This window comes from Pristis pectinata, chromosome 22 (genome assembly GCF_009764475.1).
Source record: "Pristis pectinata isolate sPriPec2 chromosome 22, sPriPec2.1.pri, whole genome shotgun sequence".
Classification (NCBI taxonomy): domain Eukaryota; kingdom Metazoa; phylum Chordata; class Chondrichthyes; order Rhinopristiformes; family Pristidae; genus Pristis; species Pristis pectinata.
This window is the reverse complement of record NC_067426.1, coordinates 20418436-20479383: the sequence shown is the minus strand read 5'-3', so window position 1 is coordinate 20479383 and position 60948 is coordinate 20418436. Positions and strand designations below refer to the sequence as shown.

The 60948-nt window shown below is 37.8% G+C and overlaps 1 protein-coding gene across 1 annotated transcript; it reads right to left on the bottom strand.

Annotated features, from left to right (window-relative positions):
* Positions 1-310: 310 nt before the first annotated feature.
* Positions 311-24140, bottom strand: psmb2 (proteasome 20S subunit beta 2). Its single transcript, XM_052036369.1, has 6 exons — positions 23959-24140; positions 19441-19563; positions 15010-15080; positions 2677-2839; positions 1141-1190; positions 311-494 (listed from the first exon to the last, which is right to left on the bottom strand). The coding sequence occupies exons 1-6, from the start codon at positions 24047-24049 to the stop codon at positions 393-395; spliced, it is 600 nt and encodes a 199-aa protein (XP_051892329.1). The 5' UTR covers positions 24050-24140; the 3' UTR covers positions 311-392.
* Positions 24141-60948: the final 36808 nt, after the last annotated feature.

Below are 60948 nucleotides of genomic sequence, written 5' to 3'. Positions count from 1 at the left end.
AGCCCTCCAGCTTCCATTTCCCACATTTATCCCACTGTACTTAAAAAGAACACTTCTCCCCCTCAGAGGATGATGATCTGGGGGCAATTCCTGTGAACTGGCATTTTTTTGTGGCCCAGAACTGGTCAGGTTCCAAGAATGTCAGACTAGAGTTCCAACCTTTATTTCAGAATTATTCACTTTGCATATTTTCTGCAAATTATTTTTCTAATTGATGTGGCCAATTAATGTTGTACCAACATAAATGTGAAGTGCATAAATCATGTGCTTGTGCGTAAGCGAGGTCATATTTTCAAACAAACTCCACAACTTAGTGAACCTCAGGCTTTATTGGCTCGTATACATAATACATTTCTACAAGTAAAAAAAGGCCAAGAAAAAATTAAGTAAAATTATATCTGTGACACAGAAATCTGTGCCATATCATGAACACCATCCTTATCAATGATCCGAACAGTGAAGGAGGGAAGGTTCAGAATAAATCGTTTCTGGATCTGAAAGATAAAATAATTACAAGTGAATCTGACAATTTCAACTAGTGATTAATGTCAACTGATGCATTTTAATCATATACAAGCTCAATATGGAAATAACATCCGGCAGCATTTATGAAAGATGGGGTACAATGGAGTAACAGGGCACACAAACATTTGGTAATCCCCATATCACCAGTGTATGGAAGAGCAATGTTTTTAAAACAGGAACTGTCCCTTCATACTGTGTACCGAGGTTTTTTCCCTCTCCTCAGAAAATCTTGAAAGCAGCATTACAATTACATGGGGAAAAAAGGGTCACATGAGAGTCTATATTCCCACTCAATTGATACCAGGATGCATTTGCACAAATGAACGATGTGTTCACTCCCTAGTGTTTATCCAGAGCAGCTGATAATTTCAAAACTCAGTAAAAGCTAAGAAGCACTGTTTAAGGGAATCCTCTGTCTTGAACTGACCTAATGCTACCTGTTCAGAGCACCATGAGAAGAAAATTACAAGGGCCAGACTGTATTCTCCTCATCGTTTTATGTCAACGTGTGAAAATATAAACATGTGCAGCAAGTTTCAAAAACCCCAGAGGTGAATAATGTCTTTATAAAAGAACAAATTTTCGTATAGAATTCCATTCAGATTTGGATCTCACCTCTTGCAAGCATTTCTTCAAGAGCTCCACTGCCTCTTCGCGCGTGAGATCTGCAAACAGATTGTTTCAATTCTGAAATCTTCTCAAATAAAAACAAGCCCCCACCCCCTCCCCTTACAAAATTAAATAAAGTCCAGACTAGAAAACAGAAGTTATCTGACTCACAGCTGAACACAGTCCATATGTAAAGCAGGGTTTTTAAACAGAATCAGGCCCACTCAAACTGCAAGCTGGAACGAATCAATTAGTTTTTGGAAATCGAAACGCATCAGAATCCGCCTCCTTTTCCTGGTCCAAACCCGGGAAAAGGACAGGCACCTCTTAGATTCAATTTATTACAAACAGTGTAATGAGCTCCATCTGCAGATGCTGGCTGCACTTAGCGCACTTCTTTCACTGGCCTCCTGCTGAGCATTAGATTCATCAATGCAAGTGACACGTGCATTTTACTTCTAAGAGCAAAGACCTGTGCTTATTCTGCCATAAAGATCCGTGATGTAGACAATTCCACTTAACACATTGACAGCAATTTTATTCATTGGATGTTTTAAAAATTCAAGGTTTTTAAACTCTTCCTAGCTCTACTTAAAAGAGGGAGTATTGTATTATGACCACAGCTAGTTCAAAGTCCAGAAATAGTGAAAAATGTGATTCCAGAATTTATTTTAATGGTCAGAATTCTTTTCATTTATTTTACTAGTAAATGTAATTTCAACTACATATGTACAATCCCAAATAAAAGTTTTTCCCCTTCATTTGAAATGCTTCAGACGGATTATCCAAAGGTACTTTGGAATTTACAAGATTAAATTCTAATTATGAAGGGATTATAATGTGTGTTTAAGAGGGTAAAGGAGAAAAAAAAACATGGTGAGGATACTTCTTAAATTTCTTCTTTCCCTTTTCCTCTCTTCCAAATAAAATCTTTCCACATATCTTAATGATAGGTGCCCATACAGCTTCAGTTTTGATTGTACTGTATGCTGATAAAAACTTAAATTGCCGACAACAAAAATTAACCAAACAACTTAATTTCAAAATTATCTGGTACATGAAAGACTGATTTCTACCAGCTTTGCACAGCTGGCTTCACTAAATGTACATTGGCTGCCTCAGAGGAAAGAATTTACTTCCTTCTGGAAACTGACCTTTGGACTGGCATAAAGTTAACAACTATACCCTGCTTAGCTACTAAGTATTAAAACAGATTAAGTTAAAAAAAAACAATAAACATTGAATTAGTGGACCAACCGTTCTGTTGAATTAAGGAGTCAATGTTGACTAAATCTGCATAATTAACTGAACAAGACAGAATTGGAGTGTCATCAATGACTGACAGTGGCAAAATGCAAGCCTGCTAGAAAAAAATAATGCAACCACAGATCATCATCATTATGGTGTAACCAAGGGTTTTGCACAGAAAACATTTCCAATTCTGTGATGCAAAACAGCTTAAAAAATCTATTTGGGGTCGGAACATAATGATTCAGTTACTTAACGTGATTACAATATTCTCTTTACCACAAACACACCCACCTGGTTTGTAGTATCGGTCTAAGATACTGAGTGTCAGGAAAGCTCCATATCCATGGGCAGCAAAAGGTGCTTTAGCCAAAGCTGCCAGGTAGTCCAAATAGTAAAGTGCAGGTCCCTCATGTTCATCACAACCAGCTAGAAGCATGTTCACATGGTAGGGCGTCTTTAAAACAAAATGGGAGGAGCATAATCACTTTTCAAAAACAAATCGACTAGCTTGTGATAAGCAGCACTGAGAGTACATTCCAGCTGCATTGCTCACATCCAGATTAACTATTGGAATGTAAGCAATTGTTTTAATTTTAGAATTAATATGGCTTCTTGACAAACCAAAAGTACTCAGAAGCACACCCAACAATAGAAATGATTATGGGAAGTGGAGTTATTGGCTAAGTACAGTCATTGTTGATCAGAATTAAAATATTCCAAGTATCAGCAACTAAAGATATTGAAATAAAAATAAATCATTGTGATTTCCCTTAGATTCAATATCCAGAAAATATATTGCTGTTTTCTTGCTAATTATTAATGGGAATTGAAGTTTAATATGTGTGTACAGAACACAAAATATTACATTACCAGTGTTTCAATGGCACCATACCTCTCTGCTGGATCTAATTTACGGTGGAGCTTGAGAAAACTATCAATATGAAGGTTATACATATCTCCCATTTAAAACTGTTTACAGCTCTCGATCTTTGCATCCACAACCTGGTTAAGTATGACTTGTGCATTATATCTATTCTTCAACATTTAATGAAAGGGGAGAAACCTTCACTCTTACATCCACCTTTTTACAAGTGAATATTGCTAATGCGGTCCAGAGTGCAGAGTTTGTAAAATGATAAATGTTACAGTTGTTCATGTACATAGAAAACCTAACCAACTATCCCATGCATTTCCAATTCACTCCCTTCATGCACTTACTTTGTATTTGTCCAAAGTGTTGTTTTTCCCCTGGCTTTAGCTGCTAACAAATAATTCATAGTAGACAACAGGACAGTGAGTAATGAGGTAGAGACTGAACTGAAACATATAAAATTACAAGTGACCTAAAAAGAGTAAATAGGAAGGACCCACTTCCCTTAGCAGAGGTGTCCAAACCAGGGATAGAGATTTAAAGTAAATGGCAGGAGGATCAGAGGGGAGACGAGTAAAACTTTTTCTCTGCCCAGGGGTGGTAGGGATCTCAAATTCACTGCCTTAAATGGTGGCAGAGATAGAAACTCATCATATTCAAGCCACACTTGAAAAGGTAAATGGATTTGTGACTAGTATGATTGTGGAGCTAGTGCTGGAAGGGGGCATTAGGTTGGGTAGTTCTTTCAACTAGCACAGACGTGGGCTGAATAACTTTTTTCCTCTGCCATGAAATTTTTGATACTGAGTAAAGCAAAGTTATTGGTAAACAGGCATAAAGGTTATGAGGTAAGTGAGGCAACAGAACAATGTATATTTTGTGGAAAATCATGATTACAACTTAAGAGTGGAATGAGAACACCACGTACTGCAAATTGTGTACTGCAATACACCATGTACTGTGAATTGTACCCAATGTATACACTCAATACAATTCACAGCTCCACAGGCTGTGCAAGCCCCAAAGTCTTAATAGATCAAATGGGCAGAATAGCTAATGCAGATCTACGACAAAATATTTCTCTCATGCATCCAAAAATGTATCACCGAATGATTTTCATAAAATAGCTACTGCATGCATCTTATGGGTGGCTTCACAGACTCTGCAGCAGTTCTAAAGTACTATTTACAAAAAAAAAACATCCAGAGATCCTGTTTGTATTAATTTTCCAATCATTCTAAAATAATTCTCCGTGTTAATTAAAATTAGACAGCAACTTCCTGATGCTGAATACTGAGAATAAAGAATGAAAAATTTCCTGCCAATTAAGAGATTATATTAAATTCAAGCACCTAAAGAAATGGAAGCAGCACAGGAAAATAAACAAGAGGAGTTAAGTGAATGATGGTTAACAAATTAACCGTGGAGGCTGAAGACACCAACAATTATAACTCAAGCAAAGATGGAAATAGCTGCTGCCATATCCAAATCACAATAGATGATCAATGTATCAATTTTAAGAATATACAGTCAACTAAAGCCAGCTTTAATATATAATTGAACAGTCACTAAAGGTATTCAGTACTCAAAACAAAAAGATTTAAGTAAATTATTGAAAGTTAGTGAGGAAACTGAAACAACAAAAGGCATGACAACTAAGCTAACAGTTTAATAAAAAAATTAAGAAACAAACAAGATAAGAGGCACACTATTGATGGGTTTCTCTGCGACATCTGGTGAAACAAGCTAACAGTTTGGGCAGAGAGTAAGGAAGTATCCCACCGAGCGGTGGAGCAGGAGCGTTAATCTCATATTGGACCTCTTCCAACCCCCAGCAGCCATAATTAAACCTTTAGAAGCTTGCACCAACAGCCGGCACAATTTGAGGAATAAAATACTGATGAAGGAAGTTTCACTGACTAATTTTTTTTGACCAATCACAGCAATCCATTCCAAATAAACACCAATTTACCCCAACTTATCTAGAATGGCGACGTAACTTCAAAATAAAACCAAGTCACATTAGATCTTTAGTTTCTGCTTTCGTTAAGAAAATAAATCTAATCATGGGTTGGAAATTCAGGAATAAACACAAAGCTGCCGTTTTACCTTCAGAGATAATTTATACAGTATTAAAATTTTCTGCATGTTAGTTTTGTTTTAAATGGCTCAGGTACTAAAACTACTTGATGATAATCAATTCCCTTTCGAGTTTTGTCAGATTTCCCCCAGTCCTAATGAGGAAACTCACGTGGGGCTTAGTGCCATACCACAACTTGCACGCTGAAGCTACCAGCAGAGTTCAAGCTCCTTTTACTGAATTTAGATTCACATACAATTTTTCTCGAACGGCTGCACCACCAATTGAAATTGTTTTGGTTGAGGGAAAAAATAAATAGCTCAACTCCAGACACCCCTTGGAAACCGTCAACTTCACCCCATGCTACATGTGAAGAAGCCTATTCTTTGGTACACTGGAACAGGACAGACAAGGTTGCCAACATGGAGAGGTACGTGCAGACATAACAGTCAGGATGATTTGCACCCTATGGCCCAGGTTAATAAGCAGCAAGCAACAGATGCGTTTTTACCTTCAATGAGGATTATGACACAAAAGAATGACAAAAGACATGCATGCAACACTTTATTAGCTAAATATAAATAGCTTTTACATCATTCAAGACCATACTAATTCCTCCATCACCTCTAGTTTGAAAGACAGTAACAAAGCAAAGCTTCCTGTACTTGTTTGAGAGAAAATAAATCTTTAAAGTGTCACTTGAACAGGGTCTTGCATTAGAAAACTGCAATTTCATAGCTCACAAATTATATTGACCCAGTTGGTATTTTCCTCTGTTGCAGTGCAGAGGTTTGTAACACTTGTGCAAATGTGCAAGTCCCTGCACAGACCACCGCAGATTTTCCAAATGCCCTCAAACAACTGCTCCTCATGAATCCAGTGGTGAAGTGTGAACTTCCACAGATTTTCTAGCACTCAAGGTGGGTCAGTTTAGATCTGGTACAGGAAAAGCAAGTTCATTCATTTGAATGGAGAAGAGCAGCCACGAGGGAGAAAGGCAAGTATAAAGTTATTTTACTTCTCATTTAATTTAATTAAGTATTTAACTGCCTCTTAGCATTTTAAATATTTAAGTGCTATATTAACAATATTGTTTTTAAATTTAAAGGAATATAATACAATACTTAATTTTTAATAGTTTTTGAATGCTTGTGAATGTCAGAGACATTTACAAACATTGTCTTTAACAATTAATAAACCTGGCAAGGAGTCTTTAACTAGCCATCAAAGCAGTTCTGAGGCAGGGCTTGCTTTTCATGATTGCAAGTGCCTTGCACTGTGCAGAGCCTCACCGATGAACTCAACATCTTGGAAGTTTGTGGATGTTTGTGCCAGGGAATCCACTCCAGGCCAAGAGCTAGTTCAGTGGGTGGGCAACCAGGAGCTGCAGGAATCTTGGTGTAAGTTACAGGCCATTGAATTGTTATAACAAGATATTCCTCCCTCAAAACCATAAAGTTACAATGAAATTTCACATGGCGACATAGATGGAAATGACCTGTAGATATATCATATATGCCTAGAAATTAGTCCTTAACCAGTAGAGCTGAATGTGTTGATAACAGCAGCAAGTTGTTCTCTACCTCCAACCTCCAGTTCCAAAGCTGTCTTTCTTCTGAGTCTGTGCACATTGTGACAAAATGAGGCCATAAGAATCAATATTTGTAAACAGTAAACAAAATTGATGCAATATATTCTTTCTCCAATTCTCTACAATAGTAACCAAATCACAATTTATAACAGAAAAAGTAATGCAACAGCTTTGGAAGAAAAATATTTTTACCTCTCCCCACCATCCCTCAGCCTCATCACCACCACATCAAACTAGAGAAAAGGCAACAAAGATTCTAAATCACATTATTAGGCTCCAGGCATTAACAGAGGGAGGAAAAAAAACATGCCCCTCAGTTCAAATACATTGTTGGGGAATTAGCCATTCGTAGTTTAAAAAAAACAAATTTGAATGAAGTAAAGACATTATTGGTTACTATTCCTGTAAGTGAATTAGCATTTCCCCCTGGAATTGTAGTTAGCTGCATGTTACTCCTAAACAATTAAGTGCAAAGCAGCACTGGCCTAGATTGTTCTAAAAGAACACCATATGGGTCACAGAACTCCGCCTTTATTGCAGTAAACATGAAGCAGCTTTCAAAATAGATTTGTTGAACTTGAATATTCTGGGAGAGGTTTAAAAATTAATAAGAGCAGATTTTTCAATTATGCTCATCATTGCTACCGAGAACACTTCAAGAAATTGCTTAATGATACTTAGAGACAGGTCCGATTTTCTGAAATGCTGTGCTTTGTATGCAGATATTCAAATATTGAGTACTTATGAAGCAGAGGAACAAAATTGACATTCTAGGATTTACACAGGATTTAATCTAGTAACATTCTGGTGTATAAATTGGGGAGAGAACCACACTGACCCGGATCAGGCTCTTCAGCCGATTGTTGTGTAGAGAACTGTCAGCCAAAGGCTTTACATAGGTCAGACTTCCGCACCTGCATGCTGTAATGCTAAAGTATGGAACGTGCTGGAGGTCAGATGCTGCCACATTCTACTTCCTGCTTTGCCACTTGATACAGCACTGAATCCAAGGGCAGAACTCAAACTTGCTGAGCATCAAGGCCAGATGTACTTTGTATCTGAATCCTTGGCTTTATGCCAGCCAAGACTGGCACATCTAGTGCAAGTCCACTCATAAGAATGGGGTCACTGACTTGAATAGAAAAGGCAAGTGGAATTTTTTTTTCCATTTTAATTATGTTTAATGTTTTTAATTAAGTTACATCAGTCATGTGTTTTAATTGAAGGTTATTTTAATTAACTCACTTGAACTGTTTTTAAATACCTCCAGTTATCAGAGACAGTTGAAAACACCCTTAACAGTGAGCCAGTTAAAGATCAGAGTAGTCTGGGGGTAGGGACTGGCGACCTGCCGAGACCTTGACGATTATTGCAGACTGCTCTGCATTTTGGAACCACATTGGGAATGGGGCCTCCAATTCATTGGACCCACAGGGTTTAAGTGGGCTAGGTAACACAAATTCATGCCATGTCATGCACAATTTGGCCTACTTTATTAACATGTTCACTGTCTTTACAATAACTACTAAGCAAATGTCAAATGAATACACATACATCATTAAAGCACACCATTTAGTACAACGTGACAGTTCCTCCCATTACACATTCTTGCACCAGCATTTAATTAAAATGGCTATATTTAATGATTTCCTATGTACTATGGATTACAGGCACCTTATAATCCTGACACATTATTACTCTCTGTATACAGCAAAAGAATTAACTTCAGCAACATTTTCCAAAAATAAAATGACTTAAATTACCATTTTACTGTATTTTATTTCAGAGTAGAGGTAAAAGACTAGATTTGTTGCCATGAATGGATAACCTGAAACATGTTAATTAGGATATAATGGCAAAAGTTGGCCAATCATTAAAGGAATGCAATGTACTGATTTTAAGTTTCAGAATTAAACTTCAACATAAAACTCTTAAGCTTTGATGTTATAATCCACTTGAAGCTTTGCAAAATCAGTTGTTTCAATGCCAGGAAAAATTTTAGTCTCCTATAAAAATTCTATAGCTTAAAATAATTTTATGGTATATCTGAGCATGTCCTTTGAAGAGCTCAAGTAAAATATTTTACAATATTTTGGTGTCTTTCTAAACAATGGAGGTCCTTGCAGAAGTTTCAATGCTTTCTTCCAATTACACCATATAGGTCATTCATACTATTTGAAATGAAAATAATTTTGATTTATCTAATCAGCAATATAAATTTGGCAGTGGGGTGCTACTTTCCCACTTAATTCTTCAATTCCTATTACTATGCCACCCCTCAGCTTCTGCTGCAGCTGTAAGTAGCCAAAGAGCACAAGAATTTAAAGCACCAGAATTCAAAATAAATACATTTAAAAGGCAAGCTCAAATTTAATATTAGTTGCTTCAAGGATAAAAATCCACAAACAGAACATTCCAAAAACTCTCAGAAATAACAGGCATTTCTAAGTGCTGAATGTATTCTAACAATTTCACAATTTGCTGCCACAAGCATTGCTCATTGTTGCCTACAGTCGCGGACAGTAACCGTTAGATTGTATATTTTTCTGAACAATCTACTAGCTTGGCAATTTGTTACAGAATCAAAAACTATGTGGGTACCAAGGCTTCCCATGCATTTAATACTTAATCTCCAACTTCTATCTTGAAAATCCCCCTGAACAATTTCAGAATATCCAGAAGCTTATAGTAATATTGCTCTATAATAGTCATATTTATTCACGAACATTAAAAAAATGAAAATTTCAAATATAGAAGCATGGTACAGATTACTTATAAAAATGTCTGTGAGAATACATTTCAGCATAGTGCCAAATAATCTTGAACTATTCAATCACCATAATGCTCCATATTCCTTGAAAGCAAAATTACTTGAGAAGAAAATTTAAGAAATGAAGACCGAAAGGGTACTACTTTTACAGATGCCAATAAAAATACAATTCTTTCATATACTAAACTCGCCTGTGAAAGAAATTGTCTTAAGATCTCAAAGAAAATCATTTCAAAGTGGATAACAAAATATCACGGAGTGTAAAGTACAGAGTTTAAGCGGTACAGTATATTAAAAGGAGCTAAAGATGAATGAAATATCACAACATCATGAAATGTAGTGTGATATATAAACAAAGACTGGCAAATGTGTTAAGTCAGTGGGTAAGTGATTTATGCCACCTTTTTAAGATTGATTAAAGATGCAAAAACATTGGCAGAGACAACCCTATAATGTGATCAATCCTGTGTAGAAAGTACCAAAATCATTTGGAATGGAATTTGACAGTTAAACTAAACAACATGAAAGGCAGAATTCGAGTCTTGGCCCTGGCTGCACTTTTAATATTGCAGCCAATAGGGAAAGCTGCAAAAAGTATAGTTGGCAATTCAACTCTACCAAATGCAATTGTTTTAAAGCTGCACTTTTGATATCTGATTATTCAGATGCAAAGTCTGTTTAGTGTATGGGGCCATTCAGTGATGAGAATTTGCTCAATATCAGAGTCAGTTTGAAAATCATCCCAGAAAAGAACAAGAGGCACTAATGCGACATAATTGTTCCATCAAGTGAACATGCAATACACTTCACAGATGCAATAGGACTAGAATTTTCTTTTAAAGCCAAACTAGCCCCTGAATGAACCCCTCAAATTTTAAGCATCTTTAGGCTCAAATAGCACCAGAGGATGATGCTGGAAATAAAAATACCCTATTAACTGGAATGAACCTTTTCATTTAAAAGTTTGCACACCCTAAAAAAAGACAAATGGACACGAATACTAAATATAATTGGAGCAAGACTGTTTTAAAAAAAATCACATAATAACTGATGTTAATTCCATTTCTTCCTGCCTTAAACATACTAGCACATAGATTGGAGCTGTGAGGGTGCCAAGCATCCAACTGAAAAAAAAAGCACTGGAGCTAGGAAGGAACAGAGATCCAGTTTGTAACTAAAAATAAATGCCTGGAACTCAGGAAATTTGACGGTTCAAGGCTAGGATTTTGTACATTTGTGGAATGGGGGTTAGCTGAAATATTTAAATATGAGAGACATCTTATAGAGGTCTAAAATATAGGGGTGTGGCATTAAAATCCGATTGTCCCAAAAATGTCTATGATGGCCACTTCTGGGAAACTTGTTTTAATTTCCCCTATAATTCAAAATAAACAGTGAACAGAGAGTAACATCAGCCTTGTGTGACTGCCACAGAAATCATATCTGTCATTTAATAATGCATCATCCCAGGAAATGCACAGTCAAATTTTCAGAGTAAAATGTCCCAGAAACTATCATCTTGCATTTCATTCTGGGTAGTTAGGTATAAAGATCTCATAAAAGTTTCATGCAATTGAATTGTAACCAATACATTTTGTGGCTTTATAAATGGGAGACAACTATTTTAATTAATATTTAGAACAAACCATTTTTTCTTTCTATTTTAATTAAAAACACCTTCCAGTAGCTAAATTACATTTTATTATCAGAAATCAGTCTTCTAGCTTTTAATCAGACTTTAATCACTGTTTTAGTTATATCCGGAAACAAAATGCTTAATATTACATCGAAATTAAACCAATGATAAACCTATGGTGTTGCAAGATTGATCTCCAGACTCACACTGCTTGTACTTTTATTTATATTTAATAATCCAAAGACTGTGCTTTTACACTTCTAAATCTAAACTGTGAAATAATTGCAGCTTTGCGAGGTTAGATTTAGTTCAGAAAGTACAGATTAAACAGAATCACTAAGTGGCATATACAAATGAAATTTTAGGATCTTTTTGCTGGAAGGATTTGTGGCTAAAAATTGGGAAAACAAATTTTCCATCTAATTTGCTTGTATTAAATGCTATTTTCCTCCAGAATGCAAATAATAATGATGATAATCATATAATGCTTTTAATCAACTTGTTTCTTCCCTCTCCACAGATACCGCCTGACAGAGTATATCCTGCATATTCAGTTTTAATTTCAGATTTCCAACTTCTGCAGATCTTTTAGTTTTAATAATTATATGGATCACTGATTTCACAAATGTTACCATCAAATATGCACAGTTTAAAATTATGGTGATTATACTATCATTTGACAGTATATATATTTTAAAAAAGACAAATCTGCTCATCTTTAAATGTAAAAATCATGCCCCAATAAATTAAAGTTACAAACTCATTTGTATGTCTTTACAGCAGGTTTGGAATGTAGTTGGTGACAGGATGTCTGGAAGAGAGCTAGATGACTGGATTACCAGGAGTTAACACTAACTCAAAGGCACCTGAACTATGTTAAATGTCTCCCTTAGTATGAATTTATGGAAAATGCATACATTACCTATGAGTGTACTTGACCAGCACAAAATTTCATGAAACACTATGTTTAAATTCAGTTGTGTGTGGTGATTTATCTTCTGCACTTATTTTTCTAAAGTTGAATATTCAACATATTTCATGCATTGCAATAAGTATTACTTGAATGCTGCCTAAAAGATTTAGAAAACTTTTTCCAAATTTCCTGAAAGGAAATACTGCATGTCCAGGTTAGGTTGTGTAGAGCCTTTGTACATGTTCAGATGTTACCATTAAACAAAATAACAAAACTAACATTGACGTGATCTAAACCATAGGTCTATTAGCTGGAAGATTGACACATGTCTGAACTGAGAAATGTAATTTGAACGAGCTGAGACTTGTTTAGTGTGATGTCACTATGTTACTGTTCAGGATTCAATGTGCACTTAACCATGTAAGAGTGCCATTCTGTCAATAGTGAAATATTTGGATTATGTTAACCTATTTTTAATAAGGAATGGAATATTTAAATCATATCTGCCAACCATTTTTACCCACCCCACAATCATTTCAAATTGTAATCTGAAAATAGGTTTCACACAAAATACCTGTTCACCAATTATCCAAGTTAACATGCTCTGACATTAACTTATTCCAAAACTAGGGCAAAAATATCAAATCTTATATTATAATCTACACAATTGCTGTTCTAAGAATACAAATTTGAGACTCCAGAGGCTAACACCCTGTCAAACATACTAAGCATCATGAATTTTATCACTCATGGGGGCGGAGTCAGTAATAATTGCAGCTGGTTGTGCTGCCCAGAATCCAGGATAGGCAGCAACCACAGCTCTGGGAAATAAATGCTGTTCCATCCTTTAACTCATTCTAAACACATTCTTCCATTGAGATCACAATTCCAATCCACCAGGGAAAATTAAACAGCTGGCTAACTAAAAACGTTAGGTGTCAAGGGAGGGCAAGGTTCAGTGCCAATACAACATCATCAATTATGGATAATTTAATTGGGATGTTTTGCCCACCCTTCTGTGCAAAGTGCAATGGGGGGCTGATGAGACTAGCTGATTAGATGTCTGTCACTGATCATGTGATTAGCAACATATGGCACAGGTAAATGCTGTGAATGGTTTGAGCTCCCTTGCCAGAGCATTGCAATTGTGACTTGTTACAAGTGATTAAAATAAATTCTGTAATAAGGTAATTAACAAGATTTTGGTTAGTGGAGGTCGTGAGGTGCAGCTGAAGTCCCCAGTGTTTGATCCCCACAGCCTGCCTGTGCCTGGACTTGCCCAACAGCCTGCCTACTCCAGATGGACTACACAACAGGGGGACCACTGGCATGGACAGATGTGTTTTCCTTGAAGGGTTGGGGGAAAGAGGAGCATGTCTTTTGCTAAAATACTTGCCCAGGCAGATGCATTAAAGCCAGAGCTGAAGTCTACAGTAACATAATACAATTTGCAGACAGTATATTCCAAAAGGGTTAACAAAAATATTGAATTTACAGAAGTCTAATTTAAGCATGAGGCTGAGGTGGTTTTTTCCTTTTATTTTCATTAGCCCAACCAACAGCTGTTTTAAATAAAACCTGTACAGTAGCTTTTACATCCAACTTAATTAACCCACTTGAATCAACTAGGAATTGAAAACACCCAATGAAAACCTACACAGAAGAACCTGAAAATATTGGTAAGACACTGCAAAATGGTACATTGTCGATTTCTGTGTATTATGAAACTCCATGATTTGTACCACTGACAGTTAATTTTGGCTCTCCAGAGGAGAGACTCCCCTGGGATGAAAAGACAAGATTACATGTGCAAGATACATATTTTTCAAGAATGAAGCCAATCTTTGACATAAAAGGACAATTTAGGGAGTCAAGAATGTTAACAGAATGCAGTAAAAGTTCACAACCACAAATACATCAACAACAGCTCAATAGCTACAAATATAATACGTTTTCAAAGCTTTACTGGCAAACTGGCTATGGAAAGCTAACTGTGCAAACCACAATGTGGAGTGGTATTCTGTAATGGCAGGTACAAATAGTATGTTAAGTGGCATACCCTGTTTTTTTGGAGGGGCAGTGGGGGTAAAATGGAATATCAGTATTCATATCTTCAAGTTTTTAAAAAAAATTCTTAACTGACAAAAGAAAATTCAGTGATCAAATCTGATACCATTCATAGGTTCATTAATATTATTTCTTGGTCAAATCCCAAGACAATATATGCTTGAGAAGGACATCTTACAAATCCACTCTCACTCACTTTCCCTTACAAATAATTTACCATAATAATTATAATACATATAGATGCTCTGGCAAAACAGAAGTGTGAATGATATTTGAACTAAACTAGCATTGGTACTGTAAACTTGAATTATCCTAGTTATGTTATGATATTATGGGTAAATAACATTGCTCTAGTGAATTCCCATAGGTTCACATTTTATGACAAAATGGAAATTACTCAAAGGGACTAATTAACTATAGGACTAGAAACAGATAATATAAACTTCTTTCATATTCAACAGAATTCAAATTAGTTAAGTGCATTACCTACTCAATTTAAAGACTGCAGAACAGAATCTCAGGAAAAGAAGATTACTGGCCAAGTCCCTCAAGTGGAAAATGAGCAGATTTAACGGCTCAATTATGTGCTGTAACATTATAATTTCCAATCTTTAAATTACGTACTTACCTTCTTTCTAAAAATATATAACTTAGATTGTTACTAAAGCCTTTAGTAGTTATATTCACTTCACTTACCCGGCTTCGGAGGTACTCTGCTAAGTTTTTACGAGTAAAGTTAGCAGCTGCTGTAGGAGACAGTTCATAACCTGCAAAGATGAAACAAGGATGAATAGTCTCCAATTTTATCTGTAAATTGATATTTAATTTTGAACTAAACTGCATTGTTTTCTTTCTTTTTCATAATAACACCAAACTCCTTGGCAGAACTTTTAAAATGGCCAGTGAAATAGCTGATGCATTGGTTTTAATTTTCCAAAATTCCCTGGACATGGGGAAGGTCTCATTAAATTAGAAAATAATAATGTAATTCCTTTATTCAAAAAGGCCATAAGAACATCTGTCATAGGGAAGCTGTCAGAAGCCATTATTAGACAATATAGCAGGGTACTTTAGAAAACTTTAAGGTAATCAGACAAGTTGATATCTTTTAGTGATGGGGAAATAATGTTTAACCAACTTACTTAAGTTCTTTGAAGTAACATGTGTTGTGGATATGGAAAACAATGGATGAACTATACTTAGATTTCCAGAAGGCATTTGATAAGATGCTGCATCAAAGATCACTGTAGAAAATGAAAGCTCAACATATAGGATATATATTGGTATGGACGGAAGGCTGGCTGGCTAATAGGAAACAGATTTGGCAGAAATAGTCTTTTTCTGGTTGAGAAGATGCAACAAAAGATGTGCCACAGGAGTCAGTGCTGGGACCTCTACTTTTTTTTTTGCAATTTATATCAATGACTTGGATGAAGGCAGCATGAAGGCTTGGTTGCTAAATTTGCTGATATCACATAGGTTGCAAAGCTAGTTGTAAAGATAACATAATAAAGCTGTAAAGGGATATAAAGAGATTAAGTGAGTGGATAAAGATCTGGTAAATGCAGTGCAAGGTTGAAAAATGTGAACATGTCTATTTTGGCAGAAAAATAAAAAATCTACACATTTTCTAAATAGTGATGGAGCACAGAGCTTGGAGATGCAGAGAGATCTAACTGTCCCAGTGCAACCCATCTGTCATTTTAAGTGGAAATGAGAGATCTCATGGAACTATTCAAGAGTAGTATCCCAGTCAACAATCCTCTTCCTAAAACTCTACCAAAAGCAGATTATATCATGAAGGAGCACTGGGTCAGTTCTGGAACTAAACCTGTGGGATGTGCAAAACTTACTTAGCCCAGTTTCAGTTAGGTAGTAAGTAGAATTCATACAACAGTGTGATAAAGAAATACTTCATCCACATACAATATACTTTCCCAGAACTTGAGATGACAGTTTATACTGTAGATACAAAGTGCTTTGAGAGCACGCCACAAGTGCTCAACTTTCATGAAAAGCAACTGGACAAGCTTGCTGTTCTAAAAATACTGTGAGGGGAGAAAGCACAATTAGTAGAAAAGGCAATGAAACCTTTACAACAGTATTGCTGCAGAAAGTGCACATTGATTTTAGGTCTACAAACATTTGGCAAGGGAAAGTCAATAAAGCTGATCTTAAAATAAAGATTTGCACATATAATACATGAAAATATCAGATTTCTTTCAGAAAACAAAATACATAGGAAATTGTAGTGATCAACCTACCCAATGTAATAAAGTTAATGTACAGGCAGCACTTTGACCAAAGTGGTCAAAGAACTACATAGTTATATAAAAAAAAAATGAGGAAGTAGTAGTAGTCAGGAATATGAATTGAGATGGCAACAGACCTACTGGTCCTGTGGAAAGGTACCCCATTGAAGTGACAAGCCACTTTTCCAACAAATAAATGAGAACTGGGATGTCTTTGTGTAAAGAAATACCGTCAGCAAAATATCAACCGTTATTATAAGTATAAAAACCCTGACCTAAAGCACTGAGAAAGCCTACAATCTCTTACAGATATGAAAGCTATGATTCATGAACGTAAACATACAAATGTGACAGAGTGCCATCGACATCATAGAATTTAATTCAATTCAAGGCTAGGTTACTTTTCTATTAATAATGAATACTTGAATAAAACTGACAGAGCAACTTGTCCTTTCACTGATAAGAGCCAAGATGGTGGTTGTCCAAATAGTCCAGTAAAATTAGAAACATTTTATAGTAGCTGAATCAAAATGAAAAATTACAACTATGGTGGTGTAGTAAATCAGAGATACTAGGATGCAGCATTCTTCTACAAGTTCAAGCAGTTTACAATACCAAGTTCAGGTGTCACTTCTGGCCATTTGGGAATGGAGCTGCTTAAAGCCCAAAGCCACAAACAGAATGCACATTTGTCCTATGTGTTTCTTAAAATTGCAAAGGATGCCAAGTGATAATTTATCCACAGTTAATGAATCAACCTACCATTAAGTCATTTTGCACTGTTATGGTGGAGTATTTTAAACAGTTTCTCTAATCCTGGGAAATACAGCAAAGACCAATGCATTCATAAACTATGGCCGACTTATTCATCATTCTCTAATGAAGTCCCAAGATATGGGTGAATGGCTGCCTAGTCAATGCTTTGAGTTTCTATCAGATGCAGAGAAGCTGAATAACCTCTCCCCTATATAGAGCGCTGGTTACATCTTATTCTGAGTAAACTAAATGTTATTCATTCATATTCTCATCATAATAATAAGACAATTTGTTGCAGAATTAGCTTGAGATGCTAAACCAAGTTGATGATGGTGTATCACAATTATGTCCATTTTTAACTATTTAGCCTTTCAACAACTACTCAATGAAAAAGGCAATTTTTCCAATGAAAATTAACGTTTCCAAATTTATTGAAAATACACCAAGAAAGTTTATCCCCAATTTCCTTTGTTTCCATTTTATGCCTGTTCAGTTAAGATAAAGAACTCACTGTGTAGTGAACAGAAGATAAAAGAACCAGCATTACAATGCCCTGGTGCACTAATGTGAATTGCCACTAGCTAGTCTGAAAATTGATGCTCATGCTAAGTCTACTGGAAACTGTATATATTTAAGAAAAAAAACAGGTAATTTTGAAAGTGTGCACTCATTACACTTTTATGTAGCAATGTAACAAATGAAGCTCTATACCAGGGGAACGAATTTAAAATTGCATTCTTTAGTCAAAGTAGTATTTCAAATTTCTTTACAATAATCAACAATTTAAGCCAACAAAGTATTTGAACATTTGATTGGTTACTGAATATGCCACTTATTGAACCAAACTATTTGACTGACTGTGCCTTAATTTCAATCCCAGTGCATGGAAGCAATTTCCAAGTGAGTACAGAGCAAGTGTGTTAACAGAAACTTAATCTCTTAACTGTTAGTTACCGTGCCGAAATAAATAATTGAATAAGGGATTTATTTCACCAAAGCATTCCTAACTGAGGAAATCGTTAGATTTTAAAGCCAGAATTAAAACAGCAACACAAAAAGTATCTCCAGAATTTTGACACCAAACGATTTTCCAAACATTCATTATCAAGAAAGAATGCAAATTATTTTTCATTTATTACAGTGATGTTAAGACAAAGCATCTATAAAATGTACTCATGCTCCAAGTCAATTATGGGTGACCCCTGCATTACGGAGTTGGGGTTGTGGTCCTAGAAAATGGTCCGCATTGTGATTTTCTGTATTGCAAAGCTACATCATCTACGCATGTGTTAAGAAATGCAAGTTGGGGGGAAAAAAAATTATATTTATTTACTTACCTTTATTTCACCTACATAATCTCTGTGAAAGCAAATTTTATTCTGTTTCTTATATATTTGGGTACTGATTTGTGGATTCTGTATGGGCGAATTTCTGTTATCTAAACAGCTGTAACACAGGGGTCAGCTACATAATATTGGCCTTGGCTGTTAAGATATTAAATTTTAAAGAATGTCCAAGAATAGACAAGCTTCAATACACTACTTGTAGAAGATAACTCAATCTGACAATTCGTCATCAGCAAATGCAATTTCAGTGAACAGGAATAATGTTGCAACAAGAAACAAAATTAAAAAGATGCAGCTCAGGAAGTTATTATTGTCACCTAAGAATATGAACTCCTGAGAATTTTGCACCAGTTGATGTGGCCAAGCTACCATTCCAGGTATAAAAACTTTGAGAACTTAAGCAACAGAAAAAATAAAAATAGCATCTAATAAACAATAGCACAGTAGATTAGATCAAATAATGTTGCAACACAACATTGCTCGGGATATTTCAGCTACTGAACATACTGATTAGTCTGTTCTCTCGTAAAGTTTGTTTAAAAATGAATTTTTTTTTGCCCCAAGACCCATGGTCCCACAATGGCTTTAAAGTTCCAGTTCAAGGGTTGCCCAAGACTAGGTGAAACACAAGTGAATACTAATAAAAGGTGCCTCTTGATAAAAATTTTAGTCACACTTTCTCAAAGTGAATACACTTCTATCAATACTGAAAAGTAAACACTATTTTAAATAATGTTCTGAGCATAAAAGGTGAATGAGATACAATTACCCACCATTTCTCATTTTGTAAAGCTGTACATTTTTCTGAATGTATTCTGCAAATTGGACAGTGTCTCCAGCTTCTCCAACACACAACAATACGATCTTCTCACTTAGTTTAAACATTTTATCATAATCTAAATGAAACAAGTAACAGTTATAAATCACACAGCATTAACATTAAAATCATCTGGATAAGTGGAATAAGATCCACAGAGCTAAAAGTTTAACTCATGAACTAATCACAGAAAATAATATAATATTCACTGAGAGGACAATGTGACTCCCTCAAAACTAAGTAATTCTCAAAACTGCTGAGGCAGGCAAGCTTTATGCCATTTGACACGCACTTCAAAATTCAAATAGCTCTAATTTTTTTCCCCAAAATCTACAGCCATATCAAATTCAGAAGACTAAAGAACATCCAAGGACATTTAGATTTTCAGCTTTGAAAAGACTGCCCGAATTGGATACAAACATTGAAACATCCAACAATGAATGCCTCTGAAATTTTTCCTGATTCTCAGGGATCCAGAAAATAAGAGACTTGAATCTTTACAAAGAAGGGGAAGAAATTGTAAAGTAAAATAATTATTGTTTTTCTCTCTTTCACATCAGGAGGCATGGGATCCAGGGAAACTTGGCTGTGTGGATTCAGAATTGGCTCGTCCATAGAAGACAAGAGGGTGGTGGTAGATGGAGCGTATTCTGCCTGGAGGTCGGTGACCAGCGGTGTTCCGCAGAGATTGGTTCTGGGACCACGGTTCTGGGTGATTTTCATATATGATTTGGATGAGGATGTGGAATGGTGGGTTAGTAAGTTTGCTGATGGCACGAAGGTTGGTGTCATGGATAGTGTAGAAGGTTGCTGTAGATTACAACAGGATATTGATAGGATGCAGTTCTGGGCTGATAAGTGGCAGATGGAGTTCAACCTGGATAAGTGTGAAGTGATGCACTTTGGAAGATCGAATTTGAAGGCAGAATACAACGTTGATGGCAGGACTCTTAGCAGAGTGAAGGAACATAGGGATCTTGGGGTCCATGTCTATAGGTCACTCAAGATTGCAGTGCAGGTCGATAGGGTCGTTAAGGCATATGGTGTATTGGCCTTCATTAGTCGGGGTATTGAGTTCAAGAGCCACAAGGTAATGTTGCAGCTCTATAGAACTCTGGTTAGACCACACTTGGAGTATTGTGTTCAGTTCTGGTCACCTCATTATAGGAAGGATGTGGAAGCTTTAGAGAGGGTGTGGAGCAGATTAACCAGGATGCTGCCTGGATTGGAGAGCATATTTTATGAGGATAGGTTGAGTAAAGCTAGGGCTTTTCTCTTTGGAGAGGAGGATGAGAGATGACCAAGATAAGAGGCATAGATCGAGAGGACAGTCAGAGACTTTTTCCAGGGTGAAAATGGCTAACACAAGGGGGCATAATTTTAAGATGACTGGAGGAAGATATAAGGAGGATATCAAAGGTAAATTTTTATTTACACATAGAGCGTGGTGGGTGCGTGGAACGCACTGCCAACAGAGGTTGCGGGGGCAGATACATTAGGGACATTTAAGAGACTCTTAGATAGACACATGAATGATAGAAAAATGGAGGGCTATGTGGGAGGGAAGGGTTAGATAGATAATAGAGCAGGATAAAATATTAGCACAACATTGTTGGCCAAAGGGTCTGTACTGTGCTGTAGTGTTCTATGTACAATGCTTGAATGGAAGCCTTTAAAGTCTTTGTTGATGGCAAACAATTATAGCTTATACAAAATGTTAATCTCCATTTTGTCTCTTTGAGACTGGCAGTTCAACATTCCTAGCTATTCTTTCACTTTCATTTTACTTAAGAATACTGTGTGCAGAAGCAAGACCTAAAATAACATATGTGAAAGGTGATGATTGGGATGTAAATATTCTGGGTCAATTAGGCTGTGGTAGCCTTTGTGTATCACGTTATTGCTGAGAACTCTTCTATGTATCAAATTACAATTTACATTAGAGCCTCTGAAGGTTGCCCTAAAATGCAACTTTTAAAAATAATCCATTTTAAACTTCCAAAGGCAATAATTTCAACGTTCTTTATAGATGTCTTCTTTATAGCGTTCTTTATAGCATTCTAGATGCCCACCATTGTGTATTTCAGAAAACTTTGTTATCTTCAAAATGCTTTGCTGCACTTGGAGCATGATGTAATAAGTACTATGATTATTTTAGAAATTATGAACAACTTGTTCACAGTATCAGCAGTGGTTAATCATCTATTATACAATTTTCAGATAAAGAATCAAATATTCAAATGTATTTAATCCATTTATTTTTAAACATGCCCAAAAGATTTTTTTTAAAAAAGAGGATTTAAGAGGACTCTGGTTACACTGTAATCGCTAATTAAATGTGAATTAGGTGCAAGGTATGTTTTAAAATTATGTTTGAATAATTACCTGCAGGCAATGTTGCAACCTGTTTTAACATTATAACAAACAGTAGAGAAGACACTGTTCTAACATTTCTGTGATCAGCATTTTAATCCACAAGTTAAAGTGTGAAAACCAAAGTTATTTACTGACTTAAAGAAAACACTAGCACCAATCACTCACCCATAATAATATCAATGATATGATTGCACTGATGGCTAATTGGGTCTTTATAATGTATACACAATTAGTTTCTTATTAATCAAATTGCCTAGAACTCTCACAAAATTGAAGGTGCATCATCTTATACAAATGACTTTCTATACAGATTAATATAAAAATCTGACAGATAAATGGCAACACATAACAGCAAAACACCTCCAGTAGCAAGCTGGTTCCTAAGTTAACTTGTGTCAATGTTCTCAGATACTGAAAATCTATTTTGTTTCTTTTTAAGAATGGAAATTTTAAATCTATTACTTCAGATGAATCAAAATCGTGCTGCCAAAGTCTATGAAATCTAAACTCACTAAAATCTACAATTCTACCAGCAATTAATTTTTCTACCATTTCACCCAAATGGGGAGAACACATCTAATTGTTTGGCACTGAAATACATTACCTATTAAAGTGCTGGGAACACATTACATGGCAATTTTCAAGCAGAGTTGCATAAACTACTGGCCATAAAAAGATTCATAAAAAATGCCTTTCATATTACTTAGATTTACAAAGTTGGCCAGTTTCTCTGCTGTACCTTTGGCCCACCACATCTATTCTGACCTTTTTGCCCATCAACACTAATGCCATTCTTTTATGTCTTGCCTATTTATTAAGTGCCTGTCTGGATGCCTTTTGAATGTAGCAACTGTATCTGATTCCATAACCTCCCCAGCAGTGCATTCCAGATATCAACTCTGTAAAAAAAAACATTTGCCACTCAGACCCTCTTTAAAACTCCTGCCTCTCACCTTAAATACATGACCTCCTGTTTTTGATAACCCAGCCATGAGAAAGGGATTCTGACTATCTACCCTTTCTATGCCTCTCATAATCTTGCATTCAGATCACTCCTCAGCCTCCTTTGCTGCAGGGAAAACATGCCTAGCCTATCCAATCTCTCCGCATAACTAAAGTCCATTCTAGTGAATCTCCCCTGCACTCTCTCCAGCACAATCACATCCTTCCTATACTGCAGCAACCAGGCTGCACACAATATGCCAAGTGCAGCCTAACCAATAGTTTCTTAAAATTGTAACATAACATCCCAACTCTCACATTCAATGCCCCAACCAATGAAGGCATGAAGGTAAGAATGCCATATGCCTTCTCCACCATCCTATTGACCTGGATTGCCATTTTCCAGGAACTATGAATTTGGACCCCAAGCTGTCTCTGTTCATCAACATTCCTTAGCGCCCTATCATTTACTGTATACACCCTACTCCTTTTTGACTTCCCAAAATGAATGATATTGCATTTATCAGGATTAAATTCCATTTTTCAGAATTTCACTTTTAGAACATCTCAAGGAGTCCAATCACCGTTGCCAAGTAGGAAACAATTTGCACAAAGCTCCCCAAACTGACCGAATAACTCTTTTAGGGAAATAAAGCCAGAAAATGCTGCAAGTGATCTGTAGGTCAGATGCTTCCTCATTCCACTGCTTGACCTGCAGAGTGCTTGAGCATTTTCTGTTTTTAATTACAGATTTCCAACATCTGCAGCGTTGCGATGTTTCAATTGCCTCTGTTAGTGACATTAAGGGATCCATATTGGCTAAGTCACCAATAACCTTTAACAAGCGTTAACTTGATAACTGGCATTCGGCTGTTGGGACGACAGGTCTTCTTTGTACTCTATGTGCTCCCACTATAGATGCTGATCGACATCCTGAACCTTACCAGAAATTATTTATTTCTAACGCAGTTTATTTATGGTTTTCCACTGCGATGCTCCCAGAAAAGAAAGCCCAATGGCCAGGTCAGGGAGCATTTCTCCATTCCTGGGGGCAGGTGGTATCGCTGCTGCAGCGCCGGGCCCGGAGCCCTCGCTTCCCGCGGACAAACTCAGGCCCAACGTCGTGCCGACTGCCCCTCCCCAGTCGCCGCCTTACCGTGCTTCATGGCGATGATGCTGCTGGCAGCCACAGTGTCAGACGCCACCAGCACAAAGTCCCTGCCCTGAATACCGACCAGGTACTCCATCGCGGAGCCCGCTCACCGACAGTCTGTGGATGGAGGCAACAGGCGCGGAGCAGCGGCCCTGTGAGACAGCAATTCACTGCCGGCGCACGCTGATGACGTCACCCACGGGGCACCGCGAGGTCCGAGGCCAGGCAAACCACGTGACCGGGCGATGCCGAGGATGAGCGGGAGCCGGGACGGGTCACGTGGGGAGGGGGACAGGACGGGACAGGACACTGGGAGAGGGGGACGGGAGAGGACGGGACACTGGGAGATACAGCACAGAAACGGATCTTTTGGACCATCAAGACCATGCCAACCATCAACCACACATCTACACTACATTACGACAGGACGGGGGAAGGCTAGTATCATGAGATGGGGCGAGGAGTTATTGGTCAGTATCACAGGCAGTGAGGTGCTCAGGATGGGTTATTTTTCACAGAATAGAGGAGTAATTATTACCAGTGATTGATACCAAGGGAGTGCTGAAGGTAGGTGGCCTGCATTCTTATCATATCTGGTTGAGAGTGGTGGTGGGCAATTAAACAACCGACAGGAGGAGGCTCCAAGAACATCCCCATTCTCAATGATGTCAGGGCCCAAGATGTGACTAAAGGCTGAAGGATTTGCAACCATGTTCGGCCAGAAGTGCCAAATAGATGAGTCACCTCTGCTTTGTCCAGAAATCGACAACAGCCAGTGAACAGTCAATTGCATTGTGTGATAGCAAAAAATGGCTGAGAGCGTTGAATGCAGTTAAGGCTGCGATACTAGATAATGTCCTAACTATGCTACATGTGCTCCAGAACTAGCTGCACCTTCAGTCAAGCTGCTCCAGTGCAGTTACAAATACAATCTGGTGAATTTGCACTCAGTCAGGCTACTCTCAATCATTTATAAAGTGATGGAAGTTGATGTCAACAACACTATCATGTGGTACTTAACATGGATCAAAGAATTCCAGAGGTGAGGTGAGAATGAAGGCCCATGATATCAAGCCAACATTTGAGTGATTGTGGCATCAAGGAGTTTTGGTAAAACTGAAGTTAATGAGTATCAAAGCGAAAACATTTGAATGGTTGAAATGGTTTCTTGCATTGTTTTTTCTGGCTATAGATTAAATTTTAATAAGAGTGAACTGTTTCCATTAAATATGCAAATCCCAATTTATAGCCAATTACCTTTTAGATTGGTAACTGACTATTTTATGTATTTAGGTGTTAAAATTACTAAGAGACATAAGGACTTATTTAAAGCTAATCTACTGCCTTTAATTGAGCATGTTAAACAATTACTAAATGGTCCCCACTGTATCTATCATTGGTAGGCTGAATTAATGTGGTTAAGATGAATATTTTACCAAAATTTTTACGTTTATTTCAAGCGATTCCAACTTTTGTTCTGAAATCTTTTTTTGACACTATTGATTCTAAAATTCTTTCATATATTTGGCAGAATAAAAACCCAAGGCTAAGTAAGAAATATTTACAAAAACTAAAAAAGGATGGTGATATGGCCTTGCCTAACTTTAGATTATATTATTGGGCAATCAATATTAGATATTTAATTTTTTGGATACAAGATTCAGATGTAATTCAATGCCCCAAATGGGTACACCTTGAGTCCCAATCAGTACTTGAATTTTCATTAGTTTCTATTTTAGGAGCTCCACTCCTTTTGCACTTACCAAATTAAGTAAACATATGATTAACCCAATTGTTAAACATACAATACAAATATGGTTTCAATTTCGTAAATTTTTTGAATTGAATAAATTTAATCTATCAAGTTCCATTCAATCTAATTTTTTCTTTCATCCATCCAGAGTTGACTCGGCTTTTTCCATATGGAAAAGGAAGGGAATAGTATGTTTTCGTGATTTATTCATTGATGACTGTTTTTCATCTTTTGAACAATTGTCTAACAAATACAATTTGCCTAGATCACACTTTTTACGATATTTGCAAATTAGAAATTTTTTAAAAGGTACTATACCCTCTTTTTCCACACCTTACAAAACTGAAATTACGGAAAAAATTTTTGGTTTTAATCCTTGTCAGAAGGGCTTGATAGCAATAATTTATGATTTAATTATGAAAGTTCGTTCAGAACCACTGGACAAAATTAAGAACGAATGGGAAAGTGAACTGCAGACATCTATACCTACAGAGACTTGGAAGAAAATTCTTCATTTAGTTAATACATCTTCAATGTGTGCCAGACATTCTTTGATACAGTTTAAGGTAGTTCACAGGACCCATATGTCAAAAGATAAGCTAGCTCGTTTTTATCAACATATAAATCCTATATGTGACAGATGTAAATCGAATGTGGCTTCTTTGACACATATGTTTTGGTCCTGTCCTCTTTTGGAAAAATATTGGAAAGATATTTTTAACATTATTTCAAATGTGTTGAAGATTGATTTACAACCTCATCCTATCACTGCAATTTTTGGTTTACCAAGGATAGAATCTGGCCATCTATCTGCCTCCGCTAACCGTATGATTGCCTTTGTTACATTAATGGGCAAATGATCCATTTTGCTTAAATGGAAGGATCCAATACCCCCTACTACTTTTCAATGGTTCTCTCAAACTATATCATGTTTAAACTTGGAAAAAATTAGGAGTGGTACTGTTGATCCTTCGCTTAAATTTGAGGAAGTTTGGAGTCCATTTATTCAATATTTTCACATGATATAGATTCCCTTATAATAACCTTTCAATTTAGAGGAACGGAGTTGATGACATAATATTGCTCTGTTTCTATTGAGAAATTTTAGTCCAGTTTTTTTTTCTATTTTTTTTTCTTTAGCTTAGTTTGGTTTGATATATTGTTTATAATTTTTCTTATTGTTTTGGGGATTTTTTTCTTTTATATTTTATAATAAATCTTTTTCTTTTATATTATATTCATTCACTAACAGATCGTTGGATCTACAGATTTTTTTATACTTTATTGTTCTTTATGATTATCCACGTCATGATTGTTCTCCTGATCTCTTTGTATTACATGTATAAACATTGATATATTAATCTGTATTAATTTGAAAACTAATAAAAAGATTGAAAAAGAAAGAAATGGTTTCTTGCACAAAGGAAGTTGATTGTGGTTGTTGGAGGTCAATCATTCCAGCCTGAGACACTGAAAGCATTCCTCATTCCTAGGGTCAACCATCTTTGGCTGCTTCATCAATGACTTTCTTTTCATCATAAGGATGGAAGTAAGGATGTTTGCCTATGATTGCAAAGTACTCAAATCCATTTGTAACCTCTCAACAAATGAAGCAGTCCAAGCCTTCAATACTTAGACATGGGCTGATTAGTGGTAAGTAACATTTGTATCACAATAGTGCCAGACAATGACTAGTCCAACAAGAAAAAGTCTAACCACTGACCTTTGACATTCTTTTTTCACAAGTGCCTGACCTGCTAAGAGCTTCTAATAGTTTATGTTTTTATTTTCAGATTTCTTACATGCAGTTTTATGATTGTCATTTAAGTAAAGTTTTCTGCCCTGGGTAGTGTCAAGGTTTTTGAATTTCAGTCAGCCAGGCAAGTGGAGAATGCTCATGTACTGTGCCCTGTGGATGGTGGAAAGGCTTTGTGGAAGTTGGAAGCTGAGCCACTCATGGGGGATCTGTTTGATGCACTTTCATTGTCCCAATATTTAAATTTTGGGTAATCTTCTGGCATTGCTCAGGATGTTTTTGGCAGGTTTGGCAGTGGTAATACTGTTGAATGTCAAGGGTCGATGGTTTGTCTCTTTCTTATTGGGGATGCCTGCCACTTATATGGTGCAGTGTTACTTGCCACTGATTAGTCCATGCCTGAATGTTGTCCAGCTCTTGCTGAATGCAGACATGGATTACTTTTGTATCTGAAGAGTTATGTATAGGACTGAATGTTGTGCAGCCCCAACTTCTGACTTTCTGAGGGAACTCATTAACCGGCTGAAGAGTCCCAAGGATATATTCTTGATGAATGCCTGGAGTAATAACCCACATCTGAGATAATTGTGATTCATCTGGAATCAATGTTACTGATTATGGAATATGATTCTGCTATTGTTATTGATTTATGGCAGTTTTAGATTAACAATTTTAATACAACTATATTTGCCCATTTAGTATATTTGTAATAACACAAAACACTTTGGAAAGTCTCCTTACTGTGAGCCAGAGTATCAAAATAATTGGTTGCACGAATTGAGTTATTACTATTCACAGGTCAGAAAGATGCTATTTGGCAAAATAGGGAATTGTGGTGTTTATATTCCACATGAGCCTCTTCCACATGAGGTCATCAAACCACATCAATATAACCCTCTAGTTTTTCCATCACTGATCTGTCTAGTTTGCCCTTGTATGCTTCTAAAGCATTGCAATTGTTCAATGTGTAAAACTTCTGAATTCTCTAATAGATTCCATTCTCAACTCCCCCACAGGTGGAAACATCTCTGCCCTTTCAAGCTCTTTCAAAATCTGAAGGACTTTGTCAGCTTGCTATTCATTTTTTTTTCCCCCTAGGGATTCAATCTTTTCTGATGGGTGTGTTATGTGTTGACAAGTTTCCCCGGGAGACTTGGTTTCCTTCCTCAGAGCAATTGCTCACAGTAGAATTTGCTCTTGGTGAATTGGTTATTTTCACTGGCCAGGATGCCACTGCAGTGGTGAAGCTACAGTTGATCCTCTTACAGAGTTTTACAGAAGTATGAGCAGGTAAAGAGAGATGCTAATAATCTGGAAAATAAACCCAGACAGGACTAGCAAATTGGCCATATGGATCAGAAAAGAAAAAGAACAAGTTAACAATCACAGTGAAGGTCTTTGAATGTGGCTTTCCTCTTGAAACATTCACCTCTTTTGTTGAGATGTTCTCAAGATCTGCTGACTATTTTCAGCAGTATTTCTTTGCATTTGATTGTAATGGATGCTCCACGGTGATAGTCTACAGAACAGTTATTGTTTAGGTCCAAATCTGGCCAGTTTGATTAAAGTTACTATTTTAAGGATGGAAATTCAGGTAGTTGTAGCAACTCAAATTACTGAAGTCAAGTGGAGGGCAATTGTTATCACTTTCAGGTCAGTGATGAACTTTTTTCTGTGTTTAAGATGAGACAAAGACTGACAGTTAAAATTGTGACTTCTGAATTGTGAAAGATGCTTGTGGGATGTAAAACTTTTAATCTGTCACAGACTAATGGATCTGCTGTGATATTGCTCATAGTAAATTGAATGATATATAGTGGCATTAGATGACTGGTCATAATAGTAATTAGCTGAAGTTTTATAATGACAGGAATATTAAATCAGGTAATGCATCATGTTTTATTCTGTCGTTAAGATAGAGATTTATTTACATTAGTCTGCCCTTTTAAGGTTAGAAAGTTTAATTGCTATATGCAAATGGAGCCTGAGGGCACTCAGAGTTTAATTGCTGTTTATGCAGAGAATTTTGCAGACTAGCATGTGCTTGTCAGTTGTAGGCTGCAGCTCAGAACCATTCGGCATTTTAAGTCTGTCCATCATCTGTGGAAAAAAAAAAGTGATGTTGGACCTGCTGACAAAATTCTTCATATTATTATGGAATTATGATGACTGCCCACGTTTGTTGGTAACAAAAGTTTTGTTTTATATTTGGGGTACTGCTCTGGGACAGATCCCGTCTTCTCAGGCCAGAGAGCCACCTAATGGCCAGACCTTGACACTGCATTGTGACAGTTGACATAATAAAATTGAATGGGAAATGTTGGCATAGGTATTGACAGTAATGAATGTTGACAAGACTGCATAACCGAAATTTGAGGTAACAAGTTGTGAACAGGAATTGTGCAACCCATAGAGTAGTTCTACTTTTTATAAATAATGGATAATATAGATTGAATGTTATCTTTTATTTGTTTGGTCTGCTCCTTGTTACGTTAAAAAAGTACTGGCATTACTAGCAGCAGTAACATGTTCAAATATTTTCACTTTCCACACACCTAGCATTTCAAAAAAACATATATAGTTTAGTTGGATGTTATAAATCTCAGACTCACAAGTTAGTTTTGTCTATCTAGCACTTGGACTATAATTTATACCTTGGAATGCCATTGTACTTCAAAAATAATTTAACTAATTCAATAAAATGTGTTTTAGGGAAGTTGTTTACACTAATAGCCACTCCAAAGAAACTTATTTATTTTTTCTTTGTAATAAAGTGTTTCTCTTCCTTTTATATTTAGCCATCTATCCTTTACCTTTCACAGATTGCTATTGCCAACAAATAAAATATAATGGCCCCAAATGATAGAGGCTAGAAAAAGTGTTTTAAAGGGATCATGTTCCCCCAGCTGATGTGAATTGTGGGGTATGTAGAAGAACGCCCAATATGCATGGGGCAGGAAAGTGCCCGTATCACTTCAGTGTGTGCCTGTGTAACCTATCCAGCTGAAAAATGTAATGTCTGCAAACCACTGGGAGCCATTGTGTGGCCACTTTCCATAGTCCATCTATGTTCTCTTTGTCCCTTTGTGTAAGGAAGTTGTTTTGAAAAATATTTTCCCTTCTGTATGAGTCTTTGCCATTCCACTTCTGTCTTTCTGTGAGGCAGCTTGCTTGTAACCAGAGATTGGAAAGTCCACTTCACTGTATGTTCCAGTACTGTGCAGATGAACTTGACACTGGAAATCGTAGCTCTTTTTCTTCCTCTATCCCTTGATGACATTTTTATGTGAATGTGGAAAACCCTGAAAATGGCAGAGATCTGTAGTAACCAGGGTATTGCCATCACCTTCTTTGTTCTACCAGTGTTGCTCTAGTTATGGTGCGAATGTGGAAGTACCTTTCAGACTGAATTGCATCTTTATGAAATGACCAGCCCAGTATTGAATGAGTGTTGGAAGAGGGTACTGTGTGGCTGTTACATTTAAACAGGCTTTTATGAATTTCGATCAATTTATGTACAGATGGCACACAAAACAAAAGCTTTTCACTGTATCTTGGTACGTGTGACAATAATCATAATAAACCAAACCAACTTGTTGAAGGAACGTAAGCAATCCATTACTTCAGAAATATTTCAATTTGGATCATATTTCTGTTTGTATCTGCCAAATACTGGTACATATCGCGGCCAATATTTAGCTGCATCTAAGTACTGTCAAGCTCACAGTCATGGAAAGTATAGAAGTGTTGGTCAAGGTAGAGTAGCTGGTAATCACAACAGTGTGAAGCAGTAGATGTCTGGAGACTAAAACCAGTGTGATTACAAAATATAGTAATGTCTTCTCTGCAGACTAAGTTCTCTTTTTGCAGAACCGTTGTTACAATGCTAGACTGTTGGGATTCCTGAGGTGAAATCTCCGGTGTGGTTGATCTAGACTGAGTTGTTGCAGAAGGGAGATCATTTCTATTGTTGGTCATGAGATGACGGTACATATTGAGAGCTCTTTTTAAGATTCTTTTTCCATACTGAGGAGAATGATTGCTGGGGGAAAAAATAGAGGAAAGTAAAATGGCAGGAGAGTATTGTACTACAAAATATGTATGTGAGCTTTATACAGGTTTTTGATTTGAGTTAAGTGATAAGCCCCCTGAGCTAATGAACTAAAAACAAAATCTAAGTGACTAAAGCTCTGGGTCTAGTGTATGATTTATATTGGCTGGTGGATGTTGGGATTTATTGACAAGTGCCATGTTCTTGCACAATTGTGTATACCCTCCTGACTTGGTTAATCCAATTTCACTTGGATATGAGTGTACAATTTTTTGGGAACTGTAAGGTGAACTTTGTGAATTTGTGTTTTGAAAGTCAATTGTAAATTTTTCACTTGTTGTACTCTTTAGATTGCTCATATATTTTGACTAAATGTTTTCAGATAAATTGTGAATGAATGTACAAAGTAAAGTAGGAGTTCAGTAAAAGAAATGAGAAAGAAAAAGATAGTGTCTACACAATGATTATCAAAATGGAAGACATAAGCAACTATTATTTTATTCTGAGAGTATCAGATAGAATAACAGGAAGGTACACAAGACGTGCTTGGTTTTATAGTAGAATCATTGCATATGAGGGATCTCCCAAACAATTAATTAACAAAGAAGAAGTACTCAGTAGACATCCTGGCAGAGCTTAAATCTTCTTCTTAGGCAGTCCCTTGGGATTGAGGATGACTTCCACTTTGGTGTGGGTTCCGAGGTGGTTAATGAGACCAATGTGGGAACAGCAGATTGTTCCATAAATGGTGATTGATGGAGTGGGTGGGTAGTTTGTGAGGTGGTCAGCTCCATCTGCTGCCTGTGTAGGGCCTCATTGTGCTCACAATGCTTGGCCTCGACATTCTCCATACCATCTCAAATGCTCCTTCTTTGCTTTGAGTGGCAACGGGTCAGAGATTCCCAAGAATCAGTGGAACTGTTGCATTTCCTCAACTTACTAGGTTCAATGGGAATTCAAAGAGCTAGTCTTCAGTGAATTTAAAGGACACCTGGGGAACAGGACCCATGTGTGTTTAAAGAGAGCACGGGATCCTGGGTCCTGGTGAGTGAAAACGAGGGCGGGAACAGGGACCCTGGTGAGTTTCAAGGGAGTGCAGGAATAGGGGCACTGGTGACTGAAAGGAAGCGTGGGAATTGGAGCCGTGGTGAGTAAAAGTGAGCACAGGAACTGAGGCCCCGCTGAGTTTAGAGGGAAGACAGGAAACAGGACCCTGGTGAGTTCAAAGTGAGTGTGGGAACTGGGGCCCTGCTGAGCTCACAGGGAACACAGGGAATAGGGCCCTGGTGAGTGAGAGGGAGCATGGGAACCTGGCCCATTGTGAGTTTAAAGGGAGCATGAGAACTGTGGTCTTAGTACGTTTAAAAGGAGCTGGGGAGTGGTGCCCCGTGGATTAGAAAAGCAGGGCTAGAACTGAGGCCCTAGTTAGTTTCAAGGGCGTGTGGTGAATAGATGCAGATAAATTTAACAGGACCATGGGAAACGGGGTCCTGGTGAATTTAAAGTGAGTATGGGAAAAGGGGCCCCTGTGAATTTAAAGAGAATGTGGGAAACAAGGACCTAGTGAGTGGAAAGGGAGTATAGGAATCAGTACCTGGTGAGCTTGATGCTGAACCATCAGGATTTCTGAATAGTTGGGTAATGGTGCTTTACTGTCGCAGTTGAAATTATAAAATGAGGATTTCATTTTTTGTTGAGAGTTCTATATTGACTAAGGTACAGATTGAATGCAATGTGAAACAAGCTGCTCTCTGAAGACTAATCTGGCATAGATGAATTTTGTGTCCCTGGTCCTTTAGGAGCAGAGACTTAAAATCAGTCCATTTTCAAAGCATCATTAAGATATATACCTCATCTTATTCTTGTATTAATGGAGAAAAAATATCAATTAATCCAGTTAATCCAATCAAATCAATCTTGATGTTGAATATTCCCTTCTATGAATCTGTCTTAAGCTTTGACATGCTTATGAGTATTGGTCATGGTTTGAATTAGGTCTGTAATTTGGTGGATGGAGCATTGATTTGACAGGGTAGAGTAATGATAGATTAAATGTGCCATTTTACTTATGACATTGTTTTTCAAAATGTCTCCCCTGATTCTAGATATAAAATGGTTATTTTCTTAATAATGGGTTGAAAGATTTGGTATTCCATTGTAATTGAATGCGATATGTAGAACTTTGCATGGAGTCTGATAAATAATAAGGATATCACTTCTGTCACCCAAGGAAGGGTCCATTTCTGCTCAGGTCCATGAATTTGATTTTTTTGGAACACTGAATTACTTGCAGTAAAGATAGTGTTTTCCATCCTTGGAAATGAACATAGAGCAGATTTATGCTCGTATGAAACAGAAATTGCCTTGTACTCCATTGGTAAATGAATTATAATTCTTTATTGGTATACATATGGCAAAAGCTGCTGAAAATGATGTTACCTACTTAGTCCGGCCTTAGTCACTATGGAAACCACAAACTGATGTTTTCTTTGCTGCTTATGTATAGCATTCCATAGCGGGAACTTACTAAAAATCACCAGTGAAGTGGTTAAAGAATAATTGTTTGCCTAAAAGTTGCAAATAAAGTCCAGAATATTGCCAAATGTCAAGATGTCATATAATGATGATTATCCCAAAGTGACTAGCAACATAGGACATACTTCAATCAGAGTTGTATACTGGGGAATGAACAATAACAGCTTGTATACAGTCAATAGCTTACTAAAAACATATGAAAGCACATCTAGAAAATTAATCTAAATGATGCTGTCCTTTAGAGTGTGCATGAGCCATTGATTATTCTTCACAGTCGGTCTATATCTGTGAAAGAGTTATTTGAGTGTAATATTGCAAGGGAAACTATGAGAAATCGATTTGTAGTTGAAGGTGAAAATGGACTTCAACTTGCTGTCTGCAGTTACAGCCCATGTGATTATCACTAACCTTCTCTCCAATTGATTGATCTGCAGGCGTGAATGGAGCAGACTGTAGTTGGGAAATCTGGAGAGACTTGGAGCAGCAACCCCATCTCTACAAACACCATTACCAGAAGTTAAAAATGATTTGTATCAATGAATTGTATCCATTATTAACAGCTTTCAAATGTAACAAAATTATTGAACCCAAAAATGTTTAAATACATAACACTCTTGTAGCAGTATACTGTATGATGTGGACTTGTTTGCACATCAAAGTACTGACATTAAAGTTAGTATTTCATAATGATACAAAAAAGACATAACTGAGACAAAGATATCAATGACTGTATTGTCATTTTTTTAATAATTGAATAAATGTGGCATGTTCAGCAATGTTTCCCATTCTCATTGTCTAACTTTCAGGGTGCTGCTGCTAGCTCAGATACAGCCAATGAAGTTAACGTGTACCTACTGTGCTAATGCTCAGGGAATCTGAGAATTTTGACTGAACAATGATGAAGGATTGGTGAAATATTTACAAGTCAGGGTGGTGTGTGACTTGGAGGGAGCTTACAAGTTGTGTTCTCTTATACCTGCTGCTCTTCTAGGCAAACTTAGGAGATGCTGTCAAAGGGGCCTTCTTGAGTTGCTGCATCATACCTCATAGATGGTATACAAGCACTTATGATGTATTTAAGATATAGGGAATGAATACTTAAGGTGTGTATGGAGTGGCAACTAGAGTAGGGTATTCTATGACAGTAGGTTTACTTTCTGACTTCTTGGAGCCTTTCCACTTCCTACAAGGTACGTTAGGAGAATGGTAGAATATTTGGCACAGAAAGATTGTGAGTGTGAGGGGGATTTGAGAATGGGTACTGCCATCCTGAGGGAAGATGGCAGGTTTATGCTGTATGGATCATTGTCACTCTATTGGTACAACCTCACAGTAATGCTTGCAGTCTGGACAGTGTGATGTTCCACAATTCCATTTACACTCTGGTTTCCAGAGCCACGATGGCATCGGGTTGATGTTCCATGATAGGAAACTCAAATTGTATGACAATAGTTTGAACTCTAACTCAAATATTGGGCCATGTTATGATGGAAGTTGCAGTATTCATCATTAAATGGTGCATCATAGTGTTGAATGGAGCTGGCTATCTATTCCATATTGGAAAGTTAAGGCCCTGTGCCCTATGCCAGTTTTGTTACAGATTCTTTCATATTCTCAGTGTTGAATATGGTCTTTCTAGCAGCATTTCCAGTGCATCAAGCATTTATTGTCATCCTTTAATTGTCTTTTGTAGGCTGTCCCATCATGGTCCTCATCTTTTCTTTGCAGCAGAGTTCCTGTGATTTTACCTCTCGACAAGCTGGTACTTATGCTATTCTTCCCTCCTGCCCTGGTTTCTCACTACATGCAAATCTCACCACTTGTCCTTGCATTGTGTGTATCTGAGCTAGTGACAGCACTGAAACGCCAAATAGATTGAGTGATAAGGGGAAAGGGGTGAGAGATGGACTGTATGGGTAACATAATCTTCAAACACCTCAGTCTTGCATCTGCAGTTATCTTTGTAAAAGGCAAACAATATCTTCTCTGTGGGCATTCACACATATACCTCTGCTCCCTGTTGTGTGAGATCTTCTTCAGCAAAGAATAGGGAAATATGTTCATGATGATCATGCATTATATTTGTTTGATGTGTTTGTCATGGTTAGCACCAGGCTGAAATGTTGATGTAATACTTGTGGAATGGTGTAAGGGTGAAATACACCATGAATGTTAGTCTCTATCCTGATTGATAGAGATCCTTGGTAGATGGGTGATAGGAGGTCAATGAATTGAGCAATGGTTGAGGCTTTTGGTGCAGTTGGTAGGATATGGTATTTGAAGATGCATTCAGCAACTTTAGCAACTCGTGTGTCATCATTAACCTTCACCCTATACTACTTACAGGTACTTGCATCTACGTTCTCAGCATTAATCATTATCTCTTGCCACCGTCTCTTGAGCATGTGCTGGCAGGGTTTCTGAGGGTACCGTGTTTATTTCCCCATTCTACCTTGTCCCTCATTTCAGCATATAGATAACCACTGGGGATTTTCCCACTCATCAATATTCACAATGACCTCAGCAACTCCCACAGCCACAGCATTCTTTCCTCTTTCACAGAGTGTAGGCCAGGGTTAAGTTGCACTAGACAGGCATGCAGAGATCATGGGAATAACTGAGCAGCACAAAGTAGTTGCCATGCCTGCAGTGCAGAGTAGGCATGGGTTAATTGCGCATTGTGATCTTTCCTTCTATTTTCTATGGTATTCCAATTTTACCTCCAACATTGTCAAAATGTGCAATTGTCTGACGGAAATTATTAATGAAGCAATGTATATTCATTCTTTTAGGAAAGGAATTAGAAAATTGTCTGAATAAACAAATTATCAAAGGGTAGGAAGAGTGAGCAGAAGTGGAATTAAGAGCATGGCTTTGGTGGGTAAAAACCCAGACATTGATTTAAGAGAACATTTGTCTGTTTCCGTGTTTTAGCATTCTATGGTTCTATGTTATGACATCCCACACAAAGAAAGGATTCCTTTTGGGAAGGTTAACTAACATGAAAACACTGATTACATGACTTTTGAGAACCACAAATGAGTTATTTTGGCTACATTATGAATGTGGCTTTCCACAATGCTTTGCTGCTCCAACATGTATTCTGTTTATAGTGAATTCTTGTAACTGTGATGCCATTGAGCAGTAATCATGTGGAAGAATTCTCACAGAATGCAAATAAGAAACACTAATTTTTAATTAATATTTTAAACTTTTTATAGAGATCAATGTAAAGATTGGCACATATGCGTGCTCTTAATATAGAAATTTAAAAAAAACTAATAACTTTGTTTTAAAAATAAGTAAGGGAATGACAATCCAGAAGTATAAATTAGTTCTTTTTCAGAGCCAGATAGGGTATTAATCATGGTTTAGTACAGTATTGTAAACTCAGTTACACTTCATGAAACAAGCTGTAACATTTTTAGTATATTTTGAATAAGTTATAAATGGTTAAGATTCTTATCTGTGTTCTGATTACATCAGAAGAGCTTGGAGGAGTGAAAATCAAAAAGCTGCAGATGCTGGAAATCTGAAATAAAAACAGAAAATGCTAGAAACACTCAGAAGGTCAGGCTGCATCTGTGGAAAGAGAAAAAGAGTTAATGTTTCAGATTAAAGCCCCTTTGTCGGAACTGGGAAAGAGAGAAAACAAGTTAGTGTTAATCTGTAGGTAAGTATCGGAGGGATGGAAGGACAAGGAATATTTGTGATAGGACGATGGCAGGGTTGCCATGGGCATAAGTTGTAGAAGTCACTTGATTAATGGTGGTCAAGACTGGGGAGCAGTTAGAGAGTGAAAATGCAAACAAATGAGCATAAAAAGTTGTAAAATATAGGGCTGTAGGACCTGCCCAACAGTTCAGGTTGTGCTAATGGAGGGAGAAAAACTGAGCGAATATCACAGACTTATTAATGCCCTACGGAAGAATTAGAATCAAATTTATTATCATTGTCTTATGACGTGAAATTTGTTGTTTTGTGGCAGCAGTACAGTGCAAAGACATAAAATTACTATAAATTACAAAATAAATAAATAGTGCAGAATGAAAGGAATAATGCACTGGTGTTTATGGACTGTTCAGAAGTCTGATGGCGGAGGGGAAGAAGCTGTTTCTGAAATGTTGAGTGTGGGTCTTCAGGCTCCTGTACCTCCTCCCCGATGGTAGTAATGAGAAGAGGGCATGTCCCAGATGGTGAGGGTCATTAGTGATGGATGCCACCTTCTTGAGATGTCCCCGATGGTAGGGAGGGTTGTGTCCATGATGGAGTTTGCTGAATCTACAACCTTCTGCAGTGTCTTGCAATCCTGTGCATTGGAGTGTCCATACCAGACTGTGATGCAACCAGTCAGAATGCTTTCCACCGTACATCTATAGATATTTATGAGAATCTTTGGTGACATACCAAATCTCTTTAAACTCCTAACGAAGTAGAGCCGCTGGCATGCCGCCTTTGTGATTGCATCAATGTGTGACCTGTTTGATACAGAAAGAGAAAGCAAGTTATCTGAAGTTGTGGAATTTTAATATTGAGTCTGGAAGGCTGCAACATACCCAGACAGTAGATGAGGCACTGTTCCTCGTTTATTTTGGACATCGATGTAACAGTTCAGGAGGACAAGTAGGTCAAAGTGGGATGGAGAATTAAAGTGGTAGGTGACGGGAAGTTCAGGGTTGCGCCTCTGGATTGAATGCAGGTGCTCTGCAGAGTGGCCTCCTAATCTGTATTTAGTTTCTTCAGTGCAGGGTAGACCACATTGTGAACACTGAATACACTACAGTAGATTGGAAGAAGTGCAAATGAATTGCTGTTTCACCTGGAAGGGCCATTTGAGTCCCTGAATGTTGGGAAGGGAAGGGATAAAAAGATAGGTGTTGCCTCTCCTGCAGTTGTGCCAAAAGAAAGACACCCAAAGAGCAGGTTTCACATGTGGCCCATGTAAGTTTCCATAGTCACACCTTTGAACAGGAAGAAGTGAGTGGAGTTGAAGGAAAATTGTACAATGTGAGAAAGAGTTCAGCCAAGCAAAATGTGTATGTCGGTGCCAGTGAAATAGTTGGGCCTCTGTTCAGGAAAGAAACGGAGTGCCCTCAGGCCTTCCTGTTGTGGGGTGGGTGTGTGTGTGGAGGGATTGTATATCTGTATTAAACATCATCTAGTTGGGATTGGGAATTCTGGAGATGGGAGAAAGGGACTGCAGTCTGAGGTGAAGACTCCTGGCCAATGAATTGGACCTGAAGGCAGAGACGGTGGAAGGAGAATTAACTGTCATGGAATTCATTAAGATGAGAGTGTGTGGGGGATGAAGCTGAGGCCTCTGCTGAAAATTGATTGCTCGGGATCACAGTGAAAGATTTGAAGAGATGGTGAAAACACAGCAGGGAATGGAACTGGGCTGATGGATGGGATCAGAAGAAAGAAATGGAGAAGAAAAGCTAGAAATGGTATTGGATTTCTTTGGCAGATGAAAGGAAGAAAAAACGTTGCCTGTTGCTGCACCAAATGTGGTAAAGAATAAAGTGGAATTGCAGACCACAGCAACTTTTAGATAGATTGGAAAAGAATCAACTCTAACACCATCTGAATTTCTGCTTTTAACAGCATATGTATTATGCAAAAGCTGCTGTTAGATATCCTTAATTAAAACAATGATTGCTGATGGCTACAATGTTATTCTCATCACAAATTCCAGCCATTGTGTTCAGATTCTTTTCCTATACCACACCACTATTTGACTGGAGCACAACATGTCTAACTCTAATATGGCACCCACTGTCCCGTCAGCTAGAATTTTACAGAATTAAAGGAGGCTATTCAACTCATCAGCCCAAGTGCTATGCAACTAATGCTTCTCACATAGTCCTGTAAAGTATTCCTTCTGAAGAGTATATTCAAGTCTTCTTGAAAGTTACTATTGAGTCTGTTTTTACTCCACTTTGTCAGCACATTCTGGACTATAAAAACTACTGTAAAAAAACAAATTTCTTATCTCTCTCTTATTTTGTTGCTTAAAAATGTTAGCCAGGTTTCTAAACTTTCCTGCTGCCAGTAGCAAAAGTTTGTTCCCATCCATCCTTGCAAATCACTTCATAATTTTGAATACCGATTAAATCACCCCACCTTTGCTCTAATGAGGACAACTCATAGTTCATTCAAGATTGGAAACATTGTGGGTGTGTGTGGAGGGATTGTATATCTGTATACAGACACCAGAGTTTGCAGAATCAAGTTGTTTTGCTACCTGATAATTTCATTAATACATGCTGCCTCATTGCAACACCTGAAATAAGATATAAGATAAGATATCTTTATTAGTACATCAAAACACACAGTGAAATGCATCTTTTTGCGTAGAGTGTTCTGGGGGCAGCCCGCAAGTGTCGCCACGCTTCCAGCGCCAACATAGCATGCCCACAACTTCCTAATCTGTACGTCTTTGGAATGTGGGAGGAAACCGGAGGAAACCCACGCAGACACGGGGAGAATGTACAAACTCCCAAAATGATATTGATTATATTTTGCACAAAGGACTGAGGGAAAAACAATTATAACTCACACAAAAATACAGTGAGTAAACCTAAAACACAAATAGCACAAGTCTGTCTTTCCACAAACCATAACACCTCACTTGATCTATCAGTGCTCCTATCTTTGTCTTACAATTCCCAAAACTTGCTTACATGCAGATCACTGATATATTCACAGGAGCTCAGCTCTGAAGATGTATTTGATCCGAATGAAAATCTCTTTCCTCATATAATCAATACTTCAATACGCAATTGGCCATTTCTCAGCACTAAATGCTCAATTGGATGAAGGTGATAATCTCACAGATACATTGTGCATCAATATTCAATTACTATTCAGTAATGTATGTCTAAAAGCATAATACAAGTCTATGTGAATTGTTAATACACAATGATATTATAATCTCTTAAATAGTGGAAATGTTTCAGTTAATTCCGAATGACACTATTTAGTTGTCAGCTTTCATCACTCAATAATGTTAAAGGCTGTGATGAATCTTCACCTATCAAGTATAGGATCACCAACACTTGCCATGTCACTTCAATGATTCATTGGCTCCATGCACAAAAATTGTAAATTATAGAAATGTAAAGATTTCTGCTTATATATGGTAATTTAATCCTTCTCCTATCGTGGAGTTTGAATATAATTGTTAACATCTCTTCACACTACTCTTTACTAAATCTAATAGCCTGTCAAGATTGTGGAGGGTCAGTAACTGGGATTGACCCTCAAAGATTGAGGTTATCAGGGATTGCTTTCACCCACCTCTCTTGCCTGTGGTGACTGTAATCCAGACACAATAACTACATTTGACAGATCCCTTTAAGGCATATTTACATATAGAATTTTTGAACGTTTCCTGTTGATTTATGTTTACCCTGAAGTAGTGCTATTTTACCACTTCAGTGTGATTTTGTATTGACATCATTTCAAAAGTTCACAGAATGACCCCCGAATGCAGTGCCAATGACAAATCTTCACCCATGACTAATTTGCATCAGACATCTATGCCATAAAGCACAAAGGTAAGCAATGTTAAAATACATCTGGTTCCAAACTGGCCACTTAAAAAAAGATAAATGTGTGTCTTAAAAAAGATAAATTGTGAATATTGTTGTTAATTTTTCCTAATATCCGATTTGCTACTTAGGAAATACACTTGGAAAATGTAGTTTTATGCGAGGAGTCAAAGGGAAGCCCCTAATTATATAAACAACATATTGAGGATCTATTGAACTTCTGGAATTACTATGCAATGTGACAAATCATAGACAATGGAAGGGCCAAGAGTGTTTGTCAGTTAGAGATGAGTATTACCAGTGTGGATGTGGAAGCTTATTTGTAAATCTTAAAATTTCACTTTAGAATTTTTATCTTTACCATCTTGACCTTGAGCTGCACGGGACAGAGAAAATAGAACTCGAATTAAAACACTTTAATGTTTTGTGTTACAATTCAGTTGTTCCACAACTTGTTTAATTCTTATACTTGTGTTTATTTCTAGCCTGTTATTGATTTACTGCTGATTTTCCTTGCTCCCACTTCTGGATTATTAGTCAAGTACCCAAAACTTAGCAATGGATCAACTCACTATTGACTTTAAGGTATGATAGAGCAACAATGGTATGAGTGCTCCAATTCAGCTTATTTATATTAAACTTGGGTGGGAAACAATTGGTTTGAAATTGGATTGCTTGGAGTTTGTTTTTGTTAGTGCTGTGTAATGCAAGAGCAATTGTAGCATTGGTAATTCATAATCATTTCTGGGTAAAATTGTGACCTTCACTGGGTTGGGCCACGTACTTCAAGATGGGATCCATGGTAGCTCATCTGACCTTCATTTAGTTTCAAATGCACATGCAATTGCATAACAAGACTAGCACCATGCCTTTCAACTGACCCAATGTATGTGGTTCATTGGGCAGTGGCCAGATACACAGGTTTGCTTTGTTCCCCCTCCCCTACCTTTTCCTTACCTCCATGGCAGTCTTTAAAGTAGTTGATCTGTGGCTTCCAGTGGGAGTAGTCTATGAAGGTCTGATGTCCTTCCCTGTGATCAGTGCAGCAGTGAATTGGAATTGGTTTATTATTGTCACATGTACCAAGGTGCAGTGGAAAAACTTGTCTTGCATACCATTCATACAGATCAATTCATTATACAATGCATTGAGGTAGTACAAGGTAAAACAATAACAGAATGCAGAATGAAGTGTAACAGCTTCAAAGAAAGTGCTGTGCAGGTAGACAATAAGGTGCAAGGTCATAGCGAGACAGATTGTGAAGTCAAGAGTCCACCTTATCATACTAGGGAACCGTTCAATGGTGTGACAATTGTGAGCTTTTCATGGAACTCCCATTGGGAACCATATAGCTTGAGACTTATTGCTTCATAGATTGCTCACTTTCAAAGAACTTTATATTCACTTTCATATAACAACATTTTAAAACACCTAAATGAGTCCAATGCAATATATATTATTTCTATATATATTTAGTCAATAGAAAGGGATATGGTGCCTTGTATTTCTAAAGGCTGGAATTATAATGGAAGGATTATAGTATGTCAGCGCCGAAGATGCACAAAGTAGGGGATGCAAAACAGGTGCTGTTGAATTGCTTTCTGTTGTATGTTCTGCCCAGTGTTCAGTTTCAACAAAACTGATTAACAACTGGCCAAAGCACTTCCACGTGGGTCATTGGCCATGTCAAATTTTACCCTGCCTTTATTCCAAATAGTGGGAAGGAATATGAGACATTATATTTCCATGCATATTTTGATAGTGCATTGTAGTCTGATGAAGGAAAGGAAAAAAAAATGATACATTGGAATTTTCCACTTAGGTGGGAATAAAGATGGTGTAATATTTTCTTTTGTCTGTCTCTGGCTTTGCCCAATGGAGCCTTATAATATGCCTAGATTCTGGCAATTTTGATGATTTTGGTCAAAATAGTTCTTTATGAGTCAAAAGTGTTGATTATAGAATCAGAATCAGGTTTATTATCACTGACATATGCTATGAAATTTGTTGTTGTGTGGCAGCAGTACAGTGTAAGACATAAAAATTACTATGTCACAAAAATAAATGAATAGTGCAATAGAGGAATAATGAGGTAGTGTTCCTGCCTTCATGGACCGTTCAGAAATCTGATGGTGGAGGAGAAGAAGCTGTTCCTAAAACGTTGAATGTGGGTCTTCAGGCTCCTGTACCACCTTTTCCCCGATGGTAGTAACGTGGAGAAGGTATGTCCTGAATGGTGAAGGTCCTTAATGATGGATGCTGCCTCTTTGAGGCACCGCTTCTTGAAGATTTCCTCCATGGTGGGGAGGGTTGTGCCTACGATGGAGCTGGCTGAGTCTACGACCCTCTCCAGCCTCTTTCGATTTTGCCCATTGGAGCCTCCATACCAGGTGGTGATGCAACCAGTCAGAACGCTCTCCACCGTCCATCTGTAGAAATTTGCAGGAGTCTTTGGTGACATACCAAATCTCCTCAAACTCCTAATAAAGCAGAACCACTGGCATGTCTTCTTCATGATTGCATCAATGTGTTAGGCTCAAGATAGATCCTCTGGGATATTTTCTCCCAGGAACTTGAAGCTGCTCACTATTGCATTAGGAATCACATTTATCAACATATTGGTAATTATTTCACAGAATCATAAGATTTTAAGTTCCTGGAGTACAAACTGTACTGCCTAATGGTTAGACATGTAAATTACTGATGCCTAGAAACTGGAGTTCACCCTTTTGTTGATAACAGTAATGGTCAAATGGGAGACCTGCAAAAAAATTACAGGAAATTGACAAAAGAAGGGTAGTTGTTTTACCCTGATTCATGTGTAAGAACTTTATCTGCATGATTCCAAACAGCTGCCGGCCAAGATTGCAGCTGCTGCATCACTGCTGCAATGAAGCATGGTAAGGCTGTCAGACCCATAAAGGACCTTTCTCCATGACAGCCATGGAGCAGCTGCCATGGACATAAGAGAAATCATGGGGGGAGGGGCACATGTGTCATGGGTGTGCTTTGCCGATGTCCTCCTGTGGCTGTCCATACAGGTTGAGTGCCGTGAATGGTTCCATGCCACTGTGAGACATGGATTTATCACACTGGCAGAGATCACAGCATGTAACTGCACAGTGAATTATGTAGAAGGGATAGGAATAAATTAAGGAACAGCTAGCAAGGCGGTTAGATATATGCTTCTGAATCAAAACAGAGGCTGGCAGATGCAGAGAGTAATACATTAATGGAAAATGGGGACCCTTTAAGTTTCATTTTGCCAGTCAGCTGTGGGTTTTGGACCTAGTCTTTTTATGAGCTTGCAGGTTTCAACTTCAGCAAGCTATTTCTGTAAGTAAACGTAGAAATGCATGTTGTACACTGGATGATATCATTAGATACATGTGATGTGAATGTCAGATGCAGTAGGGTGAATCATGCCCAGTCCAATTTTTCAATCCGGAAATAATCACTAGTTCAATCCAACATGTGCAAACAGCTTTTATGCATAATTTGTACTTACAAGTGTGTAAGTGGACCCAATTTCAAGACAAAGATGTGAAGTGGGTTTTACAGATTAGAAATGCACAGTTCAATGGGTTTGGAGCTGTCACTCATTATTTGACTTGTCACATAATCACCACTGACACAGAGTGGACTGCAGGAATGCTGATGATGTCTTAGCCCTTAACAGATTCCATCTGACAATCTTCACGTCCAGTCGCTGGGTGATGCGCTTTCAGCTGTCATTGGCAATAAATTAGAAGGAAAAGAATCACGGCAGTCGCACAAGACTTGCTGCAGGAAAAATGCTGGAACATCTTCTGTTCTGAAGGTCAGTCTTGATCCGGTCAGAATATTGGGACTTGTTTAAAAATAGCAACATCTGACTGATGTATTTTCTTTATTCCAACTGATTTTGAACCCTCTCATTTTCCTGCCAACCCTGGGTGTTGTGAATTTTCTTTTTAACAGCATGCTTGGTTGATGATAGCATGAATGTCTTCATTATAACCATCAGATGATAAGCAATATGACTGTCCATTTTAAAATGCCATGTCCCTAACTCTGCTAACCCCACCCCATGCCACCATCAAAATGGATTTCTTCATTCATGGGAACATGCAAATAATTTGAAAAGCGTTAGGTGTGATTTTATATCTAAATATCCCCACCTGGAAAGAATGATGATGGAGTTAGGGTGGGGAAGAAGGAGTTGAACATTATAATAATGTGGTGGTTACCACTGTGTTTCTACCTTTCTGCAATGCCAACCACTTCTGCTACCTGCATCTTAACTTGCCTGAACTTGGGTATAGAAATTCTCATGCTTCAGAGGAGTGAGGGCCGAAGCTAAGTTGTGAAGTTTCATTCCATGATGTAATAAGGTTGTGCATGTAATTTTAACACTAGGTCTGCCCACAACAGCTGATAGCGAGTAAGTCTTGATCCTTACTTGGATAACTTTTTATTTGGTTTTTGGAGGCTGGATGTATAACAAAGGAGCACTGCAAGAATAATTTGGGCCCAGCTGAGAGAGAGTTCCAACCACCCTCTCCCCTGCCCCCTGTTCTCCATTTGATTATGAATTTCTCTGATTCACCAACCCTCCAGCTTTTGGATTCACTTTGGAAACAGTCACAGGTCAGGCTGCTGGATTTGGATTGGGGTGGGCATTAGTACTGGGGCATGTTAATGAGGCCTAGGTTAAGATCTAATGGTTTCAGACTTCTCAGGGCACAATGGATTGCCATTTGTTTTGACACCCATGTCTCTGAGACCCATTCCACTGAAGTTTATTGCTTTAGAGCAATGCTTTAAAGAAATTTTTAAAGGAGGATTTAACAGACAACACTTTGAAGATTCTCTCTTGGGTTACAAACAGTTCTTGTTGTTTTAATAAATCTGAGATAAAAATGCAAAATTGACAAAAATTCCATGGCAATGATTGTATTACCTTCAACATGGAAGTTTTAATATTCCTCTAGATTTTTTTGAGAAACCTATTCAAAGAGAGCCTGACACCTCCTTTATGTATTGATACCACTTAGTAAACCACTTGAGTATTTCCAGCATTTTCTGTTTTCAACTATCCAGGAAAAAAGTAGTTGGCTTTATTAGTAGCTCATCCACTCACTCTATTACTAGGCTGAATGCAATTGTTCAGTGCTACTGTAGCTCAGCAAGGTTTCTTCCAAAGCACCTCCCAAAACCATGCTTCTATTATCCAGAAAGACAAGGGTAGCATGGAACACTATCATCTCTAAGTTCCCCAACAAAGTCACAAGCCATTCAGACTTGGAGATATGCAGCCATTCCCCACTGAAACTGCCCACTGAATGGCAGTGTAGGAGTACATTGACCAAGTGTACGACTAATGAATAAAATGGGAAGCTTATCAATACTTTCAGTAAGGCAACTTGAGATGGGCAATAAATGCTAATGTTCCTGGAAGCATCCATATGTAGAGAATGAATTTATATTATCAGATATCGTATAGGGAAGGATAGTAGCCAGGAAATTAAAAAAACTTTTTGTTCTTCCTCAGATGTTGTATAAAGAATTTTAACATGCACCTAGACTATGAGAATGGGCAGATATGGTCTACATTTAACTTGAAGGCCAGGACTTCTGACAATGCTGCATTTTCTTAATTAGTCAAAGTGATGCATGTAACTTCTGTCCCTCCCCTCATGGCAAAAATACATTTGAAGGCTTATGTTTGTGGAAACTTGAACACACTGGGGTCCTTATTAGTAGCTTTTCACTTCATGCTACAGTAGTTATGGCAAACATAGTTGTTCCAGAGATTGGTACAGATATTGATGTGTACCTTTGATCAAAGTGTTCACAACAAAAGAGGTATTTTATTGCTGATAAGCCATTGTGCACTGCTAATCCTTTTACAATTTTGAAAATCATACATTTTTCAGTCACATATCTAAAATGGAGAAATGTTTTTCATTTAATTCCAAAAAGTCCCTCCTCAGTTTTAAGATGATCTCTTTCATGTTCAGTCCTGCACTGTCATTGTACAAACCTTCATTAATAGCAGGTAAGGAATGATTGATATTTCACAAAACTTTGGTGAATACTTCCTCTTTATGATATTTCCAATAAAATTCAAAATATGTTCTTTCTTTATGGTTTTTAAAGAGGAATTGCGGGAACTATAATAGAGAAGGTTGTACTTTTTATGTGAGGTAAAAACATCCTTTCGGAAAATTTTTATTAGAAGCAAAGTTTAGTTAATGGGTTAATTAACTATCTCAGACAATTGGCATCTCAGACAGTGGGCACCTCTGACAGAGGGCTCTGATACCTACAACCAATGCATCATTTTCCACTGTAAGTAACAACAGCTCACTTATATACCCACTTATATTCTGTAATGGCTTCCATATGATAGGGATAATACACATGTTACAGAAAATCTGTGCACCATTTCTGAAGTGTGCAGCAGGGATTTAAATTCAAAAAGGAAGTTAAAGATGATTAACTGAGCTGTTCAGCCTTATGAAGTGTGACATTATTTATTATTTTCAGTAAACTCAATTCCTTTTCAACTGCCCCAAAGGTATCCAGTCCAACACAAGCTTGAGACTTGTACAATGATTTTCCTTCCTCTTTGCAGTTCAACAATGATTAATTAGGTTAATTACTGGGATGAGAGAGTTGTCCTCTCATGAGCAGCTAAATAAATTAGATCTCTATCCTTTGGAGTTTAGAAGAATGAGGGGTGATCGTATTGAAACATATAAAATCTTGAGAGGGCATGTAGGGTACATGTCAAGATGTTTCCACTGGTGGAGGAATCTCAAATGAGGGGATATATTTACAAGATTAGGAGGTGGTCATTTAAATCTGAGGTGCATAGAAACAACTTCTCAGAGAGGGTGATGAATCCCTACAACCCAGAGGGTTATGGAGTTAGATCATTGGAGATATTTTATTGATTTATCATTGGTTTTATTGGTTTATTATTGTCATGTGTGTCAAGAAACAGTGGAAAAACTTTTGTTGGCGTGACGTTGAGGCAGCTCATGCCATACATAAGTACATTGAGGTAGTAAAAAGAAAACGGAATGCAGAATATAGTGTAGCAGCTACAGAGAAAGTGCAGTGCAAGTAAACAAATAAAGTGCAAGGGCCACGATGAGATAGACTGGGATTTGAGAATTCAATGTTATCATATGAGAGGTCCATTTCAAGAGTCTGATAACAGCAGGATAGAAGCTGCCCTTGAGTCTGGTGGTATGTGCAGAAGCTGTCCTTCAGTCTGTTTTAAAGAGATAGTAGATACATTTTTGAAAGATCAGGAAATTGAGGATTCGGGGGAACTGGCACAGAAGGGGAACTAAGGTTTGGGTTAGATCAGCTATGATCATATTGAATAATTGGGCAGGCATGAGGTGCAGAGTGGCTCCTAGTTTCTCATGTGAACTTCCTTGTATAACACGCCAAAGCAGGTGGGAATCTTGCTGAAAATATTAACATGAGTGCAGGATAAGTGGGCAGGTAAAAATCCTTTCTACTGAGGGCACACTGCTCTTTTGCCTGAGAAGAAAATCTGTCCCCTTTCTCTTTAAGTTTGTGTGTAGAAATACACAAAACCTTTGCTATCACATTTATAAACATTTATAATCATTCGTACCCAGGATGGTCCCCAAACATTTTCCAAAGAGAAAGTGAAAGTGTACGAAATATTAAATTTTCTGATTTGAATGGGCTTGAAAATTGTTTTGTAAATTGAAATATGCTTAGGTGAATTGAAATGTCTCTTACAAAAAATTTAGTGTCATTATGATAGCACCAGGTTTATCTATGGCTGTCTTTTGTTAATTGTTTCAGCTATTTGGATCCTTCTCTTACCCTCAACCTTATCACTTCTAGACCTCAAATTTGTTTCTAACAATCAGAGACTACCCTGACAAGTTGTATAGATAGGCGTTCCTCCCATTTGAAGTTTATGAAGAAAATCAGAATGGCCTGAACTTTGTGAGGAAATACAAGGCAGTTTGCATGGAATCGTAGGCGTTTCCCAGTGTAGGTATCGTCATAGGATTCACATAGAGTCTGACGGCAGAGCATGAATTTGTGATGACCTCCCAGCTCCAGTGCCGCAGAACCTGCAACAGATTAGACTTGGGGCGGAAACAGTATTTAAATAGGGAATAAAGTAAGCATTAGGTAATTTACACTATTTTTATAATTAGTTGATTTTCATTAAGTTTAAAATTATTCTTAAAAGTGTTTTAACTTTTAAAATATGGAAAATATTTGATTTTTTTTCAATTTAATTGATTAGAATAGTTTTTTTTTAATATTCCTTAATGTTGAGTACTTGTAGCTTTTGATAAACCTGGCAGCTGGCTAAGGCATAGGACATGGCTCAGCCAGCTGCCAATTTTTTTTAGTAGCTTCATGGAAGGGTCTTGTTTCTCACCATCCACCCATCATGATGGTATTTATGGATCGGGCTGTCTTGGAATCACAACTTGACAATGGCAGATCTGTAACAGGTAAGCTTGTACTTAATTTGTAGGTCAATGGTAACTGCAAGTGACTCACTGCAGAGAGTAAATACTTTCCCTCATCTGTCCAGGGGTGATTTCTGGCTCTCAGCATTCAGGCTGCCCTGTGTGTCCAAGTTTGCACTCATTATCTCTGTGGCATAAATATATCAATTCAATTTTCTTTCCTTATGCAGCTCTCACGCAAGATACCGATTAACCCAATTCCTTCAAGTGGAAGAGTTTTAAAAAAAATAAACAAAATCATATATCGTTTTGCTTGCCCCTTTCCTTATCTACCTTTTTCTTGTCAACTGAAGTCAGAATTTAACTGTGTAGGAATGGGTGAGGAATCATAGATACAAAATCACTTAACATTACTCCTTTGGACAGTGGATTACGTGTATTAGAATTGAGCTGTTTAACAAAGTGTTAATGATTACACTGACTAAGACAATGAACATTGCTGTTTGCTGACAATGGGCAGCGTTCTCCAGTCTGATCCTGTCCTCAGCTCACATCCATTGAATCAACAATTATTCAATAGCATTTTGGACCAGGTGCTCCTGCTGATATTCTCCACTTTTTGCACAGGGCCACTGAAATCAAGAATGATCCACAACTGTTGTTGACGATCAACTTTAAAGTCACATCAGCAGGGATTGAAACAGGAGCTTTGCTATTTGAATGATTCAGTTCCTATTAGAAACAAATTGAGCCATGAGGGAGGTTATCGTGGTGAATATTGATGGATTGCTATTTAGAAAACTGCCGTTTGTCAAAAAATTAGAATCATTAGTACCTTCTTTCTTTGTGCTGTGACTGTCCTTGGAGATCCAAAATGACTTTCACGATGCGCATGCACTTTTGTGATGTGAATCATTCTTTATGCAAGTTGTTGCGGGTGTAAGCACATATGTGGGTAACATTCTCTGGAAGAGGCAGATCTCACTGAGACATACAACATTCTTAAAGGACTTGACGATGTAAATGCTGAGAGACAGTTTCTTCAGACTGTAGAATCTGGAACCTGGAATAGGTTCTGAATAAAGGCATTTAGTACTGAGGTGAAGAGAAAATTCTTTAATCAGAGCCTTATAAATATTGCAATTCTCTACCCCAAAGGGATGTGGATACTTAGTCACTGAGTACGTGCGAGTATGAAATCAATAGAATTTTGGACACTGAGAAATCAGAGGATATGGGGATCAGGCAGCAACATGGATAAGGTGTGGTCATATTGAGTGATGAAGCTGACTATAGGGTCTATGCGTCTATTTCTTGTGTTCTTATCATGATGCCATTTAGCACACGTAATGCTGATTTAGCACTGGTGCTCCCATTTTGAAGACCACTCTCTAGCTAATGTCCATTCTAAACCTCATTTAGCTTAGCACATGTTCAGCAGCTGGTAGGATCCCTTACCATCATGGTTTACTAGTAAATTACTGGATGATTTATTTTGACTGTTGCTGAATGTTTTGTGTTTTCTATAGTGTTGAAGTTACTAAGATTTACATGGGGTGCTTTAGCAAGTGTTTAAGGACCTTTTGCTGACTTCTAGGCCAAATTTTTCTGAGTGCAATGTTATTTTTTTTCCTTACAATATAACATGAATGGGAGAATCAACTGAAGCTGTACAGTCGGATAAGCTGCTGGAAGAGGGAGGAGAAGGGATTTCAACAGGAGGCATTTTCCATTTCTGCTATCTGAGTCTCAATGAGAAACAATGTGTGGGATTTCAGTGCTTCAGTAAGGATGTCCCTGATGTAATCTGCCAACTGCTGCAGCCGCAACTGTCACATCGAATCAAGGCATTGGCTGAATTGCCAGTGGCTGTCAAATTGACAGTGGAGCTGGAGATATCAGCAGTTTGTCATCCACTGCTGCATAAGGGAGGTCACTGCCAATCTCAATTCAAACAGAACTATTTACATTACACTCTGTTTTGCCAGGGACCAGGGCACAGAGGGAGCCCATAGCTTCTCAAGGAATACAGATTTTCTATGGTATTTGGTGACATTGATTGCTTACACATCACGTTGTAGGTGCTGCATGTCAACTTAGAGATATCCTACCATAAAAAAGGATTCCACTCCTTCAACATCTATTTAGTCTGTGACCATATGCAACAAATGTTGAAGGTGTATGCCCAATATTCTGGTAATAGTCATAGCCCCTTCATTCTGTAGCAGTCTGCTGTGCAAGTGCTTTTGAGTTATCACAGCGAACCAGATATTAACTATTGGGTTACAATGGCAATCTGCTGAGGAAGTGTCTCAATGCTTCAATGCACAACCTATTCACACATGTACAAAATGGTGCCACACAAGATTTGCTGGAGCTGCTTCCATTATGTAGGAGACCTACAGTACTCAACTGACAAGGGTAATAAGATGTGTGGTAGCCTATTGAATGGTCACCCACCATGATTTGACAACCATTGCCACCAGCTATTGGCAGCTGAGGAGCAGTAACATGAGGAAGAGAACGAGGAAGATAATTTAGGCAGGCACTATCCAATTGGGCTGACTGAATAATTAACTAAGTGCAATACCAATAATAGCAACCACAACTCCCCATTCACCAACAGTGCTACATGTAATCCTCCCTCTGTAACTGACTTTTACACCTTCCATTTGGCAATGATACCAAAAATAAAAGCCACCATAAAATAACTATTCTAAACAAAATCGTGCAATATTGCATACAAAATTCAGTCACCTTTGTGCATTCACTTAGTTCTTGTCTCTGCGTGCCTTTATCCCTATTAAGATTTCCACACAGTGCTGCTACAGTATTTACAGTGTGGAAGGTGGATGGCTTTCAGTGGAAGAAATGACAGATATCCTGAAGGAAGACCTCAAGCAGCACTCCACTTAAGAAGCTGAGCTCTGGACTCCACCATTCCTGTACGTGTGGCAGAAGCTTGGTCTGGTAGGCTGTGAGCCATAGCTAGAGCACTCCTACAGAACCAATGGGACTCCTTTGAGATTGTAGTTTAGCAATCCTTGTAGTCTGTTGCAGACAGATTGCTAGACTGTTGTGAGACATGATAAGCATTTTAGCACAGTGCAATCCAAAGCAAAATGACAGCAGTCTGATCTCTGTCCAATCACTTTGCAGGATTATTACTATATTCCTCCATGCACTTTGACATTGAAAACAGGCTTTCTGGTAGCTTTCCTAATTTGCTAACTTTTCTAACAAGCATACCTTTTGCTCTTAAAGTCAAATCAAATCAGAGAAATTTATGGTACAGAAATCTATGTCTGTGGTCTGCCCCATCAAAGTTCTTAACTACAGACAAAAACAGAAATTCTGGAAGATGTCAGCCAGTCAAGCAGTATCTGTGGAAAGAGAAATCAGATAATGTTTTGGGTCAGTGAGCCTTCTTCAGAACAGGGGGAGAGTGGAGGGTCTATAGTTTTGAAAGCAGAGCTGGGGGAGGGGTGAGATGTAAGACAAATGACTACGGAGATTAGTTAAAACAGATCAGTTGAGCGTACAGAATGATTATTCGCAAGGCATTTTAAAGAAAAGTGTGAGAAAACGACATAAACGTGATAGTGGGAAACGATGAGAGAGCAATTTATCTGAAGTTGGAAAATTCAATGGTCATTCCACAAGGCTGCAAAATACCAAAATGGAAGATAAGATGCCCTTCCATGGTAGTGAAGGATGCTGCAGACAGATAAATCAGAATGGGAGTGGGATTGAGAATTAAAATGGCTTGCAACAGGAAGCTCAGAATCACCCCTGTGGACTGAGAACAGATGCTCTACAATGTGATCATCCAATCTGCATTTGAGTAAGCTACACTGTGAACACTGAATGCACTAGGTTAGACTGGAAGAAGTACAAGTAAATCATTGCTTCACTTGGAAAGATTATTTGAGTCTCTGGATGGTGGGAAGGGAAGAGGTGAATGGACAAGTGTTGCATCTCCTCCAGTTGCATGGGAAGTGCTGTGGGAGGAAGACTGATGGCTGGGGACAGAAAAGTGGAATAGGGATTGATGAAGTGAGTGCTCCCTGCGAAATGCAGAATAGGGAGAAGAGTCACAGAGTTGGATGCACAGAAACAGGCCCTTCGGCCCACCACATCCTATTTGCCCCCAAGTGGTATTAGAGGGGAATTGTGACTGGTGGTGGGATCATGTTAGAGCTGGTGGAAATTGCACAGGTTAATGCATTGAATGCACAGAAGGTGAATACCAGGGGAACTCTATCTTTGTTCTGTCTCAGGGAGAGGAGTGAGAGCAGATATGCAGGTAAAAGAAGAAATGCAGTTGAGAGGTCATCCACTATGGCAGAGGGGAAGCCACATTTCAGGAAGCAGGAGGATGTTTTAGAAGCACAAGAGTTGGAACAAATGCGACGGTGACCAAGAAACTGAGAAAAAAGTGGTGTCCTTACAGGATGCAGGGTGAGAGAATGTATTGTAAATGTAGCTGTGGATGTTCTGATGAACTAGCACCTCCACTGCTCTGGGTGCAAATTGATCCTACCTCTATGCCATGTATAATATGTGAAGTGTCAGCACCTGATCTGTGTGTGATAGTGTGAAACTGAGTACTGGTGTGCCTTGGGCATTGTTGTCTTCTTGTTGCTCCTTCACTGTCTAGCCTGGTTGCTGTCTATGAGAGGGAGTGGTGGGCTGGGAAAATCAGAGGTGAATGTCCATTTGCAGCTGATAAAATGGAAGAAAGTGTTGGCTGGGAGGGAGAAAGGGTGCAAGACAGAGAATTAATTGTAAAGGTACTGAATTCTTCAATGGCTAGCCACAGCATCAGCAATGGGTCATCCAAAAATTGGTGAACATCCTCTCCTTTAAAGGTGTTAGGACATTCTTAGTGTCTGTGTCCTTCATTTAACATTTATTGCCTGTGGTTTTGACCCACATTGTGGGATATGTGTTAGTGTTGGCTTTTGAATAGCTGTGGTTTGTGGAAGTGATGCGATGAAAAGTTGAGATTTGTTGATGTGCTAAATGTATGAGGGTACAGTGGAGCCTGTGAATGTTAACCGTGCATCTTGGTGATAGCTTGTTGGGGAATGAGCATGGGGCTGTTCTCCATTGAGCAATGTCAGAGACTATCCATTTGATTGAAAATGGGAACTGAAGGTGCATCCACAGACTTTGATTACTTGTGTGAGATCATTGAACTTCTTGCAGTACTGGATGTAGGTGTAAGGTGCTTGACTCTTGATAAGAAACGCCATGAATCAGATTTATTATCACTGACATAGGATGTGAAATTTGTTGTTTTGTGGCAGCAGTACAGTGCAAAGACATAAAATTATGATAATTTATAAAAATAAATAGTGCAAAGAAAGGAATAACGAGGTAGTGTTCATGGACCATTCAGAAATTTGATGGTGGAGGGGAAGAAGCTCTTTCTGAATCATTGAGTGTGATGATTAATTGCTCCTACTGCCCTCTGACTGAATACAGGACAACTTTCCTACTTTCCAGCTCACCCATCTAGACCTCCAGAACAGTCCAAATATCCTGTCAATCTTCAATGCTTCTCATGTCAAATTCATGTACTGAACAATGGACAGCACCTCTCCAGCAATTAAGAGGTGCAAAACAGACTTAAGCAGATCAGGCTTATCTTGGCTGGTGCTAGGCACTCATGATCCTGGAACACTGCTAATGATACAGCCAATCAGCTTCATGGTTAGCTTGATGCCCACAGCACAGTGGGCATATCTCCAGTCCTAGCCTACCTCATACTGCTGAAAAATGGCATTGCTACAGGGGTGTGCTGAGGCCCATTCCTAAAGATTCCATATAGACCTTGACCTCCACCCACCCGATTAACCCAACATCTCCCCATCCCACCCAACCTTGGCCCAAAATCACCAGGCAAGTGGTACAATTATAGATTCCCCTTAATTAAATCATTGATCCCTGACAGTCCTGGGACAAATTCTAGATCCCTTCATGGTGCTGGCATCACATTTCAGTGTAAGTGTACTTCAGACCAGAGAAGCAATTTTAGCCTCAGTCATATCTAATTGATAGTCAGTAGGCCAGTTTAATGACATTCTAGTTGTGGATCCTTCAGGGAGAACATTATCATATATTAATGAGGAGCATACTGGCAGCCACTGTTTGCATAAAATCAAACTAAACCTTCCACATAAAATAGAAAGAGTGGTTGTATAATATAAGCAGCAACAGACACTTAGAATGATTACTATAAAACTATAATCTAATCCCAGACTCTGCATTATGTTTATTAAACAACATGAGCTTCACCATTATAATCTGCAATGTCTTTTGTGTCCCATGATAAGATTATTGAATTGTAATCAATGACAGGTGACCATTAAGCTCTGATTTTACAATTTCCATTTGACAAAGGGATGTTCTTGTAATTATGATACATGGCAAAGGTCCAGATTCATAAATGGCTTTAGATTTCTTGGTATATATTGTATATATCAGGCCACTATATAACAATTTAATTTGCGTCGATAATTCATTATTTGATCCTCCTTCAAACACTATATTCTGAACGTGCTGTGAATAATATCAAAATGTAAATAAATATTTCTAATTTATAATCACCATTCATCAGATGCTGATCATTGACTTGAAATGTTATCAGTTTTCCTCTCTCCATAGATGCTGTCTGACCTGCTGAGTATTTCCACCTAATATAGTTTTTTGCTTCTATTTTTTAAAATATTGGTAGGATTCAATTTGTATATAGATTAAGTATGTAATACAATGACTTCTGTTTTTATTTCAGGTTGCAACAATTACATTATTTACTTTCAGATAACTTATACAGGCTAGGCAGGTCGGCTTTTAATCTTACATTTCCTAACATACTCAGTCACCAAAGGTGTAAGGTTTTTCTATCACCCTTCTATGTATCCTCATTCTGATGAAGTACAATAATTGGGATAAAGAAGACACCAAGGTTAACTGAATGATAAATCAAAAGTCCATAACAGGACATTCAGTACTGCTGAGGTACAATTTGCCCTTGATTGTCATTATGACATGAATGATTTTGGGTTGTACCTCAGCTAAAGGGTGGTTTAGCAGGAGACCAAAGCAGAGACCAGACAGAAAGAAAGATTTTTTTTTCAGATTCAGAGATGCCTGATGTGTTCAGCTTCACTGGCTCATTATTGTTCCTAATTTGCGTTAGGATTAATTAACTAATTACAGACAAATGTCTGAAGGCAAAATTACGGTTCTGCTTGTCAACTTGAAGTATTTAATTATTTTAATCATTTACTTTAATCTTCAACTTCATCCAGCATAGTTATGTTTCCAGGCATCATGAATTATAATTCTGTGATTTAAAAGAAAGAGTAGTTAACTCTTTCATTTGCCTCCTAGGAACACAGTGCAAATTACATCTTCCCAAAAGTGATCAAAATAATGTGGTGTATGCAGCTGCAATACATGATTGCTCTTGACATAAATAAATTTGTTGGCTAAACTTAAATTATTCTTCTCTTAGTAGGGCTAAAACTGTTACAAAGAAGAAGGAAAATGCACTTATAAGGTACTCTTTAGAGTTTAAGTCTACAGCCAATTAAATAAGATGTATAGTTGCTGTTCCAGTGTAGGGAACTGCAGCAATTTATAAATAGCAAGGACCCATGAATAGCAAAGACATATAAAGATCAGGTAGTGTGCATGTTGTTGCTGTTAAGACACTGAAAGAATTGTCCTGAACATTTTCATGTAGTGTTTTGGGAACTTTCACTTCCACCTGAGATGACAAGAATGACTTTGGTTTAATGCTTCATCAGAAAGACAGCACTGCTGGCACTGAAATGCCAGCCAAGATTATGTGTTGAAGTCTCTCGAATGAGACTTGAAGCCACACTTCTGAATGATGCCAAGGTTTGCATCTACATATCTTCTTTACATACATATACATAAAAACATTTATTTTATATACATAGTTATGATAAATCTGAAAGGAAATCATATCATATTGAACAGGATTACAGTGCTTGCTTATTTCAAGACATTGCTAGCAAATGTATACTTAAGGATGTGGACGTACATTATCAGTAGCCATTGGAGTGCTTAGGTGCAGAGATATAAAGGGGCTTCTTAAGAAGCTCTGTTGACACTATGAGCTTCTGAGCTTTCAACCAAAAGTTCAATCATCCTGGAGTAATGCCTCTGACTGTCTATTTACTTGGTGCTTTAGATGAATTGGGAACTTTCATTTATTTTTGCTTGTGTAGTAAATCCATTGTATTTCAGTGTTCCAACTGCAGTGAGACTGAGATATCAGAATCTCTTGTTGAAGATGAATGGCTTATCTTTATTTTTATAGATATTAAGGAGATTCCCTTCTAAAATGAATAATAAAGAGATTCGAAGTCCTGCTTTTTTAGTAAATGGGCAAAGTAATTCTTGTGGTCAAGTGCAACAAACTGCTAAAGGAATTGTGGGAACAGATGCTTTGTAAGGTACATTATTGGAGAGTTCAATTTTATTAGTGACAATGAAAAATAGCAGCCAGCCATAATAATAATTTAATGCTTTCTGAGCAGTTAATGAGTCATTTATCTGGGAAAAATGCAGGAAAGTTAACTTTACTATAATTACTGTGGCTGGAAGAGCAGGTCAGCAACTGGCTGTGAAGAGTAACTAACCTCCTGAGAGAAACAAGCCAGGAGTGAGTGTCTGACAAGTGTCGGGCACTCAGTGCCATCCAGGGCAAAGAAACTTGCTTGATCAGCTCCCTATTTCCCACCTCAAGCAATCATTCTCATCATCACTAACACACCTTGACTGCAGTACAAGATTGGTAATTCACCAAGCGTCTTTGACATCATCTTTTAAAACTGTGATATTTACTGCATAGAGGGATAGACCAGCAGTAGATGAGTGAGCTGACACCTGCAAGTTCCCCTTCCTGTCAATACTCAGTTAACATTTCTCCCCTCCACAGATGCTGCCTGACCTGCTGAATGTTTCTAGAATTTTCTGCTGATACTTCAGATTGCTGCCTTTTGCAGTTTTCATTTTCAAACCAAAAACTCTCCAGACTTGGAAATGTATTATCATTCCTTCATTGGCACTTCGTTAAAATCTTGGCACTAACTATCTAACTGGACCATGGTAATATAAAAATGATTCAACATCACTTGGTCAAGTGCAAAAAAATGCTGGCCTGGCTAATGACATCTGCATCCTATAAATGAATAAAAATCAAATTAGCCTTCCCTATTAAATGCAATACTGACTAAACATTAAAAGAGTATTTCAGTGGTTGGAAAACATTTTGGGATGTAAGAAAAAGGGTCATTATAGTCCAAGTTTGTTCCTTCTTTCTTAAAATGGAGCTATGTACCACAGTAAGATAGTATCACAAAGGTAGATGGGGTTGCATGAGCACAACATGCAATTGCTCTTGTGACTCTCACACAGTAATGATTGCAGCAGAGACCTTAAAGGGCACAAACCACAACAATAGGATGTCTCATGTTTACTTCCAATGCTACTAAAGGGGCTTTGAGGATCGCATTCCAAGATGAAGCCATGGTTTCAGCTTACTTGGAAACTGTTTATAGACAAGAAAAGATTCTAAGAGCTCATAGATTTCCAATGTTTAATGCTGAGATAGATTAATGGCAACTGGGAACCGATCACACCAGCATTGTTTGACATGAACTACTTCTCAAGAGTTTGCGTTTAAGTCAACATTAGTAACTCAACAATGCTCAATCACAGTTGCCTTTTTTGAAAAAGGTGAGTCTTCAGGAACTCCACCAAAGACATACAGTATATCTGAAAACTACATACTACTGATGCTGGAAATTTGAAACAAAAGCAGAAAATAACGGAAATACTCAGCAGGTCAGGCAAGGTACATGGAGATGGAAAAACCATCAAGATTTCAGGTTGACATTGGACAAATATCATTGATTTGGTGCTGATCTGGTATAATTTGTTATTGATACAGATAGTGCTCCCTTCTGTAACCCCTGATGTAGCAGTACTGATCCCTTAAGCAGGTGAATGCTAAGTGATGATATACATGCATTACAAAGAAAAGGGGGTGATACATCAAAAAAAACCCCACACATGAATCTATATTAAATTGAACATCAAAATTTCTTTTGCTTTTAACACATCTGGTAGGCTGACATTGTGGTGCAGGAAAGAATATATCAAAATAACAAAAAACATGAAGATCTCATGGGGTAGAAATTAGTCTCTGGTTACCTGTGCTAAACAAGTATGAAAATATCATGGCTGGTTGCACTGACATCTGCATGTTCAGTGGATATTCTCACATGCATTTAGCCAGAAACAATTTTTGACCCTCCCATAATATTTATTCTCTTCCACCCTCCTATGTATAAGAAATATGTGATTTCATTCCATTAAGTTGTAGAGCTTTAGATGTCCAAAGATTAATAAATTGACTTGATTCAGAGTAAAAGAGACTTTTTGATGATTGCAAAATGACTTATCTGCACTATATCTATTTAATATGATAGGCTTTTGATATATGCATATCTCCACAAAATAAAACAAAATTCTTGTAACTTCTAGTGAGTAAATCTTAGCTTTTGATTCAATAAAGTGGGAAATAGCAGCATTCAATGCTGCTGTTTTCAACTGCCATCTTTATTTCCAGGTCAGTAAAAATTGTTCAGCATTAATTAATTTTATTTACTCATTGCCAGGGTAGGAACGGTGCAGCAGGAATAACAGCAGGGCGATGTTCGTAAGCACATATAATAGATGTTTCATGTTCAATCCTATTTGAGGTTACTGAATGGGAGATCCAGAGAACAAAAGAAGGGAATTCTGAAATGATGTAGGTAACACAATAGCATCTA

Excerpts from the sequence above, each read along its gene's own strand:
- psmb2 (XM_052036369.1), bottom strand. The coding sequence starts at position 24,049 with ATGGAGTACCTGGTCGGTATTCAGGGCAGGGACTTTGTGCTGGTGGCG. Across the intron at positions 19,564-23,958 it reads CATCATCGCCATGAAGCACG|ATTATGATAAAATGTTTAAA; the intron begins GTAAGGCGGCGA and ends TGTTTCATTTAG. Across the intron at positions 1,191-2,676 it reads AGACCGATACTACAAACCAG|ATCTCACGCGCGAAGAGGCA; the intron begins GTGGGTGTGTTT and ends ATCTGTTTGCAG.